The 72,089-nt window shown below is 38.8% G+C and overlaps 2 protein-coding genes across 3 annotated transcripts in view; one reads left to right on the top strand and one right to left on the bottom strand.

Annotated features, from left to right (window-relative positions):
* The first annotated feature begins 44,809 nt into the window (after window positions 1-44,809).
* On the top strand, window positions 44,810-48,885 carry SFR2 (Glycosyl hydrolase superfamily protein). Of its 2 annotated transcripts, none has more exons than XM_079055694.1 (10): window positions 44,810-45,121; window positions 45,763-46,081; window positions 46,166-46,304; window positions 46,466-46,632; window positions 46,717-46,938; window positions 47,033-47,201; window positions 47,357-47,590; window positions 47,689-47,847; window positions 48,113-48,242; window positions 48,547-48,885. In XM_079055694.1, exons 1-10 carry the CDS (start codon window positions 44,932-44,934, stop codon window positions 48,738-48,740), a joined length of 1,923 nt encoding a protein of 640 aa, XP_078911820.1. In that variant the 5' UTR covers window positions 44,810-44,931; the 3' UTR covers window positions 48,741-48,885. The 2 variants fall into 2 exon arrangements, with proteins under 2 accessions (XP_078911820.1, XP_078911821.1); XM_079055695.1 differs by having other exon boundaries at window positions 44,811-45,121; window positions 47,698-47,847.
* Window positions 48,886-69,800: 20,915 nt separating this feature from the next.
* The window catches only part of LOC145120909 (protein AGENET DOMAIN (AGD)-CONTAINING P1-like), a 2,296-nt gene continuing 7 nt past the window's right edge, over window positions 69,801-72,089 (bottom strand). The window contains exons 1-4 of the mRNA XM_079056700.1: window positions 71,495-72,089; window positions 70,661-71,149; window positions 70,066-70,542; window positions 69,801-69,877 (exon numbers count right to left, since the gene is read on the bottom strand). The exon at window positions 71,495-72,089 is cut by the window's right edge and continues 7 nt beyond it. Coding sequence (XP_078912826.1) covers window positions 69,854-69,877; window positions 70,066-70,542; window positions 70,661-71,149; window positions 71,495-71,956 — 1,452 coding nt within the window. The 5' untranslated portion in view covers window positions 71,957-72,089 and the 3' untranslated portion in view covers window positions 69,801-69,853. The remainder of the gene's footprint in view (window positions 69,878-70,065; window positions 70,543-70,660; window positions 71,150-71,494) is intronic.

The following is a 72,089-nucleotide window of genomic DNA, read 5'->3' as shown; positions in this document are numbered from 1 at the left end:
GTTTAGAATCTAACAAATTTCAGTAAATGGCAAAGAATCTTGTATTCTTACATTTGCGGTGAGGATTTGGAATTGTGGAATGAGTATCATTTGAAATGTTTTCAATTGATCTATTCCACAAACAAAGGACCATAGGTAAACATAATGTACATGCTTGGAGCATGGGACAATTATTGTTTTGATTCAAGTATAAAGTTGATTATTCGAAACATTATTCTATGAATAATGAGTAATCAATATGGTGATTAAATAAAAGGTGTTTTATTTACTCTCAAAAGTTTTGGGGTCATATAGGATTAGTATTATTCTTGTGTTTCACTTTGCATGTTTTGACTTCCCGAATAACTAATGTTATTCAAACTCTCCACAGTCAATCATACTTTGGTAGTAGGTATGAATCAAGACTGTCATGAATTGGGCTTGTAGATGTCTAAGGTGTTTAGACATAGCAAAATTTGTTGCAACATTCATGAGTGCTCCTGGAATAAGATTCGAGTATTTGATTAAACCCACGCTCGTTTGAATCACTTCATGGATTTTATCACGGGTGATCATGAGACGATAATATCTTATATTCTTCAAACCTAGAGATATGAGTTGTTGACTATGAGTTGGTTGTACATTGATTGTAATAAAACGCATCAGTAACTTGATGTTATAAAACGTGCCTTTGTGTATGATTCAACAAGTAGTTAGTACAAGCATATGAGTCAAAGTTTATCCATTCCTTTTACCCTTGGAGGGATAAAAGCGATATCTGTGGTCCCCTCGATGATTTAGTGATGACAAACGTAAGTGCTCGGCCGGGCCTGGACTGATTTGATTTGTTCAATTAGTCAGTCGTCATAAATCAGAAATCGGGAAACAACATATGGACAGAGAGAATGATTATAATCCATGTCTCAGTCCATATGATATCTATAATGGAGGAATATATGATCCCTTATCTAATAGACACATCATTGACTAGGTCAGAGTTCGACAGCGGCTTTTAAGAGCTACGATTGCTAGTCGGGTTTTGGAGTCTTACTTGCAATAATAGTTTTAGACTTATCCAAGTGGGAGACTATTGGATTAGAAGTCTAAGCCCATAACTATTATTGTTATGTACTCGACCCTAGAGTAGCATGGTCCATTTGGGTTGCATATCATCAGGACAATTTGTTAGGATGGACTCTTGAGAGAAGGTTATATATGATTTATTAATATATTATAAGTTATAATATATTAATATGAAATCATATATTTTAATTAGTATTGATCAAGAACTAATTTGGAATTAATTTTGTGATCAAAAGAGACTAATTAAATCTATGGGGACTAATTATGGTAATTAGTTATATTTATATGTGTTGGGCTTATGATCCATGTTGGACCAAGTTTATGTATGGATACATAAAGAGTTGGGCCACATGAACCATGGATCATAAAACCCATGGAGATGGATTTGGGTTATACCCATGACCCTTGGAATCCACCACATATAAATATGTGTTCCTTTGCCCAAAATCGTGACTTGTGGTTACACATGTTCTTGGAGTTCATGGAGGTGTTTTTGGTGCATGGAGATTCTCTCAAGAGCCACCTTTGTCCATGATGTGTTGTGACTTCATTTGAGGCTTCCACACTATTGGGGCTAAGCTCTTAAGGCCAAATACATCAAGACTTCAAGCTGCATAAAAGGTATGTTACCCTAACTAGTATCTTGTATGGTATATGTCAGTTGCATGCTAGTTATAGGCTTAATACCTTGGAAACATCATTGCATGTATAATCAGTGAAAACATAGATCCAAGGTATTTAGGGTTGTATGTGCACCATAGGATGTTGTAGTATACAAAACCCAACAAGTGTATCCTAAAAGTTTGAATTCAGATTCATGTGGATACCATAACCCAAGATTAGGTGTGTGCTTCAGGTAACAAAAAATTCTCTTTATAGCGTGAAAATGAGATTCCTTTGGATTAGCTTGATAGCGAGCACACAAGATGGTTGCAAACATGATGTCAGTATGACTAACAGTGAGATAAAGAAAGGTTCCTATCATTTCTCTATACAGGATTGCGTTTACATCAGTTCCAATTGGATCAATAGATAGAGACACTGGTGGAGACATTGAAGTCTTTTCTGGTTTGCTATTATAGAAACCAAATATCTTTAGTAGATCAACGACATACTTGGCTTGATAAATAAAAATCCCACCAACAAGCTGCTTAAGCTGCAAACCTAAGAAAAAGGTTAGTTCACTCATTATACTCATTTTAAATTTCTTATCCATTACTTCAGTGAATTCAGTACTCAATATCTCATCGGTTAATCCAAAAATGATGTCATCAACGTAAACTTGAGCAAGAATGATGTGAGACCCTGACTGCTTGATGAACAAAATGTTGTCAGTAGCATCACACTTATATCCATTCTTCAGAAGATAATTAGCCAGGATGTCACACCAGTCTCTAGGAGCTTGTTTCAAACTGTAGATAGCTTTATCCAGATGGTACACATGGTCTGGAAATCCTTTACTCTCAAAACCGGGAGGTTGTTTCAGAAAGACTTCATCTTGAAGATCTCCATGCATAAATGCAGTCTTGATGTCCATCTGAAAGAATTTGAATTTCATGAAAGATGCAAATGCCATAAACAACCTTATTGCCTCAAGTCTTGCAACACGAGCAAAAGTTTCATCATAATCCAAGCCTTCCAACTGACAAAATCCTTGAACACCCAATCTTGCTTTTTTTTCTTGTAACAATCCCATCTTCATCCAACTTGTTCCTGAAGACCCAGCGAGTGCCAATAATGGTCTTTCTTTGAAGTCGTGGAACCAGAGTCCACACACGAGAACGTTCAAATTCATTCAGCTCATCTTGCATAGCCTTGATCGAGTCAATGTCTTTGAGAGCGTCATCCACTTTCTTAAGTTCAATCAAGGAGAAAAAAATGACGAACATGCAAAAGTTATTGGTGACCCTTCTACGAGTGATAACTCCTGGGTTGACATCTCCAATAAATTGAGATTGAGGATGATCATGAAGAAGTCTATGATTAGCATTATCATTTAGTGGCCTATTATCTAAGATTGATTCTTCATGATTAGACGAATTGTCAGAGACATGTTCTTCAGAGTTAATAGCTTGATCCTCAAAGAAGAGTGATCTTAAGTCTCAAAGAAATGGTTGACAACAGGGTTAATGATTGGGGAAGTATGCTCAGAATTTGGAACAATGTGCTCAGAGAGTGTATCTGATGGACTGAAAGTGAGCTCGTTTATAATGGAATCCGGATGATCAGTTCGGTATTGTATGTACGATCCTTCATCAAACGTAACATGAACGGATTCCTCAACAGTTTTTCTTGAAAGATTAAACACTATAAAGGATTTAGACACATTGAAATATCCGATGAATACTCCTTCATCAGCTTTGGCTTCAAATTTTGAACGTTGATTCCTCTGATTTAGTATATAGCAAACACATCCAAAAACATGAAACTAAGAAATATCAGGTTTTCTCACTTTCAACAATGCATATGCAGTTTTCCCATGGCGCTTCACAATGATAGATCGGTTTTGAGTGTAAAAAGTTGTATTGACAATTTCAGCCCAGAAGGATAGTGGAAGACCAGCCTCAACAACCATAGTTCGCCCAACTTTAGTAAGAGTCTGATGTCGTCTCTCAGCAACTCCATTTTGCTGAGGAGTTCTAACAGCTAAGAAATTCTGAGAAATTCCTGTACACATACTAAAATCTTCTAAAGTGGAGTTTCTGAATTCGGTTCCATGATCACTTCATAGTTTCTTGACTTTTTTATCATTAAGAACTTCCCATTGCTTGATGAGAGAAATAATCTCATCAGTAGCATCGTTTTTCTTCCTCAGAAAAATCACCCAGGTGAATCTTAAGAATTCATCCATAATGACAAGAGTGAACTTTTTCCCAAATCTTGATTTGACCGGAACAGGTCCGAACAAGTCCATATGAAAGAGATGAAAAGGATTTATATGGAAGAACAGAACTTTGGCTTGAAGGAGGACTTTGTCTGCTTTCCCTTTTCACAAGCTGAACATAACTTATCCTTAACAAACTTCATCTTAGGTATTCCTCTCATGAACTGATTTCCAAAGATCTTGGAGATGTTTTTAAAGTTCAAGTGAGAGAGTCTCTTGTGACACAACCAGTTTAAATGGGATTGAGTACAAGAAAAGAAACAGTGTCTAAGAGAGTTGTTAGCGGAAAACATGTCCAGGACATAAGTGTCATTCTGTCGATTTGTAGTGAGCACCGAGACTCTCCTTTGATCAATCACATTTCCTTCCTTCTTGTTGAAGTGGACTTCATAGTCAGCGTCACATATTTGGCTAATTGAAATGAGGTTGTGTTGGAGGCCTTTGACATAGGACACATTCTTGAACGCAATAGATTCACACTTGATGGTGTCATAGCCTTTTGCAGCTCCTTTCCCATTGTCTCCATATGTAACGGCAGGTCCATCTTTTCTAAAGAAATCATCCTTAAGAGACTTGAAGTCGGTCATGTGCCTTGAGCAGCCGCTGCCCAAATACCAAATATGTTCTTTACCCTAAAGTGTTAAGATATACAGTTAGTACACACTGACCCATTTTGCAATGGGTCACTTAGAAAAAATATCATAACAATTACCAGGGAGACAGTTTAAAGAGTTTTCCTTTTTAATCCATTTGTTGTTTCGACCAATGATATTATCAGCACGATTAGAACTCACTTCAAAAGTGCAGTTACTGACTTTGTTAAATGAATCTCCGCAACGATAACATACCCTAGTTCCATAATTCTTTCTTTTAAAGTTTGAACATTGATTACTCTTAACATTTGAGTTGAAGGAATTTTGTTCATTCAAATTGAAAACTCTTTCTTTAGTTCTAGACCAAGGTGAATTATCGATGGTTACATAGTCACTGCACTCAAAGGAGTTTGAAGATACATCAGTGAGAGAAGATTTTGAATGACAGTCAGAGTCAATGTAACTGATGGAACAATCAGAGAACTTGCTAATAATTTCATTCACGAAGTGAACTTCACCGTTGGAGATGGGAAATTTTAGCAAGATTTTAGTTGAAGGTAACCCATATTCACGGAGAGGAGGTTGATGAGAAGGATCAAGAGCAAATAAATGAGACATACATTTAGTATTACCATTTGAGTCAGTGATGCAATGTTTATCAATTAATGTTTGATTTATGTAACGGGTACTAAAAAATCTAGTTTTAAATTCTTTATCAAGATCACCAACATTGTAAAACGTTTGTTCAGTTTTGATCTTTTTAAATAAAGAGACAGCATCATCAATATCACCACCAAGAATTTTCTCACACGGATCAGGAATTTGAGAGTTGATAATCTTAGTGATGTTGAAATGAGAATGTGCCCAATTATTTATGATAAGTTGGATGTTATTGGCACGTTCATCAGATTTTTCTTTTTCACAAAGGATAAATTTGTTAGTCAGCGAGAGACAAGAATTCTCTTTACTCGTAAGAGAAAGAGATTTCTCAGTGGCAAAGAGCTTTTCCTGTTAAGGACTTCAATTCATCTTTAAGAGAGAATTTTTCTTGATTAGAGTTATAGAGATCGAAACAAAGATAATCAAACATGTCAACTTTTTCATTAGAAGAATATTTGATGCAATTCTTTACCTGATACATTGAGGATGAGTCCCAGTCCTTTGACTTTGAATCCTTTGCTGCTCGAGAAAGATCAGCGTCAAATATGTTGATGTTGTTGTTCGACTCTTCAGTGTGAAGATCATCAATTCGAGCCATAAGATACTTACATTTATGGAACTCGTCGTCAGAAAGCCCTTCTTTTTTGAAGGTTGATGTCAGATGTGCAGTTTTGAACCAATCGATAAACATGATTGGGAAGAGAGTTCCCTATAACAATCCTTGCCTTCACGTCTAGATTTAAGAGTCTTTTCTCTTCCTTCTTGTAGCCAAACACATATTTCTGCTTTATTCCACCGAAGGGCACATCATCACTTGTAGAATGATGCATGGAAGTTATATAACCCTTATTAATGACATCAAGCATGTCATAGTCCATGTGTAACGCCCGCAGATTCGGGCTAGTCAATTTAGAGACAATAAACATCAAAAATGAGTTTTTGATGGAAGATTATTTAGAAGGAGTAATCTTAACCAAATGGTAGTATATGTTACAAGGGTTTCGTACATATAAAGAACGCCGAAATCCGAGTTATAACGAAGAAGTTATGGCTCGTCGAAGTTTTACAGCAAAACCGGCACGGCACCGGGAGACGTAAATAGTGAATTTACGATAGAGGACTTTTTGGCTTTAGTAATCTAAACGAAAGTCGTAGAATGTATGCTGGGGAATGGTAATAGTGAGCAACAAACCTAAAAACTCCCCATACAAGAAAATCGCTAAGAACCAAACATAACATTTAAAATACTATAGGAGTATTTTGTGATACAATGACTTATGTGAAAACTAAACAGATCCTTGCTAGTAGGTCTACAATCACTAAGTGGATACGCTAAAGTTATATATAACTTAGATATGATAGAATTAGAATCTGTGATCATTGCTTTACTTACTGTTCCTTGTTTGGTTGTGGTTTTAGAGTATGATCACTTATTCGAAGGTCTATCATATCTTTTGTTATATGTAACTGGTATGCACCATGTCATTATATAAGTAACTAAGGAGGATCAAACCCCTATAAGTATTTCTAGGAATATGATTATTATATGCCTCTTACCCCACCCCTATTCTCGCACGGCCATCATAGCAAGATTCTACTTACCAGGAGACCCCTACTTTCCAAACCCGGTGAGATAGTGGATGATTAGGAAAAGAGTCGGAAGTGGAGCCAGAGGTCATCAACTCTCCGTACATAGCCAGGGTTCTCGCAAACCGTATCGACTACATCAGACCTGCCCCGTTGGGCAACATTGATCGAGAGGTGGAGTCACCATCAGCGACAGTGATCGCCATTTGGAGACCAACGAGGTTGCAATGACCTCAACCATGGGGGACCGGTTGACAGAGCCCTCCCGGTGATGACCCAGTAGATCACGAACATCGAGTTAGGGAGCTGCGCGCTGCTACAGACGCTGCCATCTCACAAACTCGAGACTTGGAAAGAGACTGCTATTTCAGAGACCAACTCATTAAGGACCTTATCGCCGCTCGGGCGAAGGCAAAGGAGTATCAGGATAGACACTCGACACTCGAAGAGAGAGTGGTCGCAGCCGAGCGTAGGTTGGCAGAACTACAGGACGCATCAACTTTGTTTCAAGCACCACAAGGGACGGATCGTCATGAGTAGAGTTCATACTACTCACAAGACCTTGTAGGTTGGGTTATGAGTATACGTTGATGGTACTCTCCTCCATGTGTAGGCTTGACCCTGCGATTTAGTGATTACACTAGTCGAGGGATTTATTTGCGGTCCGAACTTTTCCTTGCAATGATGTGGTGTAGACCTGCATCAGGCACAAAATTTTCTCTACAAACTAAATATACTAGAATCATACTAATGAAGTGGGCATGCGTATTATTTCATTGGGAACAATACTACTAAAAATTCATAAGTTTAGTATATATAAACTCTCATTATGAATTGTTTTCAGAACACCATGAAAATCGGAACACGATACGCTTAGAACTAAGAGAAATTTAGTTAGATAACTCACGACGTATAATCCCTTATTAAAGACTTATTACCATCTCCCCTTTTTAATCATCATGGTTGAAATGTGCCTTTCTCCGTGGACCTATAGGGTGCGATCATACCAGTACTAATGCACCGGATCCCATCAGAACTCCTCAGCTAAGTGTGTTTGGGCAAAGATAATCCTAGGATGGGTAAAACTTAACAGTCGTACAAAACCCACTTCAACCCACTACCATAACTCCATCTCAGGAAAGTTAGCAGAAACATCGAGGATAGTTCAGTAAAGTGCGAAATTTATATATGTGTATATAAATGGTAAGGATATAACTAGGGATGATCATCCCCACTCACGAAATCGTTTCTCCCCATGCAACAGAGTTATGTCTTCACAAGGAGGTAACCAGCCAACTAGCAAGGCACAAATCCTGCAGATAGACTCTGCTACTTTTCAAGCTGCGGTCACGACAGCCGTCATGGTGCAACTCAATGCTAACAACGCCAACAGAGGCAAAGGCGGTGTTGGCAATACTAACCGCAGTAACAATCAAGAACACCATCGGGTGTCTACCAACGAAGACGCCTCAGACCACAAACCCAAGAGCAAGAAACGAAAGTTTTGGGACAAAAAGAAGCACAATCTATCTCAAAAACTCGCTAAAAGACAACAATCTATGGCTTCCCCTGCAATTACAACAGCAGTCACGACACATGCCTCGACATTAGCCATGATGTATGTCACTCAAGCACCGGTCAGACGATATATGGGAACACTTCCAAAGTGTAACAAGTGTAACTACCATCACAAAGGGGTTTGTCGGGTATTGTACTGTAAAAACTGCAACAGGAACGGGCATACTGCCCGCTTCTGCAGGACCCAGACCCAGCACATCGCTTCAATCACCAATACCGGTGTAAGTCTAGTATGCCACCTATGCGGTGAAACGGGACACTTTAAGAGAGACTGTCCAACTGAGAGGAATGACGGAGGAGCAGGAGGAGTGTGACAACCGAACCAGTAGGAGCAACAAGGAACCTTATTAGGACTTTTGGAATGTTTCCAAAAACAAGAACGTTTAAGTACCATATGTTTGTAATGTATGTGGTATGTTTGCTAAGATTTCCGTCTTTCAAAAAGCAGTTAAAATACACTCTCATTCAATCGAATCAAAACACTTATTTTCATCGAACGATCTTAGAGAGACCTGTTAGGGATCATAATATGAAGTATCATCGCTAACTATCAGAATACATTTACTATCAGTACTAGTTGCTGCAATGTGAATCATCTGCAGTAATAATAACACCGACCAACACAGAACGTACTAACGAGAAGCACACAATGCTCCATCTCCCTAACAAATATTTCGTACGAACACAACTTAACATATGTTTTACTAGGAATATCCGAAGTCGTCATTCGATTTGGATTGGTTTAGTCCTCACCTTCCCAATTGAATGGCTACGAAAAGACCCTAAACCTAACCCACTGAATATCAAAACCCTCGTCTCTCAAAAACACAAATCCGACACATGATGGGTTTTAGGCATAAGAACAATCCTATGTGCTCATACAAACCCTAATGCTTGGATCTAGGTTTCTCTATTGTACATGCAATGAATCCAAGACTTACAAACCCTAGATCTATCAAATAAGAACTGAAATAAGGGTTTAGTAATTACCTTTGATTGTTATATAGCAATAACAATCAATCCTTGCTTTGATTGGCTTAAGAAAGCTTAGTGCCTTAAGTGTTGCACCTTTGATGGAGTCACAAACACCACTAAGCAACTTGGACGAAGAGGGAGGAGAGAGGAGGCACCAAAAACGACTGGAAACCCTAAAGGATTACTTGTCCAGGTTTTTGGGGCTTAAGGGTCCTTTATATACATGTAGGCTATTAGGGTTTACAACTAGGAAACCCTAATCTGACTGCTTAAGCCCTAAGCAGCCCATGGACCCCTTCTGGAACATGCCTTGGACGATTTCTAATGGGCTTCCCCTTAGAATTCGTCCAACCTATTATTCCAAGGTGATCCATAGCCCAATTATATAATTATCTTATAATTACACAACAAGTCCCTTAAGTTTAATTAATCTCTTTCAGCCACAAAATTAATATATAACTTATATATCATAGACTAAGAATCTGTGATCATTGCTTTACTTCATGTTCCTTGTTTGGTTGTGGTTTTAGAGTATGATCACTTATTCGAAGGTCTATCATATCTTTTGTTATATGTAACTGGTATGAACCATGTCATTATATAAGTAACTAAGGAGGATCAAACCCCTATAAGTATTTCTAGGAATATGATTATTATATGCCTTTTACCCACCCCTATTCTCGCACGGACATCATAGCAAGATTCTACTTACCAGGAGACCCCTACTTTCCGAACCCGGTGAGATAGTGGATGATTAGGAAAAGAGTCGGAAGTGGAGCCAGAGGTCATCAACTCTCCGTACATAGCCAGGGTTCTCGCAAACCGTTTCGACTACATCAGACCTGCCCCGTTGGGCAACATTGATCGAGGGGTGGAGTCGCCATCAGCGACAGTGATCGCCATTTGGAGACCAACGAGGTTGCAATGACCTCAACCATGGGGGACCGGTTGACAGAGCCCTCCCGGTGATGACCCAGTAGATCACGAACATCGAGTTAGGGAGTTGCACGCTGCTACAGACGTTGTCATCTCACAAACTCGAGACTTGGAAAGAGACTGCTATTTCAGAGACCAACTCATTAAGGACCTTATCGCCGCTCGGGCGAAGGCAAAGGAGTATCAGGATAGACACTCGACACTCGAAGAGAGAGTGGTCGCAGCCGAGCGTAGGTTGGCAGAACTACAGGACGCATCAACTTTGTTTCAAGCACCACAAGGGACGGATCGTCATGAGTAGAGTTCATACTATTCACAAGACCTTGTAGGTTGGGTTATGAGTATACGTTGATGGTGTTGGATAAGGTGTCTAAGTCCATAACTATTTCTGGTATGTACTTGACCCGACCCGGCATGGTCCATTTGGGTTGCATGGCATCATGCATTTGGATAGACTAAATGAGAGAAATAACACTTGTGGTTTATTAATATATTATAAGTTCTAATATATTAATAGTAATATTTAATTAGTATTGATCAAGAATTAATCTAGGATGAATTAAGTGATCAAAAGATGACTAATTAAATATATGGGTTGATCATGTAAATCATCCATAACTTGTATAGTGGGCTAAAAGGCTCCATGGATAATCAAGTTGGGTTAAACCCATTGAATGCTCCATGGAGGCTCCATGGGAGTTACAAACCCATGGGTCATGGAAATGAAGAGTCATGCCACATTAGGGTTTACATGGTGTAACCCTAGATGTGACACACTATATAAGCAACATGTTCTCCACCAAAATCGGGACACTAAAAAACAAGAGGGCTAGAGCCGATTTTGCGAGTGTAAGATTCTCTCAAAGTTTACTCCTTTGCATTTGGTGTTGTGTGAAGCATTTGAGGCATCACACTTGGGGTGCTAGGCTCACAAGGTTTCAACGATCATAATCAACAACAAGGTAAGTTATTCTATCTTTCATTCAAGTTAAAAATGTTCCCCATGTATGCTAGATAGGAATATAACCTTGGAATTCAACTTTGCATGATTATTAGACAAACATAGATCCAAGGTTATTAGGGTTGCATGTACACTTAGGAAGTGTTAGAATGCTTAAAACCCATCAGTGTATCAGAGCCTAGGTTTGTTTGTTTTTTTTTTTTTTTTTGTGCAAACAGCTTGAAAAAAAATCGTTTTTCTGTTTTCTGCTCGTATGAAAGTTTGCACATTTGTTGCTGGAAATGGACTAGAAACATTACCCTAAACTGTTTTGATGTTTTAAAGCTTGTTTTAGATGGTGTAATGTTTATGCTAATCCATTTACAATGGCAATTATTAAAATTACAAGTTTTTTTTAAGTGTAATTTTTTATTCTTGAAAGTGTTCATATTCATGTTCTTGAACTTATGAAGATTAGATGATCATAGGAATTGTTTGTAACCTTCATGGTAGTTTAATTCATGATCATAATGTGTTTTAATGGAGTCCATAACTTGTCCTCAAGTTATGGAAAACCAAAAGTCTCACTTTTATTAAAGCCATTAAAAGAACACAAGAGTTATAAAAATGAAGAGTCTTCATTTTTATTACTCAATTAATTCATAAGTTATAAGAAATGAAAAGTTTTAGAAGTTTACAAAACTTGCCCTCAAGTTTTGGAACATGTAAAGTCTTGATTAAAACTTTAGTTCCAACCCTTAGAATTTTAAAAGTTAAAATTCAACCCTTATAATTTATAATATTATACGTTACTAATATATATATATATATATATATATATATATGTATAACGTCAAGTCGTCTTACCGCTAGTACGCCTCATTCACGAAGCCAGTCTATAAGGGGGGTATAAGGTTGTTGCCTATAAAATGGCAACTTAATGGATGTCCACTCTCACCCACCGCTTCCTTGATCGGTGGAGGGTCGTTAGCCGAACGGGTAGGACAAGGACTTATAAATTCTCATTAAAAGTATGATGAATATTATAAAGTAACTAAATGCTTTTATTAAATTCTCAATCTTAGTTACTTTAGGAAAATGTGAATAAGGTGCTAATCCATGAAATTACACTTTACACTTTGTTTAAGTCGTTAGTGGAGCTCGTGTGGTTAACCGGCACACTAACTTGGACTTAACAAGGTAGGTAAAGGGTGACTTAAAGTTTATTATAGGTCGGTGGAGCTCGTGTGGTTAACCGGCACATCGATTGAGTAATAAACATTGAGTGTACCAAGTGATTTGCATGGTTACTTCACACCTCGTTTTGTGATCCTCGGTATCCCAGTCACAAAACTTGGAGGGCACACTCGAGATTGAAACATGCCTTTGAAAAGTTCATTGAATCTCAAAAGAATCTAGGAATTTCTAAGAACCAATTAAAAACCTAATATCTATATTTCGTTTTTCATGGTGGAAATTGGTGAATCGTCATTCACCTACCTTTCAAATATGTTATAGCTTGGATTACGGCATACCTCTTCTAAGTTATAATATATTGTGATTGGATTCTAGCCTTAATATTACATTTGGGTGTTTTATTAAGGACTCTCTTAATATCTAAACTAATCTTGTTCTCTTCTTTCAGATGTCTCCAAACAATGCTGCTTCTGGCTCTAATCCTAATGGCTCCTTTACCCTTATGAACTTGTGTGGGAAAGTCACTTTTGATGGATCCAACTTCAATGAATGGATCAGAAACATAAGGATGATTACCCGCTACGAGGACAAAGAATATGTCCTTGACAAGGAGCTTAAGGAGATTGATGAGACCACTGCAACTCCCCAGGAGATCGCTGACTTCCGGGCACATGAAAGGGATGCTACAAAAGTGGCATGCATCATGTTGGCCACCATGACAGCGGAACTCCAAAAGTCCTATGAGGACTTCTACCCTTTTGAAATGCACCAAGATCTAATGGAAAGATACCATCAAAGTGCACGACAAGAGAGGTATGAAATCATATGCTCTATCATAACAACCATGATGAAGGACGGGGAATCCGTCACGAGCCACATGCAGAAAATGCAAAGGTATGTGGATCGGTTGCTGAAGCTTAATGTGAACTTCCCTGAGGAGCTTGCAATAGATATCATTTTGCACTCCTTACCATCGTGCTATGATCAATTCCGCATGACATATCACATGAATAAGGAAGAGGTCACACTCAGCAAACTTCAGGGACTCCTCATGACCGCAGAAACAGGTCTTAAGGGTAAGTCGGTTGTTAACACTCCTACTCCAAACTCCGCCCCGGTTTTGGCAATCGGGAAAGGTAGAGGGAAGAAGAGGAAGAGCTCTTCGAAGGGTACCAAGGCTAGGACCCTTGATGGCTCTTCTTCAAGTGGAACCAAGAAAGGTTTTGTCACTCCTTCTTCTGACCCTAAAGAGGCTGAATGCTTCTATTGCCATGAAAAGTCACATTGGAAGCGGAACTGCCCAAAGTACCAGCAAGATGTGAAGGATGGGAAAGTTAAACCCAACCATGCATGTATTTACACTATCTTATCTAATAACTCACCCCATTCTAACTCTTGGGTCCTTGATACCGGTTGTGGTATTCATATTTGTTCTGATTTGCAGGGACTAAGAAGAAGTGAGAATGTGGAGCATAGAAGAATAAACTTAATCATGGGGAATAGGAAAGCTTTACCTGTCACCAAGATTGGAGTTTATACTTTATCGCTAAGTAGTGGGTTTAGTTTAGATTTGAATAAATGTTGTTATTCGCCAGAAATGGCAAAAAATATTATTTCCTTTCATGCATTGTATAAACAAGGTTTCACCTTTTCATTTGATAATGAAGTTGGTTCGATTAATGCTTTCTTTAATAATGTTCTTTATTTTAAAGCATTACCTTGTGATGGTGTGTATGAAACTGTATCTGTGGTTGATAACTTAGGAAATAATGTATTGTGTATTGATTCTGTTAATGATAATAACTTGGATAAAGCATCATTATGGCATTGTCGTCTTGGACATATAAGCAAGAAACGCATAGGCCAACTCCAAAAGGATGGAGTATTGGAGTCATTTGACCTAAAGTCAGATGATAGTTGCGAATCATGCTTACTTGGAAAAATGACAAAGTCACCCTTCACAGGTTCTTGTGAGAGGGGTGAAGGTTTGTTGGATCTTATACACACGGATGTGTGTGGGCCCTTCAAACATGCCACAAGGGATGCTAATCGTTATTATTTGACGTTTACTGATGATTACAGTAGATATGGATATGTCTACTTAATCAAGCATAAGTCAGAGACTTTTGAGAGGTTTAAAGAGTTTAAACAGGAAGTCGAGAATCAATTGGGCAGGAACATTAAGATGCTTCGATCCGATCGAGGTGGTGAGTATCTTAGTTCAGAGTTCCTCGACTATCTTAGGCAATGTGGGATTGTCTCACAATTGACACCTCCCAGGACACCGCAGTTGAATGGTGTAGCTGAGAGGCGTAATCAAACCTTGTTGGATATGGTTCGTTCCATGATGAGTCGAGCTTCGCTACCAATCTCATTTTGGGGGTATGCCTTAGAGACTGCCGCCCATATCCTTAATCTAGTTCCCACAAAGAAAGTTGCCAAAACTCCTCATGAGATGTGGACTGGTAAAGTACCCAAACTAGACCACATTAAGATTTGGGGTTGCGAGGCTTTCGTGAGACGCGAGACTCATGATAAGCTCGAACCTCGAAGTGAGAGGTGTATTTTCATCGGCTACCCACAGAAATCCTTTGGTTACCTCTTCTACAGACCTAGTGAGAATGTGGTCTTTGTAGCTAGGAGGGCTTTCTTTCGAGAGAGAGAGTTCATAAGCCAAGGAGACAGTGGGAGGCAAGTTGACCTTGAAGAAATTCAAGAGTCAAGTGGTGAAGGAACTTCAAGCCCTAGCACTCAACTTGAGGAGGAAACTCCTGTTGAGCCAATTGACAAGTCTGTACCTCTGAGGCGTTCCACAAGGGTTAGGAATGCACCTGAGCATTACTATGGATTCCACATTACTGCGGAAGGTGATACACTTATCAGTGATGAGACACTGATAGGTCTGGATGAACCTAACAGTTACGCGGAAGCCATGGCAGGCCCTGAGTCAGCCAAGTGGAAAGAGGCAATGGACAGCGAGATACAGTCCATGTATGACAATCAAGTTTGGAACTTGGTTGAGAATGTACCAGGTCGTAAGACTATAGGGTGCAAATGGATCTTCAAGAAGAAGACCGACATGGATGGTAATGTACACACTTATAAGGCACGACTGGTTGCAAAGGGTTTCTCACAAACTCCGGGAGTTGATTATGATGAGACCTTTTCTCCAGTGGCCAAGATTAAGTCTATTAGGGTTCTGTTAGCCATAGCTGCATTTCATGACTATGAAATATGGCAAATGGATGTCAAAACCGCTTTCCTTAATGGAAAGTTGGCTGAGGATGTTTACATGAGTCAGCCAGAGGGTTTTGTCAATACAGAGTACCCTAATAGAGTGTGTAAGCTTGAGAAATCCATTTATGGGTTAAAGCAAGCACCTCGCAGATGGAATCTTTGCTTTGATGAGAAAGTCAAAGAATTTGGCTTTTCTAGGAGTGAAGATGAATCTTGTGTATATGTCAAGGCTAGTGGGAGTATAGTTAGCTTTTTGGTATTGTATGTGGATGACATACTACTCATAGGAAATGACATCCCAACTCTGCAGGAAGTTAAGTCCTGGCTTGGGAAGTGTTTCTCTATGAAGGACCTAGGAGAAGCTGCCTATATTCTAGGGATAAGGATCTTGAGAGACCGGAGTAAAAGACTAATTAGACTTAGTCAGAGTACCTACTTGGATAAGGTGCTGAAGAGATTCGGCATGCAGGACTCCAAGAAAGGAGAGTTACCCATCCAGAGTAACGCCAGATTGAGTAAGACGCAAAGCCCTAGTACTGAGGCTGAGATAGCAGAAATGAGTCGAATACCTTATGCTTCGGCTGTAGGATCGATCATATATGCTATGACGTGTACTCGACCTGATGTAGCCTTTGCTTTGAGCATGGTTAGCAGGTATCAGGGGAACCCTGGCAAGGCACACTGGACTACGGTAAAGAATATCCTCAAGTACCTACGGAGGACTAAGGACTGGGTCCTTACCCTCGGTGGGAGTGAAGACTTGAGAGTTGTAGGGTATAGTGATGCTAGCTTTCAGACTGATAGGGATAATTTCCGCTCTCAGTCAGGTTGGGTCTTTACCTTAAATGGAGGAGCAATTTCTTGGAAGAGTTCCAAGCAAGAGACAGTGGTTGATTCAACTTACGAATCAGAGTATATAGCAGCTAGCGAGGCAGCAAAGGAGGCGATATGGTTGAAGAACTTCATTGGAGACCTTGGAGTTGTACCAGCTATTAAAGAGCCAATGGAAATTTTCTGTGATAGTGAAAGTGCAGTTGCCTTAGCCAAGGAACCAAGGGATCACGGGAGATCCAGACACATCGATAGAAAATACCATTTCATCAGACATCGAATAGAAGAAGGACTCCTCGTGGCAAAGAGGGTATCATCGGATGAGAATCCAGCAGATCCCCTCACGAAAGGACTGACTCGGGTTAAGCATCTCCAGCATGCTCGGAGCATAGGGCTGAAGGATGATATTAGATTTAGTAGTTAGATAACCTTGAAAATTGTAAAGTGTAATTGACATTAGATGATGAATAAAAGGTGTTTTATTTATGAGTAAAGTGTTGCTATCTCTTGTCGATCGTTTACTATATTTCTTTTGCATGTTTTGACTTCTAGAATAATTATGTTTGGTATATCATATTATTCGAACCTCCACAGTCGGTCATATGTCGGAAGTAGGTATGAATCAAGACTGTCATGATTGGTTGCAGAGGTCTAAGTTGTTGGACATGGCTACAACACTCATGAGTGCTCATAAGTTCTGAGCATTGGACTCAACCCACGCTCACTGGAATCACTTCATTGAATTTATCTCGAGTGATCGTGAGACGGTAATATCATATAAGTCTTCAAACCTAGATATATGATTTGTTACTTATGAGTTGGTTATGCATTGATTGTACGAAAACGCTTTGGTAACTCGATGTTATAAAACGTGCTCTTGTGTATAATTCAATGAGTAGTAGAACAAACATATGAGTCGAAGTTTATCTGTTCCTTCTTGGATTAGAAGCTGATATCTGGGCCCCTCGATGATTTTGTTTTGACCTATGTACCGGGCCCGGTCAGAACTAAGTTGATGTGTTCAATTGAGTTCTATGTCAAAATAATCGGAAATCGGGAAACAAACTGTTGGACACAAAGTAAGACATTGTTCCATGTATTTGTCCGGCTGATATCTAGAACAGAGGATTATATGATCACTTATCTGAAATGGCGTATCATCATCTTCTCAGTTCCGAGAAACCTTGAAAAGAGCTACAATTGTTGATCAGTTCCTGAAGTCATACTTGCAGTTATAGTTATTAGACTTATCCAAGTGGAAGACTGTTGGATAAGGTGTCTAAGTCCATAACTATTTCTGGTATGTACTTGACCCGACCCGGCATGGTCCATTTGGGTTGCATGGCATCATGCATTTGGATAGACTAAATGAGAGAAATAACACTTGTGGTTTATTAATATATTATAAGTTCTAATATATTAATAGTATTATTTAATTAGTATTGATCAAGAATTAATCTAGGATTAATTAAGTGATCAAAAGATGACTAATTAAATATATGGGTTGATCATGTAAATCATCCATAACTTGTATAGTGGGCTAAAAGGCTCCATGGATAATCAAGTTGGGTTAAACCCATTGAATGCTCCATGGAGGCTCCATGGGAGTTACAAACCCATGGGTCATGGAAATGAAGAGTCATGCCACATTAGGGTTTACATGGTGTAACCCTAGATGTGACACACTATATAAGCAACATGTTCTCCACCAAAATCGGGACACTAAAAAACAATAGGGCTAGAGCCGATTTTGCAAGTGTAAGATTCTCTCAAAGTTTACTCCTTTGCATTTGGTGTTGTGTGAAGCATTTGAGGCATCACACTTGGGGTGCTAGGCTCACAAGCTTTCAAGGATCATAATCAACAACAAGGTAAGTTATTCTATCTTTCATTCAAGCTAAAAATGTTCCCCATGTATGCTAGATAGGAATATAACCTTGGAATTCAACTTTGCATGATTATTAGACAAACATAGATCCAAGGTTATTAGGGTTGCATGTACACTTAGGAAGTGTTAGAATGCTCAAAACCCATCAGATGGTACTCTCCTCCATGTGTAGGCTTGACCCTGCGATTTAGTGATTACACTAGTCGAGGGATTTATTTGCGGTCCAAACATTTCCTTGCAATGATGTGGTGTAGACCTGCATCAGGCACAAAATTTTCTCTACAAACTAAATATACTAGAATCATACTAATGAAGTGGGCATGCGTATTATTTCATTGGGAACAATACTACTAAAAATTCATAAGTTTAGTATATATAAACTCTCATTATGAATTGTTTTCAGAACACCATGAAAATCGGAACACGATACGCTTAGAACTAAGATAAATTTAGTTAGATAACTCACGACGTATAATCCCTTATTAAAGACTCATTACCATCTCCCCTTTTTAATCATCATGGTTGAAATGTGCCTTTCTCCGTGGACCTATAGGGTGCGATCATACCAGTACTAATGCACCGGATCCCATCAGAACTCCTCAGCTAAGTGTGTTTGGGCAAAGATAATCCTAGGATGGGTAAAACTTAACAGTCGTACAAAACCCACTTCTACCCACTACCATAACTCCATCTCAGGAAAGTTAGTAGAAACATCGAGGATAGTTCAGTAAAGTGCGAAATTTATATATGTGTATATAAATGGTAAGGATATAACTAGGAATGATCATCCCCACTCACGAAATCATTTCTCCCCATGCAACAGAGTTATGTCTTCACAAGGAGGTAACCAGCCAACTAGCAAGGCACAAATCCTGCAGATAGACTCTGCTACTTTTCAAGTTGCGGTCACGACAGCCGTCATGGTGCAACTCAATGCTAACAACGCCAACAGAGGCAAAGGCGGTGTTGGCAATACTAACCGCAGTAACAATCAAGAACACCATCGGGTGTCTACCAACGAAGACGCCTCAGACCACAAACCCAAGAGCAAGAAACGAAAGTTTTGGGACAAAAAGAAGCACAATCTATCTCAAAAACTCGCTAAAAGACAACAATCCGTGGCTGCCCCTGCAATTACAACAGCAGTCACGACACATGCCTCGACATTAGCCATGATGTATGTCACTCAAGCACCGGTCAGACGATATATGGGAACACTTCCAAAGTGTAACAAGTGTAACTACCATCACAAAGGGGTTTGTCGGGTATTGTACTGTAAAAACTGCAACAGGAACGGGCATACTGCCCGCTTCTGCAGGACCCAGACCCAGCACATCGCTTCAATCACCAACACCGGTGTAAGTCTAGTATGCCACCTATGCGGTGAAACGGGACACTTTAAGAGAGACTGTCCAACTGAGAGGAATGACGGAGGAACAGGAGGAGTGTGACAACCGAACCAGTAGGAGCAACAAGGAACCTTATTAGGACTTTTGGAATGTTTCCAAAAACAAGAACGTTTAAGTACCATATGTTTGTAATGTATGTGGTATGTTTGCTAAGATTTCCGTCTTTCAAAAAGCAGTTAAAAAACACTGTCGTTCAATCGAATCAAAACACTTATTTTCATCGAACGATCTTAGAGAGACCTGTTAGGGATCATAATATGAAGTATCATCGCTAACTATCATAATACATTTACTATCAGTACTAGTTGCTGCAATGTGAATCATCTGCAGTAATAATAACACCAACCAACACAGAACGTACTAACGAGAAGCACACAATGCTCCATCTCCCTAACAAATATTTCGTACGAATACAACTTAACATATGTTTTACTAGGAATATCTGAAGTCGTCATTCGATTTGGATTGGTTTAGTCCTCACCTTCCCAATTGAATGGCTACGAAAACAACTTAACATATGATTTTTCTAAAACAGTGCAGAAAAGTTAAAAACTAGTTAAATAGCTTATAATATTAACAACACTTTGTAACATGTTGAGCAAAGTGTATAACAATAAGTTTCTAAATGTTGGATGCATTTCTTGTTATTTTATCATCATAAACAGAAATTAGTCATTCATGATAAGGGTTTTCATTCACTTCGAACACACATACAATAAACTATAATAAGAATAGTTTATGGATTTTTACAATACAAACATACTACGTAGAAAGGGGATTCAATTCTACCACAGAAAAGGGTTTTACTCTCAATACAAAAGGATTTTCATTTACCACATGATAGACTATAATAGGTATAGTTTATGGATTTCACATTACAAACATACTACACAAAAGGGGATTTCAATTCCACCACAGAAAAGGTTTTACACGCATACTACACGTAAACTCGTTACCGTAATTTGTGAGACTAGTCTTCATTGTACTCTTAGAGTACGGGTTAAAATTTCCTGAACAGTTATAACCAGAGTCTCTAGTAGGGAGAGCGTGATAATTGTGTATAGATCTATATTGAGATTGACAACCTACACCCATGCTGCTTGCAAAAGCCCGATCGGCCGATCGGGGGTGACAAATGTCATTTCGATTCCGACACCTGAAGAACGTCGCAGCAGGCATCTCTGTTATAGTATGGTTATAGCGACTCACATAGGGAGATAACGACACATATAGTTTACGGGAATTTCTACTTTAAAAAGGGGTTTTACCTATTTTGAAACTGCTTACAAACACATTACAAGTACAAAACACACATACATTCAGTCTTGGGATTTAACACTACATAACTTTTTATAAGGAAAATATTGGATTTTTCTTGGGTATACATTACAATTACAAACACGTTATGAGTACAAAACACACACATACATTCGGTCTTGGGATTTAAGGCTACAAACATTTTATAAGGAAAACATTAGATTTTCTTGAAGTATACATTACATTTACAAGAAAAGGTTTTCAAACTCTACATCCAAAAGCTTATGAACTCACCAACTTAATTGTTGACACTTTTTCAAAACTACTTGTATTCTCAAGAAATCAGTAAAACAGGTAAACCGCAGCTTTTGAGGATGGGACGCTAAGGCGTCAAACAGTTCATTTTGTCATCATAGTGTAATTGATTTTGAAATATGTAAACTCATACTATGGTGTAACTTTTTCAATTATATTATGATGGTTGTATTTGCTTTGGTCACTATTATACTCGTTGTTATGATACTATACATAAAGTCCGCCACCCCCGAACGTTTCTGCCATCCTTGGTTTGGAGGTGTGACAGATTGGTATCAGAGCATTGTTTATAGTGAACTAAGTATATCGAACCACATAAGATATACAAACTATAAATGCATTGGGACTAAAGTCTCTGATTAAACATTTTCAAATAGCTATACTTTTAGAAATGAAATACTTTCTTGTTAAAAAGTATGGGTACATGCACACATGCGAGTATAGTGTCATATCTAAGTCGATACAAAAATAAAATGAGGAGTTGGACACTACGAGTAGACCCTGGGATATGTAATCAGACTTGGGATGAATATAGCCTGATCAACTATATTTATCCGAGGTGTGACTAATGTATGTCGGGGAATGGTCATAGTGAGCAACAAACCTAAAAACTCCCCATACAAGAAAATCGCTAAGAACCAAACATAACATTTAAAATACTATAGGAGTATTTTGTGATACAATAACTTATGTGAAAACTAAACAGATCCTTGCTAGTAGGTCTACAATCACTAAGTGGATACGCTAAAGTTATATATAACTTAGATATCATAGACTTAGAATATGTGATCATTGCTTTACTTCCTGTTCCTTGTTTGGTTGTGGTTTTAGAGTATGATCACTTATTCGAAGGTCTATCATATCTTTTGTTATATGTAACTGGTATGCACCATGTCATTATATAAGTAACTAAGGAGGATCAAACCCCTATAAGTATTTCTAGGAATATGATTATTATATGCCTCTTACCCCACCCCTATTCTCGCACGGACATCATAGCAAGATTCTACTTAACAGGAGACCCCTACTTTTCGAACCCGGTGAGATAGTGGATGATTAGGAAAAGAGTCGGAAGTGGAGCCAGAGGTCATCAACTCTCCGTACATAGCCAGGGTTCTCGCAAACCGTATCGACTACATCAGACCTGCCCCGTTGGGCAACATTGATCGAGGGGTGGAGTCGCCATCAGCGACAGTGATAGCCATTTGGAGACCAACGAGGTTGCAATGACCTCAACCATGGGGGACCGGTTGACAGAGCCCTCCCGGTGATGACCCAGCAGATCACGAACATCGAGTTAGGGAGTTGCGCGCTGCTACAGACGCTGCCATCTCACAAACTCGAGACTTGGAAAGAGACTGCTATTTCAGAGACCAACTCATTAAGGACCTTATCGCCGCTCGGGCAAAGGCAAAGGAGTATCAGGTGTCACACCCCAAAATCAGAACGGCGGAAACGTTCGGGGGTGGAGGACGTCATGTACAGTATCATAACAATGCAAAGTAGTAAACAAGCAACAACATCATCCATTGCATTAATAATATAATTTAATACAAGTGTGTTTTGTTAAGTTATAAAGACACCAAAAGTATGAATCAAAATAAAAGATGAGTCTTGAACGAGCTCCATCTTCTCAAAAACCTGGCTCCGGTACCTGTCTACTGGCGACCTGAGAATACAAGTTATTTTGAAAGAGTTTATCAGCTTTAAAGCTGGTGAGATCATAAGTATATTAGTGTCTGTATTTGTATGAAAGTGTTTGTAAGTCTGTAATGTATAAGTTTGTAAAAGTTTGTAATTGTTTTGAATTCTCCTAGAAAACCCTATGTTTCCTACTAAAAGTAGCCTTCTACCAAGGCATCTAGTATCTGCGTGTGTGTCTCTTGTAAGAGTGTGTATTTTCCCAAATCTGACTATCATTAACCAAAAACATAGTTTTTACATTATTGTTTATGTGTGAATATCACAAAGTAAATGTAAAGGGAAAATGAAATAGTACTGTAGTGTTGTATTAAGTAACTACTGTTGTACTAATTACTTTAAACCTATTGTTATTTAAAGTACCATGTGATCGGCCTGTATCCTGCTACCGACTCTATAGAAAAACGACGATGTAAGACGCCGTAAGAAATGACGTTTGGCACCCGTAGACTTGCAAGTCCCACTGTAGCGAGCAGCAAGGTGTATACTAGTCAATCCGGTATAGATCTATACACAAACTCATACGCTCCCCAATTAAGGAGATTCTGGATACAAAACGGGTCATTACAGGTAGTGCCATGCCCCCGTTAAGTGGCTCACATAACTATAAGTAATGTATATGTAATGTATGTGCTAGCTGTATTGTGTGTTCTTTCTCTGTCTAGCCTGTATGTTTGTTTCTCATCACTATGTATTGTGTTTGTTTCTCATCACTTTGTATTATGTTTGTTTCTCATCACTATGTATTATGTTTGTTTCTCATCACTATGTATTATGTTTGTTTCTCATCACTCTGTATTATGTTTGTTTCTCATCACTCTGTATTATGTTTGTTTCTCATCACTATGTATTATGTTTGTTTCTCATCACTCTGTATTATGTTTGTTTCTCATCACTATGTATTACTCATGAATGAACTGACTCATTGTATGTTTCATTGTTCTAGTAATAGTATCTTCTTAAACTATACCTATTATAGATTACTAGTAATGTTGTTTGTGTATATGAACATGTGGGTATACCTTTGCTACCCAAAGGCATTGAACGGAATGAAGTAACCTTTTATATCTATACACATATACATGATATATAACTAGGATTCAAACGACCTTCGGACAAATAACCTTGATACCCTAAGTCCACAACCAAACAAGGAACAGGAAGTAAGGTAGGCTATCAGTCCTAATCCTTTCAATCCTACTTATATAACTATATCTACATAGATACATAGAATATAAGTTAAAAGAGTTTAAATAAAAGTATTTGACATGTAAAAGAGTTTGATAAAAGCATTTGGTATGATAAAAAGTTTGTAAGACAGTTTGAAGTAAAACAGTTTGGTAACACAGTTTGAAAAGTAAGAAATCCACTTGTTTGGTAGTTATTAATCACATGTGATTGATAAAATAACTATAATTGTTCAACTTGTATCCCCCCCCCCCATAAAAGCATTTAAAAACATTTAAAAGGTTAATTAAGGGGTATGAACTCACCTGTAGTGAGTGTTTTGGATGAACGGATGGTGTAGGATGCTAAGTGTCAAGTGAAGACTTGAGCACACACACGGATCCTATTTAACATATATTGACACATATATGTATCCATTTAGTCACTTAACAACTAATTAATTAAGTAAATACACCCTAAAACATGTATAACACTTTGATTCAAGTGCTAGGAGTACATTAGGGTTGCATCTAAGGGTTGTATAGCTACCAAATGGAGCTTTCGGTCCAAGTGGTATTCGGTCCTAATGACCTTTCGGTCATGGAGGTTTTCGGTCATGGAGGTTTTCGGTCCAAGAGGTTTTCGGTCCAAGAGGTTGGCCGAAAACTCTTGTTCTTTGATGCGTAAGGTGATTTTCCAAGGGCTTCCAACAAGTAAAGAAGTGTTCTAGACTCAATACTAAGCATTAGGAAAGTTTAAAGTCATTTTCCACCTTTCATAAGGGTTTTCGGTCTAAGGAGATGCACTAGACCGAAAACACCTTTGTTCTTGGATAAATGGCTGTTTTCAAGGCTCAAAATTAAGTATCCTTACTAGATAACAAGTATAAGAGATAGATACTTACAATATGGAAGCAAAGAAGGGTGTTTTCGGCCCAAAACACTAGTGTGTTCTTGGTGTTCTTGGTGTAACTAAGAACACTTGAAGATCTATATAAACGGAATGATTTCATGGATGAAATCATGTAAAAACACTTGAATATGGAAGGAATCAACTAGATAGGGTAAGAAACACTTACATTTTAAAGATCTAGAAGGAAAAATCGGATGGTACTTGAGAGGATTTCGGTTCTTGTTCTTGAAAGAGTGAAAAAGTGAAAAATATGGCCAAGTGTCATATATATACTCATGGGGGTTTTCAGTCCAAACACCATTTGGGCCGAAAACTCTTAACTCTTGGAGTTTTTGCAAAAATGATGCATAATGAACCTAGGGCATCCTCTCTCATGTTGTTCTTTGAAGTGCTAAGCTTTAAAACACTTAAACTGACTCCAAAATGCTTAACAGATAGCAGGAACAGTTCTAATTTTTATTAGAGTGAATGATTGTACAGAATAGAAATTTCGGGTTGTCACATCAGGATAGACACTCGACACTCGAAGAGAGAGTGGTCGCAGCCGAGCGTAGGTTGGCAGAACTACAGGACGCATCAACTTTGTTTCAAGCACCACAAGGGACGGATCGTCATGAGTAGAGTTCATACTACTCACAAGACCTTGTAGGTTGGGTTATGAGTATGCGTTTATGGTACTCTCCTCCATGTGTAGGCTTGACCCTGCGGTTTAGTGATTACACTAGTCGAGGGATTTATTTCGGTCTGAACTTTTCCTTGCAATGATGTGGTGTAGACTTGCATCAGGCACAAAATTTTCTCTAAAAACTAAATATACTAGAATCATACTAATGAAGTGGGCATGCGTATTATTTCATTGGGAACAATACTACTAAAAATTCATAAGTTTAGTATATATAAACTCTCATTATGAATTGTTTTCAGAACACCATGAAAATCGGAACACGATACGCTTAGAACTAAGATAAACTTAGTTAGATAACTCACGACGTATAAGCCCTTATTAAAGACTCATTACCATCTCGCCTTTTTAATCATCATGGTTGAAAGGTGCCTTTCTTCGTGGACCTATAGGGTGCGATCATACCAGTACTAATGCACCGGATCCCATCAGAACTCCTCAGCTAAGTGTGTTTGGGCAAAGATAATCCTAGGATGGGTAAAACTTAACAGTCGTACAAAACCCACTTCTACCCACTACCATAACTCCATCTCAGGAAAGTTAGCAGAAACATCGGGGATAGTTCAGTAAAGTGCGAAATTTATATATGTGTATATAAATGGTAAGGATATAACTAGGGATGATCATCCCCACTCACGAAATCGTTTCTCCCCATGCAACAGAGTTATGTCTTCACAAGGACGTTACCAGCCAACTAGCAAGGCACAAATCCTGCAGATAGACTCTGCTACTTTTCAAGTTGCGGTCACGACAGCCGTCATGGTGCAACTCAATGCTAACAACACCAACAGAGGCAAAGGCGATGTTAGCAATACTAACCGCAGTAACAATCAAGAACACCATCGGGTGTCTACCAACGAAGATGCCTCAGACCACAAACCCAAGAGCAAGAAACGAAAGTTTTGGGACAAAAAGAAGCACAATCTATCTCAAAAACTCGCTAAAAGACAACAATTCGTGGCTGCCCCTGCAATTACAACAGCAGTCACGACACATGCCTCGACATTAGCCATGATGTCTGTCACTCAAGCACCAGTCAGACGATATATGGGAACACTTCCAAAGTGTAACAAGTGTAACTACCATCACAAAGGGGTTTGTCGGGTATTGCACTGTAAAAACTGCAACAGGAACGGGCATACTACCCGCTTCTGCAGGACCCAGACCCAGCACATCGCTTCAATCACCAATACCGGTGTAAGTCTAGTATGCCACATATGCGGTGAAACGGGACACTTTAAGAGAGACTGTCCAACTGAGAGGAATGACGGAGGAGCAGGAAGAGTGTGACAACCGAACCAGTAGGAGCAACAAGGAACCTTATTAGGACTTTTGGAATGTTTCCAAAAACAAGAACGTTTAAGTACCATATGTTTGTAATGTATGTGGTGTGTTTGCTAAGATTTCCGTCTTTCAAAAAGCAGTTAAAATACACTCTCGTTCAATCGAAACAAAACACTTATTTTCATCGAATGATCTTAGAGAGGCCTGTTAGGGATCATAATATGAAGTATCGTCGCTAACTATCAGAATACATTTACTATCAGTACTAGTTGCTGCAATGCGAATCATCTGCAGTAATAATAACACCGACCAACACAGAACGTACTAACCAGAAGCACACAATGCTCCATCTCCCTAACAAATATTTCGTACGAATACAACTTAACATATGTTTTACTAGGAATATCTGAAGTCGTCATTCGATTTGGATTGGTTTAGTCGTCACCTTCCCAATTGAATGGCTACGAAAAGACCCTTCACCTAACCCATTGAATATCGAAACCCTCGTCTCTCAAAATTAGAATTTAAGTAAGGAAGTAGGTAAGAATAATCGAGCAAAGAGATGGAGATACTTCCTAATCGATTGAGTCCTCGCGTTCCCAAGTGAATTCAGGTCCTCGGTTGGCATTCCAGCGAACCTTCACTAATGGGATGCGGCGTTGCTTCATCCTACCTCTCGGTCCATGGTCACTACGGTTCTTCCACGAAGGTGAGGCTCTTGGTGAACTCGATCTCGACGAGTGGGATTACAAGAGTCCTGACGGAAAGGTACTTTCTCAGGTTCGAGACGTGGAAGGTAAAATGTATGTTACTGAGTTTGCGGGGTAGGTTGGATTTGTGAGTTACAGGGTCGATTCTGGCAAGAATCTCGGAGGTCCTAACTATCTTGGATTTTAGCTTTCCACGCTTTTCGAAGTGTATCAAGCCTTCCCAGAGTGAGACTTCCAAAAGAATTTGGTCTCCCACTTGGAATTCCAAAGGTTTCTTCCTCTTGCTTCTCTTCCCAGTCAAGGGCCGCTCCCTTCTGGGTCAAAGTCGTAAGAGGTTCCGTAATTTGCGAGGAGTTCTAAATGAACTACGACAGTAGGTCAGCGAGACCTAGAATTTGGCGAATTCCCGTCGGAGTCTTCGATGCTGACAAATTCTCAACGGTTTTGATTATTTGAAGGGTCCTCAAGAATTCCCACATTACTAATAGTGTGTCTTAGAAATTTGACTCTTCAATTCCAAAACTCGTATTTAGAGAACTTCGCGTAAAGCTTCTCTAGTCGTATTGTTTCCATGGTTTGTTGTAGATGCTCTTTATGATTTCCTTCTTACTACGAGAGTAGATAAGTAAGTCATTTACAAGGACAATGACGAACTGATCCAAGTAAGAATGGCGTACCCTATTCATTAAGTTCATGAATACTACGGGCGTATTGGCCCTATCTGAGGGGTATCACTACGGACTCGTAGCGTCCGCATCGAGTTTGGAAAATTGTCCTCGGGACATCCTTCTCTAATACTCGCAACTGGTGATATTCGGATCTCAGGTCCATTTCTTAAGGGTACATCGTTCCTTGCGGTTGGTCGGCCAATTCATCTATGCGAGGCAGATAATAATGATTTCTACTGGATATCTTGTCGAGGTCTCTAAAGTCGATGGACCTGCGAAACAATTCGTCTTTCTTCTTGAAGAACAAGACCGGAGCTCTCCAGGGTGAGGAGCTTGGTCTTTCAATTCCATTGCTGAGTAGTTCGTTAGGTTTGACCTGACAGTTCTTGCAGCTCGGCGGGTGTTAGACTGTAGGGTGATCTGGTTACAGGAGTCGTGTTGGGTTCTAAGTTTGTTCACGTGACGATGCGATTACTCATATTCTTGGGCAGTCTCTGTCCTGAAGTTCATATTAGAAATCATACATGGTTCATCAACCACAGTCTCGTGTATACGAGTCGTATATAATTTAAGATTGAAAAGGTAGTCGAATAAATGATTCTTCTTTAAGCTCACATCCAAACAAGGAAAAGAAGTTAAAGCGGAATCATCAATTCTAAACCTTTAGAACCTTGATTATATACCACCCTTGTGTATACATTCTTCAGCGATGGATCAACCGTAAGGGTCTTTGGATTGAACTTGACGTACTGTACGAGTGGTATTCTGGGGAGGTTTGCTGAGGTTTCTTCGGAAAGGATAAGAAACGTGAGGTACTCTACGCATGAGTACTTCGGAGTTCTGAAATGACGGCTTCGTTAGAAAGACGTTTACGGAGAAAGAGGTTTACGCACGAAACTGGTATTGTGAGGATCGAATTGACTCAAGTTGTATGATAATATCGGACTCACTCGGAAATAAAGGCACTATATTTGATCATAAAGGCGTTACAGACAAACACGAAAGTGCAACTTTTAACAGAGTTACAGTACTTTAGATTAACCACAAGACTACTGCTGCGAACAAGGTATATTACAAAAGACAAGTATACGCAGCACGAGGATCCCTTTACTAACGGGATCTCGCAAAAGATACGACTCGAGTTGTACTAGCTTTAAACAGTTTGAAAGCATACAAAATACTGTCGATTGGAAGCGGTCCTATACTATAGTAGGGTCCTTAGCTGTCTTTTGTTGTTCTGGGGTCAAATTCCTCCTGTTCCCCCGTCACCCCTCTCTGTTGGGCAGTCCCTTTTGAAATGTCCCATTATGCCACATAGATGGCATATCCGAGAAATTTCGACCTTGGTGGTTGAAGTAATGTGTTGGATCCGAGTCTTGCAGTAACGGATGGTGTGTCCCTTTTTGTTGCAGTTTAAGCACTGTATTTCTCGACAAGGTCCATGGTGGTGATAGTTGCATTTGTTGCACTCTGGGAGATTGCCAGCATACTGTCTGGCTGGGTTAGGGATAACTGGGATACTAGAAGGGATGGCAGTAGGAGGTATAGATGTCGTGCCCGCAAAGGCTGCCACAGGTTGTTGTCTTTTGCTCGCCCCTTGGGGTGATTTGCCTTTAACTCTATCCCTGAACTTTCGTTTGTTATTCTTGGGATTGAGATTCGGAGTGTCGTGGTAGTTCGTTACTCGATGATGTACTTGGTTGTTACCTTGATTGGAATTATTGATAACCATTCCGCTAACATTGGCGTTGTTAGCGTTAAGGTGAGTCAGATTAGCTGTCACGGCAGCTGAGACTGCAGCTTGAAAGGTAGCTGCATCAATCTGAAGAGTCGGTGTTCGGTTGATGGGTTGATTACTTTTCTTCGGCTACATGATTCTGTTACACGGGAAGAAAATGAATTTGTGAGCGATTATGGTTGAACCTAGATGTATTTCGATCGTTCATGTAAAGAATAGAAGTACGTTCTCGAAGGTTCGACCTACATCCCTATGATGCAGCCCTAGTACAGAGTAGAAGTAAGTTCGTAGAATGGTCTCAAGACGTTTGTCGTCCAAACCGGGGTATTATTGGTTGGTAGATAACATGATCCAACCTTTGAAAGAGAATTGGGAATGATCCCCGAGCTAAATTACCCTAGTCTAATATCTTGACTAGAGTGGGTTTCAGATAGACTCCAATGATAGTATGATTAAAGTATTTGAACAAAGAACGACACAGAAGTTAGCCGACTGTCAATATCATTGATATTCATGACGTAATAAGTTTGGGACAAATGACCTTGGAGTAGGTCTTACATCACATCCAGAGTAGAAAAGTTTTGGCCGCATAAAGGCGTATCTAAAAGTACTTACAGTACAAGATAGTTACATAGAAAAATGTCCCATAGGACATAGACAGGAAAACGATTCTTCAAAACAAAGAAGGAAAGTAAAGCATCTCCTACTGGTGACGGTCATCCCTCTGGTGAACCCTTAGTTCAGCCAGTTGACGTTCCATATCAAGCATGTGTCTTTCGTACACCCTCTGGCGTACTCGGAGTTCTATGACTTCGGCTCGTGTTTCAGCTGGTGCTTGCAGCAGGGTTTCATGGTCTCTCTCATATCTCTCACGAGCATCTTCCAGGCGAAGGGTGTGGATTGTATGCATTCTCGCATTGGTGACAACTTCCGTGATTTGATGGAGGGCTGTCCTGCCTTGAATCTCATTTCGGGCCACTCTGCTGACCAGGATTGGCAAGACTCTGTCTGTTGAGCCCCCCCGCCCTCACTTAGGTCATAAAAGCTTCGGTCTCCATTAAATGGCATGGGCTGATCCTGCCCTTGGCTCCATGTTTCCAAGCTTTCCACCCACGGAGGCGTCGGGCCTTGAAAAGCCGGACGAGGGTTAGGATTTGGAACAAGAGCCATCGGGGGTAGGTTCTCCACTTCAGGTTCGGAGTCAGAACCATCAGCAAAGCCTTCAGCTTGGTGGCCATCTATAGGGATTGGGTGATCATTCTCTGGCTCCTCTCCGAGCTATCCAGCATTGTCGTGGTTAGGGTAGTACGGGTCGCCGTGGGGATGGAATCCAGCCATGAAATCTACGCGAGAATAAGGATATGAGAAATAACTAAATAGACGAACTAATTAGATAATTATAAGATGATCTTTATCAGTTACTTCAACATTTGCGTAGTGCATACCAGTCATATGTAACCTAGACAGGATAGACCTTCGAATAAGTGACCCTAACTCTAAGCCCACAACCAAACAAGGAACAGGAAGTAAAGCAAAGATCACAGATTCTAAGTCTATGCCATCCTAGTTACCTATAACCTTAATGTATCCACCCCACAACTATTGACATACTAATAAAGACCTTTTTAGTTCTCAGATAAGTAATTAATAGTAACACAAAATACTCCTATAGTATTTTAAGTTTATGTTCTGTTCTACTGTTCTCGTTGTAGTAGTGTTGGTAAGTTTTTAGACTTGTTGCAACCTCACAACCTTACTTAGGCACATGCTAATCACTCCTCGGATAAGGTAGTTGATCAGGCTACATCTTCCCAGGGTTGACCATATGTCTCTAAATCTACTTGTGTTGCCCAACAATCGTAATACTTTTGTTCTGTCCTAGTGACACTGATTTTAGTATGAATGCAGGTATGTATACTTAATTAAATATTTTATTATTTAAAAGTATAAACTCTTTATCAGAGTATTTTAATCCCGCTGTGTTTATAGTTCGTATATCTTTTATGGGTTGATACACTCGATTCACTATAAACAATGCTCTGATACCAATCTGTCACACCCCAAAACCAGAACGGCGGAAACGTTCGGGGGTGGAGGACGTCATGTACAGTATCACAACAATGCAAAGTAGTAAACAAGCAACAACATCATCCATTGCATTAATAATATAATTTAATACAAGTGTGTTCTGTCAAGTTATATAGACACCAAAAGTATGAATCAAAATAAAAGATGAGTCTTGAACGAGCTCCATCTTCTCAAAAACCTGGCTCCGGTACCTGTCTACTGGCGACCTGAGAATACAAGTTATTTTGAAAGAGTTTATCAGCTTTAAAGCTGGTGAGATCATAAGTATATTAGTGTCTGTATTTGTATGAAAGTGTTTGTAAGTCTGTAATGTATAAGTTTGTAAAAGTTTGTAATTGTTTTGAATTCTCCTAGAAAACCCTATGTTTCCTACTAAAAGTAGCCTTCTACCAAGGCATCTAGTATCTGCGTGTGTGTCTCTTGTAAGAGTGTGTATTTTCCCAAATCTAACTATCATTAACCAAAAACATAGTTTTTACATTATTGTTTATGTGTGAATATCACAAAGTAAATGTAAAGGGAAAAGGAAATAGTATTGTAGTGTTGTATTAAGTAACTACTGTTGTACTAATTACTTTAAACCTATTGTTATTTAAAGTACCATGTGATCGGCCTGTATCCTGCTACCGACTCTATAGAGAAACGACGATGTAAGACGCCGTAAGAAATGACGTTTGTCACCCGTACACTTGCAAGTCCCACTGTAGCGAGCAGCAAGGTGTATGATAGTCAATCCAGTATAGATCTATACGCAAACTCATACACTCCCCAATTAAGGAGATTCTGGATACAAAACGGGTCATTACAGGTAGTGTCATGCCCCCGTTAAGTGGCTCACATAACTATAAGTAATGTATATGTAATGTATGTGCTAGCTGTATTGTGTGTTCTTTCTCTGTCTAGCCTGTATGTTTGTTTCTCATCACTATGTATTGTGTTTGTTTCTCATCACTCTGTATTATGTTTGTTTCTCATCACTATGTATTATGTTTGTTTCTCATCACTCTGTATTATGTTTGTTTCTCATCACTCTGTATTATGTTTGTTTCTCATCACTATGTATTATGTTTGTTTCTCATCACTTTGTATTATGTTTGTTTCTCATCACTATGTATTACTCATGAATGAACTGACTCATTGTATGTTTCATTGTTCTAGTAATAGTATCTTCTTAAACTATACCTATTATAGTTTACTAGTAATGTTGTTTGTGTATATGAACATGTGGGTATACCTTTGCTACCCAAAGGCATTGAACGGAATGAAGTAACCTTTTATATCTATACACATATACATGATATATAACTAGGATTCAAACGACCTTCAGACAAATAACCTTGATACCCTAAGTCCACAACCAAACAAGGAACAGGAAGTAAGGTAGGCTACCAGTCCTAATCCTTTCAATCCTACTTATATAACTATATCTACATAGATACACAGAATATAAGTTAAAAGAGTTTAAATAAAAGTATTTGACATGTAAAAGAGTTTGATAAAAGCATTTGGTATGATAAAGAGTTTGTAAGACAGTTTGAAGTAAAACAGTTTGGTAACACAGTTTGAAAAGTAAGAAATCCACTTGTTTGGTAGTTATTAATCACATGTGATTGATATAATAACTATAATTGTTCAACTTGTATCCCCCCCCCCCATAAAAGCATTTAAAAACATTTAAAAGGTTAATTAAGGGGTATGAACTCACTTGTAGTGAGTGTTTTGGATGAACGGATGGTGTAGGATGCTAAGTGTCAAGTGAAGACTTGAGCACACACACGGATCCTATTTAACATATATTGACACATATATGTATCCATTTAGTCACTTAACAACTAATTAATTAAGTAAAGACACCCTAAAACATGTATAACACTTTGATTCAAGTGCTAGGAGTACATTAGGGTTGCATCTAAGGGTTGTATAGCTACCAAATGGAGCTTTCGGTCCAAGTGGTATTCGGTCCTAATGACCTTTCGGTCATGGAGGTTTTCGGTCCAAGAGGTTGGCCGAAAACTCTTGTTCTTTGATGCGTAAGGTGATTTTCCAAGGGCTTCCAACAAGTAAAGAAGTGTTCTAGACTCAATACTAAGCATTAGGAAAGTTTAAAGTCATTTTGCACCTTTCATAAGGGTTTTCGGTCTAAGGAGATGCACTAGACCGAAAACACCTTTGTTCTTGGATAAATGGCTGTTTTCAAGGCTCAAAATTAAGTATCCTTACTAGATAACAAGTATAAGAGATAGATACTTACAATATGGAAGCAAAGAAGGGTGTTTTCGGCCCAAAACACTAGTGTGTTCTTGGTGTTCTTGGTGTAACTAAGAACACTTGAAGATCTATATAAACGGAATGATTTCATGGATGAAATCATGTAAAAACACTTGAATATGGAAGGAATCAACTAGATAGGGTAAGAAACACTTACATTTTAAAGATCTGGAAGGAAAAATCGGATGGTACTTGAGAGGATTTCGGTTCTTGTTCTTGAAAGAGTGAAAAAGTGAAAAATATGGCCAAGTGTCATATATATACTCATGGGGGTTTTCAGTCCAAACACCATTTGGGCCGAAAACTCTTAACTCTTGGAGTTTTTGCAAAAATGATGCATAATGAACCTAGGGCATCCTCTCTCCTGTTGTTCTTTGAAGTGCTAAGCTTTAAAACACTTAAACTGACTCCAAAATGCTTAACAGATAGCAGGAACAGTTCTAATTTTTATTAGAGTGAATGATTGTACATAATAGAAATTTCGGGTTGTCACATCAGGATAGACACTCGACACTCGAAGAGAGAGTGGTCGCAGCCGAGCATAGGTTGGCAGAACTACAGGACGCATCAACTTTGTTTCAAGCACCACAAGGGACGGATCGTCATGAGTAGAGTTCATACTACTCACAAGACCTTGTAGGTTGGGTTATGAGTATGCGTTTATGGTACTCTCCTCCATGTGTAGGCTTGACCCTGCGGTTTAGTGATTACACTAGTCGAGGGATTTATTTCGGTCTGAACTTTTCCTTGCAATGATGTGGTGTAGACCTGCATCAGGCACAAAATTTTCTCTAAAAACTAAATATACTAGAATCATACTAATGAAGTGGGCATGCGTATTATTTCATTGGGAACAATACTACTAAAAATTCATAAGTTTAGTATATATAAAAGCTCATTATGAATTGTTTTCAAAACACCATGAAAATCGGAACACGATACGCTTAGAACTAAGATAAACTTAGTTAGATAACTCACGACGTATAAGCCCTTATTAAAGACTCATTACCATCTCGCCTTTTTAATCATCATGGTTGAAAGGTGCCTTTCTCCGTGGACCTATAGGGTGCGATCATACCAGTACTAATGCACCGGATCCCATCAGAACTCCTCAGCTAAGTGTGTTTGGGCAAAGATAATCCTAGGATGGGTAAAACTTAACAGTCGTACAAAACCCACTTCTACCCACTACCATAACTCCATCTCAGGAAAGTTAGCAGAAACATCGAGGATAGTTCAGTAAAGTGCGAAATTTATATATGTGTATATAAATGGTAAGGATATAACTAGGGATGATCATCCCCACTCACGAAATCGTTTCTCCCCATGCAACAGAGTTATGTCTTCACAATGAGGTAACCAGCCAACTAGCAAGGCACAAATCCTGCAGATAGACTCTGCTACTTTTCAAGCTGCGGTCACGACAGCTGTTATGGTGCAACTCAATGCTAACAACGCCAACAGAGGCAAAGGCGATGTTGGCAAGACTAACCGCAGTAACAATCAAGAACACCATCGGGTGTCTACCAACGAAGATGCCTCAGACCACAAACCCAAGAGCAAGAAACGAAAGTTTTGGGACAAAAAGAAGCACAATCTATCTCAAAAACTCGCTAAAAGACAACAATTCGTGGCTTCCCCTGCAATTACAACAGCAGTCACGACACATGCCTCGACATTAGCCATGATGTTTGTCACTCAAGCACCAGTCAGACGATATATGGGAACACTTCCAAAGTGTAACAAGTGTAACTACCATCACAAAGGGGTTTGTCGGGTATTGCACTGTAAAAACTGCAACAGGAACGGGCATACTGCCCGCTTCTGCAGGACCCAGACCCAGCACATCGCTTCAATCACCAATACCGGTGTAAGTCTAGTATGCCACCTATGCGGTGAAACGGGACACTTTAAGAGAGACTGTCCAACTGAGAGGAATGACGGAGGAGCAGGAAGAGTGTGACAACCGAACCAGTAGGAGCAACAAGGAACCTTATTAGGACTTTTGGAATGTTTCCAAAAACAAGAACGTTTAAGTACCATATGTTTGTAATGTATGTGGTGTGTTTGCTAAGATTTCCGTCTTTCAAAAAGCAGTTAAAATACACTCTCGTTCAATCGAAACAAAACACTTATTTTCATCGAACGATCTTAGAGAGGCCTGTTAGGGATCATAATATGAAGTATCATCGCTAACTATCAGAATACATTTACTATCAGTACTAGTTGCTGCAATGCGAATCATCTGCAGTAATAATAACACCGACCAACACAGAACGTACTAACGAGAAGCACACAATGCTCCATCTCCCTAACAAATATTTCCTACGAATACAACTTAACATATGTTTTACTAGGAATATCTGAAGTCGTCATTCGATTTGGATTGGTTTAGTCGTCACCTTCCCAACTGAATGGCTATGAAAAGACTCTTCACCTAACCCACTGAATATCGAAACCCTCGTCTCTCAAAAACACAAATCCGACATGGACCTCCGGGTCATCCCTCGTTGCGAAATGCTGAAGCACTCACTAGAGGAGCATTATACCTTCCGAAACCTTTTCAAAGTATTCCTAGTAAACCCTTCGAGAATATCACTCGTATAGCAGGTCAAGTTCAAGCACAGAGGCTTGGGACGAATGCAGTCAACCTATCACTACTAAGTGTATACGTGAGGACAATATATAATTAAGATTCTACGGACATTGGATGTGTGTTTCCGCCCTATTTCCTGTTCCTTGTCTGTTTGTGGACTTGGGGCAGAGTCACCCATCCAACTGTCTTACCAATCTTAATTATATACGGCCTGTATGCATGAAGTGACGACAGATGGACTAGGTATGAGTCCTACCATGAACTTCAGGACAAGGCTACCCAGTAGTGCGAGTGGACGTTCTACCATTCGAATGAGTCTGGTCGCGTAAACCGAACCCATATGCTCCCTACCGATCTAATCGACAAACGAGAATCACGAAAGCAGGCCCTATGCAGCGCTTCTAGGAGAAGTCACTACTTATGCCTCAAGACAACTAAAGACGTACGGGGTCGGCTAGGTCACGCATGACCTCGAACTAGGAGCAGTAGCATTCGCCCTAGAGATCTGGAGGCACTATCTCTACGACACGAAATGTACAATATTCGCCAATAATAAGAACCTAGAAGGCAAGAGCGGCAGGGCACGTTATCCCATGAACCAGATCTGGACACCGAAGTTAGTGGATTCAGAGACGTCGTCACAAACGAAGCACACAAAACTCGCTACTCCGTTCATCTAGGCTCAGACAAGATGAATCTGGACCTCAAAAAGCGATATCGGTGGCCGAATAGGAAAGCTGACCTCGCTACATATGTGGGCAAGTATCTTGCCTTTAGAATATGTCTGATAACATAAAGAGTGCGTTCAGAGGAGTACGGTACGTCTAAAGTACACCTTCGATTGGTGGGATGATGGAACGATTGGTGTAATTTCTGAAGTTGTCTCATCGTGTGGCGTTTCCACAGCCAACCGAGTTGAAACAGAATTGATGATTGAAGATACGCATGGAAGAAGTCCTAGTAGAGCCTAGGGAAAATTTTATGATTATTTGGACACATTTGTATGTGTTAAAATTGTTTTTGTGATAGTAACTTGGAAAACTGCGAGACAATACTTGGGACGAGTATGAGTAGGTGTGAATAGTAGTAGAGGCCTATACTACCGGAAGCACATGACTCACACTTGGATCAGGGAAAGTCACAAGGTTACCAAGAAGCTAGTAATTGATTTCGTTTTATTCAAGTATGTCGTTACCATTGTTTCGGTAATGACTAAGAAGATTGTTGTTATTCCGACCCTAGTGGTCATATCAAATCGAGTCCGACTAAGACGAGTATGTTACGTGGATCAGAGAACCAAGTTCGATGTAGCATCTGACTTAAGCCAGAAGATTGAAGTGAAAAATAATTGAAGCAATCAATAGAGGTATCGCGCTAATTGTTAAAGGAGTTGGTAGCTAGAAATGCTACATACTAGAATGTGATTATATCACATTAGAACATGAAGGAAGGAGTAGTCAGTTCTGGAATTTGACTCTAAAAGACCTAAGTCTAAGCGTTGCAACATATGATGAGAGGTCATTAGAACGTGACCCATCGGTCTATTGTGGAAGTCAAAATAACTTATCTTAAGTTTGTTAAGAAGAAGTAGGAGTCTCCAATAAGGATCGAGACCGTGAGTTGAAGGTCATAATTTGGAGTCTAGCGTGAGATAGGGAACAGGTGCAAGATCAAGCACCGCCTGCAGTCAAGGAGTCCAAGAGTTAGATACTCGTTCGAAGCAACATAGAAGTTATGGTTGTTACCTAGGATGAAGAGATAAAGTATGGAGTCATTATACAAGCCTTGTTTCGTTGATGATTTCGGGACGTAAAAGGGGGAGATAATTGTAACGCTCGCAGATTCGGGCTAGTCAATTTAGAGACAATAAGCATCAAAAATGAGTGTTTGATGGAAGATTATTTAGAAGGAGTAATCTTAACCAAATGGTAGTATATGTTACAAGGGTTCCGTACATATAAAGAACGCCGAAATCCGAGTTATAACGAAGAAGTTATGGCGCGTCGAAGTTTTACGGCAAATCCGGCACGGCACCTGGAAACGTAAATAGTGAATTTACGATAGATGACTTTTTGGCCTTAGTAATCTAAACGAAAGTCGTAGAATATGTTAAACCGAGAGCGTCCACAAAAAGAACGCCCAAATCTGACTTCGTATGAGGAAGTTATAAATTTTCTAAGATTTAGCATAGCAGTGCACGACCTGAAACTCGAATTTTAGATTGAGCGGTTTTTGGTCTACGCGACCTAAATGAGAGTTGAAGATCTCATTAGTAGGAACTCAACGATAAATATACAGACGAAAACAGAGTCCGTATGAAGGAGTTACGAATTTTTCGCGGTCATTTAACAGTATAATCTTCTCCTACTGTTAAATTTAAGATCGGTCGAGAATTAGCCGACGGAGTCAAAATGAAAGATGTAGATCTTATTTTTAGAAGTCGGAAGTGTGCTGTGCAAAAATGGGTGACGTGGCACAATCTTGGCCATTGCTTTCTCCCCAAGTCTTGCCACCAGATGGTGACATGTGGCACCAAGTTCAGCCATATTTCACCCTATAAATAGAACCTCTCACACCCTCACTTTATTCACACCTTTCTCATTCTTTCTTCTCTCTACACACTCTGTAAACTTCCCAAAAACTCCCCTAGCGCTAGAAGAAAGCCTCGGAGCACTCGACGGCTCCGAGAAGAAGAGCTTTCGGCTCGGAAGTCCTGCCCCTGCAGAGCCCGACTTCTAGCCAAACCCCCTCGTAGGTAAGATACGCCTACCTAATTTTTAATATAGCTTTTATTTAAATATATTAAAGTTATCAGGACCTTATAATAATTATTTGATCTATTATTATGGGTTATATAAGTGTCGTTATAATATCTTTTTAACTACTCGCGGTACGGGAAATCTAGTTTAAAGGGCCGCATAGGGTTGTTGGATTTCAGAAGTGCTATATGCCAAAATAGTCCTGCGCTCCGGTGTTTTATGGCTGGCCCCTGTCTGTACATAGTGGTTGGAAAATATTGTTTAAACGCTTATATAATAATAATAATGCTAAGACTAATAATTAGTCACGGTAAATATTAGACTAAAATTTAGCGATAATAATGTTAGGTTTCGTCGAAGGAAAATAGAATGTTAAAAGTGAAGCGTTGCCCGAGTTTGGAATCATCACTTTAACAAGTGAGTGCATAGTTACTTTTAACTTACACATAGATATGAAGTATTTTATATAAATTACGTGCTATGTGTGCATATTATCTGTATACTTGTTATCTATGCTGGATGAACGATTTTATACATGTTTTAAATAATTTAAACTGTATATGTATTTTATATCTACGAATATGTTGGGTAAAACATGGGTAGATGAATGATGAGAGATGAAAGATGATATGAGTGAACATTGGCAGCTATAGACTTAGTGCGTAACAAATAACATCGGCAGCTATGGACTTAGTGCCTATTGAATAAACGTTGGTAGCTATGGACTTAGTACCTGTTAGATAAACGTTGGTAGCTATGGACTTAGTACCTATTAGATAAACATTGGTAGCTATGGATTTAGTACCCGATGAATGAACTTTAGCAGCTATGGAATTAGTGCTTTACGAACGAGCATTGGCAGCTATGGACTTAGTGTCTGTCATATAAACCCTGGAAGCAAAGGACTTCGGAATGAACGAATGCAGGATAAATGACTCTTAGGGTGCGTTTGGTATAGAGAAATGGAATTGTAGCAGAGAATGGAAATGCAGAGAAAGAGAATTAAGTTGAGGAAAGTGAATTGATTCCACTGTTTGGTACAACGGAGAATTCATCAGAGAAATATACACGAAATCTATTCTCTTGTTTGGTTGCAATAAACAATGAAATGGAAATTAAACTGTTACCATGTTTATTTTTTAAAACAACATTTTTTATAATTAATCAATCAACCCAATAACAATAAGCTAACAAAACAAGAACAAAGGATTACATATATCATGCATGTCAAAGCCAATTTATTTTATATGCCCTGTTACACGTATCTAATGAAAAAGGATTACATAGATGATTCAAATATGGAATTCTTGAACACTTTTTCGAAACAAAATTTCTATGAACTACAAAGATTGCTGCAAATAACTGCCACCCAAGTGTGATCTCAACAGGTAGTAAGTAGACCCAAGGGTAAAAAGGTCATATCTAGAAAAACTGAAGCTGCCAGCAAGCTTTTAATCTGTGAATTGAGTAGACAATCCCCAATCAAATTAAGCCATGAACTTTTGGGAGTGAAACCACCAATGGCAGTGAACTTCTCAAATCAGGGGTATAATCGTCTCATAGTGATTACATCTAAACGCTGCATTTTTATAAAGAGAAACAAATTCAATCACTTGTTATGTTAAAAAAACCATAAATCACAAAACAATGTTAGGAGGATTCAGAAAAGTTCCAGATTCACTGAATATTACTTGATTCACCTTAGCATCAAAGAAAATCGGTAAAATTACTAGGTAAAGCTAGCAACACCAATACTGAACATAGCGAACACATGAAGAAGACCAACAAAAAATCGAATTAATGTGAAGTTCCCAAACAATCCAAATTCAGTTTCGCACAGCATACAAAAATCAAATTAATATGAAAGATAGCAAAGATACTGATTCAATTTCGCACATCAAGAATTGCAAGAACAGCATGAATTGAACTTAATTGAGATTCTATAAAGTGATTAATACTTTAAATTGGACATTTGTTGAAAATCAATCAAGAAGAAGCAACAAAAAAACGATATTTTGGTAGGGTAAAGCGTGCAATACCGTTATGTAACGTAGGAACCGAAGACATAAGAGAAGAACTAGGTCGACTCCTTAAACGATCGCATGATAAATCAGTATACGATTATACGAAGCCTAATCAAAACCTGAGATGTAGTTGGTAGGGCTCGAAGTCGGGGCTGCTTGTTTCTCCGCTTTTGTTTTCTATTTCCCAGAGAGTTTGCTTTTCCTTTTTCCCACCTTTTCTCTATTAATTATAGGGAATTAATTTGATGGAAATGGAATTCATTCTTTTCCATTTCTCTTTATTTTTAACACAAACCAAACAAGAGAAATGGAATTGATTCTATTTCTCTCCTTTTAATTCCCTGTACCAAACACCTCCTTAGGGTAGACCTTAAGAGTAAGGAAGATAATGGGGATGGGTAATTGGGTGGATTCTTTGATGTTTAAACATAATAATTAAATTATTGTGGGTTGAAAACCCTATGTACTCACCAGGTTTCCCAACCTGACTCACTCAAGCTTATTTGTATCACATGTGTCGATATTAAGTTACATTACACTGAGAGATTAAAGAGATGTAGATCACTAGTGTAAATAAATATAAGTTATGTTTATGCTTATGTTTATGTATTGATGATGACATCCCAAATGTTTTAAAATGAACAAAAATACATTTCTTCGGAAATGCTTTGATAACGTATTTATCATGTTTTTCTAGGAATAAATTCCGCAACATTTTTTTTATTAAAAGAGGTACTCTGATTTTTATAAAGCATAAACAAAATCGGTCTTTTCTGGCCGTGAAAATGGGGATGTCACACCATGATTTCGAGAACATGCATAGCCTTTGATTTCCACATAAAAAAATCATCTTCATCAAACGATGGAATTTTGGAAGCGGCAGAGGAATTAGGATAATATGAGGAAGACATGATAACTTGAATGTATCGAAGAACCTTCTCTGATACCAGTTGAAGGTTCGCTTGATCGGATACAAACAGGTATAAACACAAGAAAATATTATATAGAAGATCAGAAGAACAAAAGAACAACGATGATCACAAAGATGGTTTTTCACTAAGAAAAATATTCTCACAAAGAGAATGGGTGCACAAAGCAGTCACAAAGATGGTCATGCCACACATTAGGGTTTAACCCTATATACAAATACAATAAACGAAAATCCCTTTATTTAAGGGATGTAATCTAATCTACGTATAGTCTGATCCTAATCACTAAGATTACGGATCATATATCTATTCTATAAATACAAAGTTATCTATAATGACAAAGTGTCTAACCGACTATTATACAAAAGTATCGGACTATTATACAAAAGGTCACACTGTCGTTGATACTACGATGACGTTGGCACTGACGCTGACGTTGGTGCTTACGTTAGCGTTGACGCTGGTGGACAGCGTGTGAATGATGTTTGACTCATCAGATCATTAGGTGTGACCTTACAAAAAGCTTCATCTCTAAAAGATCGTTTTCTTGTAGTGTAGGAAAAGGAAAGGCTAGTAGGTCTTTTTCTACTATTCTTACTTAATAATAGTCCTTTGATTTTCAAGTCTTTAGTTTGACCTAGAATCCAGTTCCAATCTTCATAAGGCCACAACCAAGTAGTAGGTTTCAAATTTCTTTTATATCTATTCTCAAGTTCTATTGTGAAAAAATTGATCAATTGGATTTTGCAATGAAATGGGCCAACTTTTTATAACTAATATCAACATATGAAGCTTCATACGTTTGAAATACTCAACTTTCTAATAACTTACTTACACTTTGGCTAATAGCAATTAAGGATTGAAGAAAAAGAAATGGAAGAATAGAACACTCATGATAGGTAGAGCGGTAAATCGAAATCCTTGAAGAAGATGAAGAAGAATTTAAGGATAGGGTCTGTAACTTTGATTTCAATTTTATAACTAGACAAAGAAGACAAGCAGAGAAGAACAAATAACCAAATTCTAGCTCTAATAGATCCTCAATCAAATGGTAAAAAAACATAAACGTTGATGAGTTAGAGGGTAATTTTGACGTAAACTTTTTTTGGTACGTCTCGATTGTCGATGTCAATGTTAAATGGCAGTAGAATTATGAAAATATTGTTAATTAAAAATTTAAAAGATATTAGGTTAATTGGTTGCATGAATTAGACCTATATTAAAACATTTTTGTATATTTTGTATAAGTTAACGGTTTTAACTTTTCAGTTAACATATATATTGCATTATTTAGTCCTCTTTTAGAACTTCCTTGCATCTTTGTATAAAAATAAATATTGTTTGCATAAATCGGGAATAAAACAAAACTTCGTTGCATAAATATGTAATTAGCCCATAAATAAACTTTAGAAATATATTTTTTTTCTATTGCTTATGTGGAAGCCATGCCAATACATATGCCTCGTGATCGTGACATTTCATATGTAAGAGTAACCAAAAAATTTTGAAAGGGGTTCTAAGAGCATTATATATGGGCCTGTTGAGATGGTTTTATAACAGCTTATAACACCAAAGGGAAATGGTGTTTATGGTGTTATAACACCGTTAAAAGGAGGTTAAGAGGAGAAAAATAGGGAGAGATGAAATGTGCACCCAATCAATGTTTCCATTTCAGTGTGTCATAACGTCAACAAGATTATGTCATAACACCAATGAGAAAATAGTGTTCATGGTCTTATGACCATGTTATGAGGGTGCCACATAGACAATAACGGCGATTTGTGTACCCATACCGAATGTTGTAAATGACTAACTCAATACATTTTGCAAAAGTTTATACAAAATATTGTGAATTCTATAGAGAATCTTTTTAAGTTTTAAACAATAAAAACGTAATCTTCAACTCCAGCTTTATACGACATCATTTTAATGAGTCTATCTCTATCCTTGTGACTTTGATCGAATGGAGTCGTGACTCGTGAGCATTTAGCCATTTACGGAGATAACATATGTCCACGTGTCACGTATCTTCTCTCTTGGACAATCATCCAGGTTAATGGCGCCCATACCTCTCTTGGTGACGGCAACGAAGCTCGCCGGAGTGTTAGTAACTATCACCGTAGCCGCCAACGCCGTCTCCTTCTCCCGTTACCGGAAGAGAAATCTCGCTCCGTTTGACTCTCCTATCGATGAAACCTCCGACACTCTCGCCATCTTCAACGTCAATTGCTCCGACTCAGACGAAGGTAAATAATATTTCCGCTCTTCCTGAAACTTCATTTCATATATTAACCATCGAAAGTGTGATATGATTGTTCCAACCGTCTGTTGAGCATTTTTCTGATATAAGCGGGAAAAGAGGACTAGATTACGGTGCATAGAAAATTAAGTCGGAGACTTGATGCATTCGATTTTTTAAGCTTCTCTTCAATTTTGACGCATCCTAACTTGATTATGCATCGACGCAGATAGCCTTCACCTTTCAGTTTAAACTCTTGAATCATCTGAATAGTTGATTTTAAGGGGTTTTTTTGGATGCTTGCTCTAATAGTAATTTTGTGACTTCAAAAATAATATGTGTTGGTATCTGACATCAAACAATCAGAATTATAGTCGCTATTACTCAAACACTCAAAACGGATTCACAACAATCAAACTAAACACTCAAACGTCCCATTAAATTCATTTTCATTTGCTCATTTAACGTGCTTGTGCCCCCCAATTCCCATTTTAATGGTGTCCTCTCATATGAAAGATAGTACAAATGAATAGAACTTGGATTCCATCATGCTAGAACTTGGAGCTTCTAATGCCTATTTACTGGTTTCCATTGTTGTTTGAGTTTTGTGGTATTGGCCTTAATTTGTTGAGTAATAACTCTGTGTAGAAGAGGAGGAGAGTTTCTTTTTCGGACTGGCAACAGCACCAGCTCATGTTGAAGATGGACTCAATGATGCTTGGCTTCAGTTTGCACAAGATGAGGTTGTCAACAAACAAGACCCTACAACAGATACAAATACAGCAATGGCCTCTGCAACTGGTGATGGTGGATCTCAGCAAGCTGCAGGACCTTTAAAGAGGAAGAAGTCTCTCAAGATAGCCATGGAAGCAAAACTTAGAGGGCTCGTGAAGTATATTGAAGATGAAGAATCCACCAGTGAAGAAGAACAACATAATGTAGCTGCATGGCACAATGTTCCAAACCCGTAAGACTTAAAAACCACTTGTGTCAATGAGCTTCCTTTTTATAAGCAGCTAAGTTATAAGAGCATATGATTTGATCTTTTCAGGGAGGAAAGGCTACGGTTTTGGTCTGATCCTGATACAGAATTAAAGTTGGCTAAGGATACTGGTGTTAAGGTCTATCGAATGGGAATAGATTGGACACGAATCATGCCAAAAGAGCCAGTTAATGGACTTAAAGAATCAGTAAGCAGTGTAATCAGTTAATTCATTTTGTTCTATTATAACATCATGCTTTCAAATAAAAGATGATTGTTGCCACAAAGACATGGGAGGTCACTTAACTTTTTGCATTTTTCAATCTTGTTTTTTTTTTTTCTTCCTGGAACTGAATTGGTCTGTATAAGATTAATTATGCAGCACTCGAAAGATACAGATGGATCATCAGCAGAGTGCAATCTTATGGTATGAAGGTTATGTTGACTTTGTTCCACCACTCCCTGCCACCATGGGCGAGTGATTTGGGAGGATGGAAGTCGGAGAAAACAGTAGAATATTTTATGGACTTTACTAGGTTAGTTCTTCTGTTGATTACAGCATATTTTAGTTTGAAAGTATTAGGTAACAATAAGATGGTAGTGTTTTAAATGTGTTGCAGAGTGGTTGTTGACTGTGTGTTTGAACTTGTTGACTATTGGGTGACATTTAATGAGCCTCATGTGTTCTGTCTTTTGACTTACTGTGCTGGTGCTTGGCCTGGTGGTCATCCTGATATGTTGGAGGCTGCTACTTCTGCTTTACCAACCGGTGTTTTCTATCAATCCATGCATTGGATTGCTGTTGCTCACTCTCAGGCCTATCACTATATCCATGAACAAAGGTATCCCTTCAAATTTAAACAATGACTTTCATTTAGCCATATGTAATGTATTAACTATTAAGCATCAGCTCGTATTTCATCTTATTGATTGCAGTGTATTGTTAAACCCAATTGTGGGAGTTGCACATCATGTCTCTTTCATGCGTCCATATGGCCTCTTCGATGTTGCTGCTGTTTCAATAGCTAATTCTATGAGCCTCTTCCCATTTTTGGATGATATATCTGAAAAGCTCGACTTTATAGGAATAAATTACTATGGTCAGGTAATCTTGATGTTTTTATTAAAAAAAATTGGCTATACATGCTCTATTTCATTTCTACTTTGTTTACTCATTTGGTAAAATGGATGTGACAATAATGTTTCACTTTTTTTTGATCAATTTATCCAACGTATAATGTTTCTATTTTATTTTATCAGGAAGCGGTATCTGGAACTGCATTAAAACTAGTTGAGTCGGATGAATACAGTGAATCTGGACGTGGAGTGTATCCAGATGGCTTATTTCGCGTTCTATTGCATTACCATGAAAGATACAAACATCTCAAAATTCCATTTATTATCACTGAAAATGGTGTATCTGATGAGACCGATTTGATACGCAGACCTTATATTCTAGAACACTTACTTGCAGTTTATGGAGCAATGATGATGGTACTTCTCTCAAATCTGTTTATTAAATGCAAGAAATAGCAAAATATACTTCCATTCATATGTTTACTTTATACAACATTAAGATAGTTGATGGTAAGTATGCACAGGGTGTTCGAGTGCTGGGATATTTGTTCTGGACCACTTCAGACAACTGGGAATGGGCTGACGGTTATGGTCCCAAGTTTGGGCTAGTGGCGGTCGATCGGTTCAATGATCTTGCACGGATCCCACGTCCTTCATACCATTTGTTCTCCAAGGCAAGAAACTATATAAGGAGGGCATTTTCGTCTTTTTAACAGACAAATAGACTAAGAACGAATCCATGTTCCACCTTTTTCGGTGGGACAAAAAATTGCAACTTTTGTCCTATTGACATCAACCCTAGTCTCAATCCAATACATGTCAAATCCAGTTCTGTCATGTCATGACTCATGAATAACAAAGGGGCGTTAATGTCTTTTTGTTTTGAGTTGTTGGTTTTTATCATATTGATGGCTAATTTGTGGTTTTTGGTGAAAGCAGGTGGCGACTTCAGGTAAGATTACATGGCAAGACCGGGATAAAGCATGGTACGAACTTCAAAAAGCAGCTCGGGAGAAGAAAACAAGACCATTTTACCGTGCTGTAAATAAACATGGGTTCATGTATGCTGGTAAGTGGGGCCCTCTATTTGTTACTTCCATAAAGACATGACATCACAGTGTTGTACTGTGTTTGATGTGCATTAGAGTGGGCCATCAATATGATAAAAACAAAAATTTGCAATTTTTATCCCACTACTAACATCTGTCTAATCTCTAAGTCGAATATACATGTGAAAACACAGTACAAAAGAGTTTAAAAATTTTCTTATCAATTTTGTGTACTTATCTTAGACTTAAAAATTAAAATAGGAACTTTTTGGTATCTGATTGGGTTTAATAATCAAATGTATGTTGCATACAAATACAATACAGGAGGACTTGATGAACCACTATTTCGACCATTTATTGAACGTGATTGGCGTTTTGGACACTATGAGATGGAAGGACTACAAGACCCATTAAGCCGTTTTGCAAGATTCATCGCTCGACTTATCTCCTTCAGAAGAAAGAAAACTGAAGAAGATGAAGAGATTGAGTACGAACAACTTCTTTTTCAGCCAGCTTAGCCGCATTTTCCTCTATTTCTTTTGATGTATATACGACGAGATTTTCAAACAATGAATTCACTGTCGTAAATGAATTTTCTTATTTCCAATCCTGTAAAAACTAATTGGAGAATAGTAGAATACTACATCTACCCTTGATCGTTTATGAATAGAATGAAAATTACCGGATTTTGCAAAATCAAATATAATGAAATTAATGACGAAAATGTTAGACAACTGTTCCATTAGATGCTAACAATTGTTGGAGGAACTTGGCCAGACCTATGGTTGGGGTCGTGGAAAAATGTCAAGTTTTGCAAAATCCAAAAAAAAAAAATCAAGAATCTTATAATAGTGTTTAATTAAATTCTAGTCTAGTAAAGGAGCTAGAAATTTGGATATAGAAATATGATTATAGTCGAAAATTGAATGTAAATTTTGTTAAAAATGTTTAATATTTAATGTGTGTTCAAGTCAAATGGTATATGAGATAATTATGATTGTATACCTTTATAACAAGGGATTATAAAGAATCATATATAGGAAACTAATTTACACATCACAACCCTCTATGGCTCTCTTCTACACAAATATAATATCTTGAGTCATGTGATTTTAGTCACGATGTCCGCTAATGTCTTGTCACACCCCGAAACCGTTGGCGGAAACATTCTGGGGCGGAGGACATCATGTATAGCATCACAACCAATGAATAACAGCAATCATAGCAACACAACCATTACAGTGAATATTTGAATAAAAATGTTTACATCGGTTTGAAACTCAGCCTGAAATACATCCAATAGTTTTTCAAAATAAAAGCTTAAAAACTCTAAATGCTTTGGTTCTTCGAAAATCCAGCAAGTACCTGTCTACTGATTTCCTGAGAATCCAGCTATGCTGATATTTTTCAAACTGCTTGTATTCTCAGGAAATCAGTAGACAGGTACTTGCTGGATTTTTGAAGAACCAAAGCATTTAGAGTTTTTAAGCTTTTATTTTGAAAAACTATTGGATGTATTTCAGGCTGAGTTTCAAACCGATGTAAACATTTTTATTCAAATATTCACTCTAATGGTTGTGTTGCTATGATTGCTATTATTCATTGGTTGTGATGCTATACATGATGTCCTCCGCCCCGGAATGTTTCCGCCAACGGTTTCGGGGTGTGACAGATTGGTATCAGAGCCCATGTTTATAGCGAACTAGTATACCAAACCTTACGTGGTATACAACTATAAACACTAAGGGGCCTAAGAGCTCTACTCAAAAAGTATACTTTCAAAATATAAAGTATTTTTATAAAAGTATACGAGCATGCATACATAACAGGATTCGTGTCGCTAGTAGAACTGAACAAAAGTATTACGGATGCTGGAACGTTGCGGTTAAACCTGGGCAGTTATGTAATCATGTCTAGGGTGAATATAGCCTGATCAACTATATTCAGTCGAGACATGACCAACATGTGTTTGGGAGTGACTGTGGTGCTACAGCAGGCCTAAAACTTACCAAAATCATCTCTCATAAAATACTATAGGAGTATTTTCGCTAGAACCAAACTCAGTATACAGATTCACTCTAAGTATTGCTACTTTTCCTTCCCTAAGCGATAACTTACATGTGTTAGTAACCTTTCTATGATCATCGCTCGGTAGAATACTTCCATTATCAGGATGAGATATATTTTGTTCTTTTATATATATCTCGAGGACTTACCATCCTCTTATTCCTGATTGTTTCTAGAACAAGATGCCTCCTCGACCAAGGCCCAACCGAATGAACAACGACACTCCACCACCACCTCCTCAGTTCGACCCTGTCATGTTCCAGGCAGCAGTTACCGTCGGCGTGACTACAGCAATGGCACAAGTGAATGCTGGTGGAGCTGGAGGTGGAACCGACCCCCAGAGACAAGATGGAAGTCAGGGACATCAGAAAGAGTGTTCCTACAAGGACTTCATGACTGCGAAACCCAAGTCCTTCGATGGAAATGGAGGTGTCATCGCCCTGACCCGATGGTTCGATAAGATCGAATCCATCTTCGAAATTTGCGTCTGTTCTGAAGCAAGCAAGGTGAAGTTTGCCGCCTGCACCTTCACCAACAGAGCCTTGACCTGGTGGAATGGTCGCGTCAAAACCCTAACCCTGCCAGTGGCTAATGTCATGGGTTGGGAAAGGCTGAAGGAGCTCATGCTAGCTGAGTACTGCCCGAGGGGCGAAGTGCAAAAGTTGGAACACGAACTCTGGAACTTGAAGATGAAGGGTTCCGACATCGCTACCTACACTGCTAGATTCTGTGATCTGGCGCTTCTCTGTCCGGGAATGGTCACCCCGGAAAGCAAGAAAATCGAGAGGTACATCTGGGGACTGACGCAACCCACCAAAGGAAATGTCTTGGCTGCTAGGCCGACTACATTTGAAAGCGCCAAGGATCTGGCACAGACTCTGATCGATCATGGAATCGACCTGGATGAGGTGACAGATGTCTCTGAACCCCAAAAGGATAGCGGTGGGAAGAAGAAGAAGTCTGGCAACAAGCGAAAGGATCAGTCTTCATAGGAGCCCTCCAAGAAACAACAAATAGTGGCAGTTCATGCTGTCGCTGCTCCTGCTGCTACTCCTACTGCTGTTCCAACCACCCAATCCCCTAACGGTGGTTATGCTGGGAAACTACCTCTGTGCAACAAATGCAACTTCCATCATCACGGGCCCTGCCGTGAGTTGATCTGCAACAACTGTGGGAAGAAGGGACACACACTTCGATACTGCAAGACACCAGCTCAACCAACCAACCAGGCTCCGGGAGCGGGCGCTGGTCAGACTTATTATGGATGTGGAGAGGTTGGGCACTACAGGAGAAACTGCCCCAAGGCAACAACTGGTGGCAATACAGGGAGAATTTTGGCTATGGGTCAGAATGAAGCAGTTGCTGATCCTACCGTTGTTTCGGGTACGTTCCTCCTTGACAACTCTTATGCATGCATTCTCTTCGATTCTGGTGCGGAGAGGAGTTTTGTTAGTCATTCATTCAAACATCTAATCAAGTGTAAATCCCAACCTCTAACCGAAACATTTACCGTCAAGATGGCTAACGGAAAGAAGGAGAGCACTAACGATATATTCATAGGCTGCACTCTCACCCTAGACAATTATTCTTTTCCCATCGACCTTATGCCAGTGTCCATCAAGAGCTTCGACGTCATTGTCGGTATGGATTGGTTAAGCTCCAATCATGCTGATATTCTTTGCTTCGAGAAAGCTATCCGTCTCAATCTTTCCTCTGGCGAAACCCTTACGATTTACGGTGATAAGCTTAGCTCGAACCTCCATATCATTTCATGCCTCAAAGCTCAGAAGTATCTGCGGAAGGAGTGTCATGCATTTCTAGCTCATGTTGTCGACGAAACGCGAAAAGTTAAAGACCTCGAGAACATCCCCGAAGTCTGTAACTTTCCTGATGTATTCCCTGAAGATCTCCCAGGAATCCCTCCTAAGCGTCAAGTCGAGTTTCGTATCGACTTGATCCCCGGAGCTACTCCTGTAGCTAAATCTCCATACCGTTTAGCGCCAGCGGAAATGCAAGAATTATCCAGTCAGCTCAATGAGCTGATTAGCAAAGGATTCATAAGGCCGAGTTCCTCACCCTGGGGAATCGGATTAGCAAAGGATTCATAAGATGGATCCTTTCGGATGTGCATTGACTACCGAGAGCTGAATAAGCTGACCATCAAGAACCGATATCCCTTACCCAGAATCGACGATCTTTTCGACCAACTTCAGGGAGCCAGTTATTTCTCAAAGATCGATCTAAGATCAGGGTACCATCAATTGCGAGTTCATGAGAATGATGTGCCTAAAACAGCATTCCGAACTCGCTATGGACACTACGAGTTTGTAGTGATGCCCTTTGGTCTGACTAACGCACCGGCAGCATTCATGGACTTGATGAATCGGGTGTGCCGTCCTTTCTTAGACAAGTTTGTGATTGTGTTCATTGATGACATACTTGTCTATTCACGAAGTGAGGACGACCATAAACAGCACTTAAGGCAGGTGTTGGAAAAGTTAAGGACAGAAAAGTTGTACGCGAAGTTTTCGAAGTGCAAATTCTGGATTAGGAAGGTGAATTTCCTTGGTTACGTGATTAGCAAGGAAGGAATACACGTGGACCCTTCCAAAATCAAGGCGATTGAGAACTGGTCTGCACCAAAGACACCCACAGAAATCCGGCAATTCTTGGGTCTCGCGGGCTATTATCGCAGGTTCATCCAGAACTTCTCCAGAATCGCTAAGCCTTTAACTACCCTGACGCAAAAAGGGGTAACCTTTAGTTGGGGAGCCAAGCAAGACATTGCGTTTCAAACACTGAAGCAGGCCCTATGCAGCGTACCTATCCTGTCCCTGCCCGAAGGGACAGAAGACTTCGTGGTCTACTGTGATGCATCCAATCAGGGCCTAGGATGTGTTCTCATGCAAAGAGAAAAGGTCATCGCCTATGCCTCAAGACAGTTAAAGACACATGAAGTCAATTACACAACTCACGATTTAGAGTTGGGAGCAGTGATCTTTGCGTTAAAGATCTGGAGACATTATCTTTACGGAACCAAGTGCACTATCTTCACCGACCATAAGAGCCTGCAGCACATCCTTAATCAGAAGGAGTTAAACATGAGACAGCGACGATGGGTCGAGCTACTCAGTGACTACGAGTGCGAAATTCGCTACCATCCCGGTAAGGCCAACGTGGTAGCAGACGCCCTCAGTCGAAAGGAGTATTCAGGGCGTAAGGTGAAGGCACTAACAATGACCATCCATTCCCATCTATCCGTGCAAATCAAGGAAGCTCAGCTGGAAGCCTTAAAACCCGAGAACGTGACAGATGAAGCTTTGCGGGGAATGGACAAGAACTTGGAGGTCAAAGGAGACGGAGTGTACTATTTCATGAACCGAATCTGGACCCCAAAGTTCGGTGGTTACAGAGAGGTTGTCATGAATGAGGCTCACAAGACTAAATACTCCGTTCACCCAGGTTCGGATAAGATGTATCTGGATCTCAAACAATTCTATTGGTGGCCAAACATGAAAGCAGAGATTGCTACCTTCGTGGGCAAGTGCCTGACTTGCGCCAAGGTGAAGGTCGAATATCAAAAGCCCTCACGTCTACTTCAGCAGCCGTAAATACCTGAGTGGAAGTGGGAAAGGATAACTATGGATTTTATCACCAAGTTACCCAGATCTCCAAGTGGTCACGATGCCATCTGGGTAATTGTCGATCGGTTAACGAAGTCCGCCCACTTCCTACCAATCAAAGAAAACTTCAAAATGGAAAGGCTCACATGGATCTACATTCAAGAAATAGTTCGCCTTCATGGTGTACCTGCATCCATTATTTCTGATCGAGATAGCAGGTTTACATCGAGGTTCTGGCAATCTTTACAGAAGGCTCTTGGAACTAAGTTGGATATGAGCACGGCTTATCATCCGCAAACTGATGGACAGAGTGAGAGAACAATTCATACCTTGGAGGATAGCCTGCGTCATTGACTTTGGCACGTCATGGGACACTCATCTTCCTTTGGTTGAATTTTCCTACAACAACAGCTATCATACCAGCATCAAGGCTGCACCGTTTGAAGCCCTCTATGGCCGTAAGTGCAGATCCCCTCTGTGCTGGGCTGAGGTGGGCGACACGCAGCTAGCCAGGGGTCAAATCCCCGACAGTACTCTCACCGGTCCTGAGATCATCCGAGATACAACTGAGAAGATTGTACAAATCCGGGAACGACTGAAAGCCTCACGAGATAGACAAAAGAGCTACGCCGATAAGAGACGTAAACCCTTGGAGTTCCAGGTTTGTGACCGCGTCCTTCTGAAGGTCTCACCCTGGAAAGGCATGATACGCTTCGGAAAGCGTGGAAAGCTAAACCCAAGGTACATTGGACCATTCGAGATCCTTGCTAGGATCGGTCCTGTAGCATACAAACTTCAGTTACCGCGAGAACTCAGCAACATTCATCCTGTTTTCCACGTATCAAACTTGAAGAAGTGTCTGTCTGATGAGACATTTGTGATTCCTCTTGGCGAGATCGAAATCAACGAGAACCTTAACTTTGTGGAAGAACCGGTTGAAATCATGGACAGAGAGATCAAACGAACGAAACAAAGTCGCATCCCGATAGTAAAGGTTCGCTGGAATGCCAAGCGAGGACCTGAATTCACTTGGGAGCGCGAAGACCAGATGAAACAGAAGTATCCGCATCTCTTTCCTGATCCACGATTTGTATCCTAGGTTTGAATTTCGGGACGAAATTCCCTCTAACGGGGGGATGATGTGACAACCCGAAATATTTTCAGTTTCTGTTATGCATTTTCGTTAGTGAAATTTCAGATCCGTTAACCTTCCGTCAAAATTTTGGTTTAAATAAAATAATCTAGTTATACTTAATTAAATTATTTACGAGTCGGAACCAAAGATCACGCGGAAACCTGAAAATCTCGAAAATCAACATTTCGGTCTAAAAATGGGATTACGACCGTAAACTCTGTTTACGACCGTAAACTCCGTTTACGGTCAGTGACGAGTGGACCCCACTTTCACCCTATAAATGTGATGCCTCCGACTTCATTGGGACGTTTCTCTGGTCGCATTCTCTCCTCCTCTCTCTAAGAAGCTCAAACCGTAAACACCCAGAACGCATTTAAACTCCGGAAAACAGCGAGAAAATCACGTTTGGAGCCCTTTGGAACGTCTGGAATCACCCCTCGCATCGAAATCAGCATTCAAAACCACGTTTTTCGAGTTTACGGTTCAACCTTCAAGAACCGTAAACCCTGTTCTTGAGTTTACGGTCCAACCTTCAAAGACCGTAAACTCGGCCAACTGCAGAAACCGTAAACTCATTTCAGGAACCGTAAACTCATTTCAGAAACCGTAAACTCGTGTTCTGAAACCGTAAACTCGTGTTCTAAGGCAGTAAACTCATTCCTTCGATTCAAGCAAGTCTCGGTAACATTCCTCAACCAAATTCAAGTGTTTTCCGACACTTTATCTAACGAAATCGCTAATTTAGATGCATATACGTATTTATTTGATTAATAGGATTTCGTTAAGTGTCGCGTGCAACAACTCGGGAACCTTCTTTTCAGTCAACAACTTCACGCAACAACAGTGAGTTCATACCCCTACATTTTTACGCATTTTTAATGTTTTAAGGGGGTAATACAAGCTAAACATAAATGTTTTCTTTCAAGCTAAACAAAAGTGTTTTCAGAAATACAAATAAAACTTATGCAAAATTCATACTTTATTTCCCTTTTGTACCATGTCGAGCATAAGGGACGTTTTCACAAAAATTGCATAATTTTTACGGATACGCTATTCGCTACGTTATACATGCAAACTATAATCGGTATAGTTTGGGGTTTCTCTAAAAACTTATCAAGCATGGAAACTTTCTCTACTAAACATATGCACTGGAACAGAAACCGTTTACAGTTTATATCATTATTTTATTATGATTTTCATAACTGTAACTTATCACTATACACGGTATACACTCGGATTTTCACTACAAACACTCGGATTTTCACTACAAACACTCGGATTGTCACTACAAACATTCGGATTTTCACTACGGTAGAACGCTACTGCATTACTTGTAAACTAGATTATACGATACTGTGAGGCGCTACTTCACTACTGTACCCTTAGGTGTACAGGGATAAATCCTACCACTGTATAACCAGAGTCTCCTGGAGGGAGAGCGTGAGATTTGTGAATAGATCTATTCGGGACTGACAATCCCACATCTGAACTGCTAGCTACAGTTTGGCGGGCACGCCTGAGATGTACAAATGTCATTTAACATCGACGCCTGAAGAACGTTGGAAAGGTCACTAGTCACATCAAGCATGGTTATACGACTCACATTATGTATAAATCACAGATAGTTTACCAACCTGGTTTTCTTCAATAGTTTTATTTATACCAAATAGAACTAAACACACTATACATACTGGCCGAGCCAGGGTTTTCAAAACCGAATCATTCATGCTACGGTTTTACATTTAAATACATATACTTCATGATTAGCTTTAGCTAGTCACATGAAGTAGTATTTTGCATATCACTATGGTTTTTCAGAAACGAGCGTTCATGGTTGTATACGAAATCGATAACACTACGTTTTTCACTAAAGAAAATATCGGATTTTCTTGAGATTACACAAACACTTCGGCTCGCTCATCAACAAGTTTTCATTACAAATTACTGCTTATGAACTCACCAGCTTTATGCTGATATTTTTCAAACTGCTTGTATTCTCAGGAAATCAGTAGACAGGTACTTGCTGGATTTTCGAAGAACCAAAGCATTTAGAGTTTTTAAGCTTTTATTTTGAAAAACTATTGGATGTATTTCAGGCTGAGTTTCAAACCGATGTAAACATTTTTATTCAAATATTCACTGTAATGGTTGTGTTGCTATGATTGCTGTTATTCATTGGTTGTGATGCTATACATGATGTCCTCCGCCCCAGAATGTTTCCGCCAACGGTTTAGGGGTGTGACATGTCTTGTATTCTGCTTCAGCGGATAACCAAGGGACAGTCATTTGCTTCCTGGCGGACCATGAGACAAGTTTAAACCAAGATAGATAGCATCCCCCCCCCCTTTTTTCCCCCGATGAATCATCGATCATCAGGACACCCAACCCAGTATGCGTCCGGAAAGACAGTGAGATTGGGTGATTGAGCATCAGTATATGCATGCAAGGTAGTAGTCGAGGAACGTTGAATAAGAAGACCAAAATTAGTTACGCCTTGTAGATACTGTAGGATGAGTTTGCGTTAGACCAGTGATTTTCAGTTGGGGGGTGCATGAACTGGCAGACTTTGTTGACTGCATATGTAATACTCGGCCTAGACAAGGTGGCATATTGCAATGCATCAACCACCTGTCTGTATCGAATTAGATTTTAAAACAATGTACCGTCACCAAGAGCAAGGTTAGTAGACGTAGTTATGGGCGTTGTGACGGGTTTGGACTAAGCAAGACCAGTCTTCATAAGAATTTCCAAAATATATTCCTTTTTTGAGAGAAACATGGCTAACCCACGGTAGGTAACATCAATGTAACGTTAAAAAAATTAAGACAAAAAAATTCAATTTTTATATTAATAAAACCATTATTCATAACAATATCATATAACCATAGTGAAATCAGAGTATATCAAATAACATCCAAAGACATCAGAGTCATGTAAATTGCAGAACAATGTGGTGTGTGCAGTGCAGTCATCCCGAACTTTTTCCCTTCGAACCAGAAGTACCTAAAACATAAACTGAAAACCATAAGCACAAAGCATAGTGAGTTCTCCAAAATACCACATACCATACATATCAAACATATAATAGGCCTCGCCCGGCATCAAGCCCCGCTCGGAACAGATCTGTTAGTCATCAGGCCCCGCCCGGTATACATACAAACACATAAACACATGCAAAAATCACAAAGATAAATAACATACAATATAATCATCAGGTCCCGCCCAGCATCGGGCCCCGCCCGGTAAACATATCAGAAAACATACATGTAGGGTCACACAGACAACTAGCATCCTAATCATAATAAACCATGGGCCGACATTGGTGCCTTCAACCCGCTAAACACAGTGAGGAAACTCACCTCAAGCTGGTGAATCTCTTGAATAAAATCTCGGTCTGCTGATCCAGAAAATCTTCGCACTAACACCATCAAATAATATCCAATTAATAATTGGATCTCGACCCATAATCAAGAATCCAAATTACTTGTCCAACATCCAGGGTGAAAGACCATTTTACCCTTTTCTTTCTTGGCCCGAAACCATGGCCCAACCCATTTGCTCAAAAGGGCCAAATTCCTAAATGGCATCTCAAGGCCCAAAATGGCCCAACTTCCTAATTGGGCCTAAAAATCATCATGGGCCTAATCCCAAGAAAGCCCATAGTCAAGCAATGGCCCAAAGTCAGAAGTCCAATGGCCCAACAAGGCCCAAACCCTAAAAGTCCAAAATATGGCCCAAACCCTAAAAGTCAACTGAAGTCAAACTGTTGAGTACGCTAGGCGTACTCAGACTTACGCTTAGCGTACTCCTTCTGGGGCCAGTACGCGCAACGTACGAGTTGGGTACGCCCCGCATACTCCGCAGACAGCCAATCCAACCCATTAAACACTTAATCGGTTAAGCCATCCTGCCAAACTCTTAGATCTGATCCTAAATGGTGACTTAATACGTAAAGTTGGCAACTTTACTCCCATGTATGTCTTAATAAGACCTAAAACTCAAAGAGAACCATAACAAAGAACCTAACACATACATGGACCAAAATAACTCATAAAGGTTGCATTTTTATGGACAAGGGACCTCAAATGTGCTAAGATCTAACATCCATGGCTTTTGGAGTAGATCATAATCTCAAATATGGCTTAAAAGACCCAAAAATGCACAAATAATACCCTAAGTTGGATCTAGCATAAAGAACCATCAAGATGAGAGCTTTCTACCTCAAATGGCTTGCTAAGATGAAGATGACTTTGGATCTACAAGCTCAAGCCACTCCAAAGCAACCTCCAAGTGTTCTTCTTCTTCTACTTCACCAAAAACACCACCAAAACTCACTTTCAAGCTCAAATCTCACAAATGACAACTAGGGTTTCGATCTTAGGGTATAGAGAGATGGAGGTTCTTCATTAGGGGGTCCAAGGGTGTCTTAAGTTGTTTAAACAGGGCACAAACCCTAAAAATTAGGGTTTGCCCCTGCATTACGTACGCCCTGCATACTCCCACGTACGCCCCGTGTACGTGGGTACATCCACGATCCATCAATGAGCTACTACGCTAAGCGTACTCATAGAGTACGCCCAGCGTACTAGCTAGGGACAAAAATGATAGAAATTTTTACAATAAGGGTTAAAAAAACATACCAAATAATCTCGAATGTTACAATTCTCCCTCACTTGAATCAGACTTCGTCCTCGAAGTCCGTTGCCCCAAATAACTCTGGGTAGTGCTCCCTCATATCGTCCTCCGGCTCCTACGTCCATTCTAAACCCTTGCGGTGCTGCCACTGAACTTTCACCAACTCAGCAACCTTGTTCCTCAAGGTTTTCGTCTTTCTGTCAAGAATCGTCACCGGTTTCTCGATATAATTCAGACGATCATCCACCTGAATATCCTCCAATGAAACCACCGCAGAATCATCCACTAAACATTTTCGCAACTGAGAGACGTGAAACGTGTTATGGATCTGACTAAGCTCCTCGGGAAGATCCAAGCGATAAGCAACCCAGCCCACCCGGTCTAAAATCCTGAAAGGATCGATGTACCTGGGGCCTAACTTGCCCCTCTTCTTGAATCGGATGACACCTTTCCAAGGTGTCACCTTTAGGAAAACCATATCCCCAACCTGGAACTCTAGATCTGATCGGCGCTTGTCGGCATAGCTCTTCTGCCGACTCTGAGCTGTCTGGAGTCTACCCTAAACCTACTGAATCAACTGGATAGTCTTAAGTACCACTTCGGTACTCCCCATGACTCGCTGACCGACCTTACCCAAACATATCGGGGTCCTGCATTTCCTCCCATAGAGCATCTCAAAAGGAGGTCGATCGATGCTGGTGTGATAACTGTTATTATACGAAAACTACACCAAAGGGAGATACGTATCCCAACTCCCACTGAAATCCAATACACACGCCCGAAGCATATCCTCCAAGGTCTGGATAGTCCGCTCGCTCTATCCGTCAGTCTGTAGGTGGAAGGTCATGCTGAAATACAGACGGGTACCCAACTCCTCGTGGAACCTCTTCCAAAATCTGGAAGTAAACCGGACGTCCCTGCCTGAAATCACAGAAACCGGTACCCCATGTCGTGCCACAACTTCCCTAATGTATATGTCGTCCAACTTCTCCGCAGAGATACTCTTCTAAATCGGAATAAAATGCGCACTCTTGGTCAATCGATCCACGATGACCCAAACAGAATCCACTCCGCGCGTTGTCCGAGGCAACTTCGTAATGAAATCTATGGTAATCTCTTCCCTTTTCCAAACGGGAATGTCTAATTGATGCATCTTGTCGTGATGCCACTGATGTTCGGCCTTAACTTTCCTGCAAGTCAAGCACCTCTCCACATACCAAGCTACATCCCGCTTCATACAGTGCCACCAATAATCAAGACGGAGGTTTCTATACATCTTCGTCGCCTCGGGATGAATGGAGAATCTCGATTTGTGCGCATCCTCCATCGGAACCTGACACGCACCACCCCAATAAGGAACCCACACCCTCTGATGGAGAGTCAGTAACCCTCGGCTATCATAATCGAAGGAAGCCACTTGATATGACAACCCGGAACTTCTACCTTGTTCATTTAGTCAATTTCATCAATGTTAAGCTCGTTTTATTGACTTCTTGCACTGTTTAGAGTCTGTTTGAGCGTTCTAAGCTTAGTACATCAGGGGACCAAGTGTTAGAATGGGTCAACTAAAGTTCCAAAACATCAATCAAGCCATAAACCCTCAAGTGAGGAGTTTACGGTCAAGACCCATGAGTTTACGGCCGTAAACTCATGGTGGTCGTAAACCCATGCTGGCCGTAAACTCTGATGGCCGTAAACTCCACCTATAAGTAGGATGTTTGGTCCATTTTCTGCACTCTTTCCTTTCTAAGGTTTGGAACTCGAAAACTCTCTCAAGAAATCATAGGATTTTGCTGCAAAAACTCTCATAATGTAAGTAAATCCTTCCATCTAAGTGTTAATACTTCTCTTCTCCATGAATCATCATTGATTTCATCCATGGATTTCATCTTTGAGTCTAGATCTTCAAAGATTCTCAAGAACATCAAGAACACTTAGGTGTTTTGGGTTGAAAACACCCTTCTTTGCCTTCAAATCGTAAGTATGACTTCCTTATACTTGATATCTAGTATGAAACCATGATTAGCACCTTGAATTCATCCAAGAACACTGATCAAAGTGAGTTTACGGCCAAGAGCATCTCCATTGGCCGTAAACCCTTATTAGAGGTTCAAATGGGGTCGTAACTCTTCCTAAGGCTTGGACTTAAGGCTAGAACACTTCCTTGTGGACTGTAAGGCCTTAAAAGCACCCTTTTGAGCACAAATCATCATGAGTTTACGGTCGTAAACTCTTGTGGCCGTGAACTCATGGTCGTAAACCCTGGTGGCCGTGAACACCTGGCCGTAAACACAATAGTGTGGCCTTAAACTCCTTAGATGCAATCCTTTGTGGTTATAACACTTCTATATGAGTGTTTCCTAGCCCTACGGTGTTTCACTCACTTGATTAGTTGTGTAAACACTAATTATATTTATTTGTGTCCTTGTATGCTTATTAGGATTTGTGTGTGTGCTCAAGTTTCCACTTGGGATCTAGCATCCTATACCACTCTTTCATCCAAACTACTCACTGCAGGTGAGTTCATACCCCTACACTTTTACTGGTTTTAAAACGTTTTCAGGGGGAGAATATAAGTTAAACCACGAATGCTTTTGTAAATTAATACAAGGAGCTTTTAACAAGTATAAAACTCATGCAATTCTCATACTTTAACCCTTTTGTACTGTATTGAGCATAAGGGACGTTTTCACTAAAATTGCATAGTTTTCCGGACTAGATATTCACTATGCTATACACGCAAACTATAATCGGTATAGTTTGGGATTTTTCTAAACATAACAAGTACAGAAACTTTCACTACTAAACATATACACTAAGACTGAAATATGTTACAGTTTACATCACTACATTATCATGGTATTCATAACTGTAGTTATCACTACATACGGTATACATACGGATTTTCACTACGGTAAAACGCTACAACATTACATGTAAACTAGATTGTACGATACTGTGAGATGCTACTTCAATATTGTACCCTTAGGTGTACAGGGATAAATCCTATCATAGTATAACCAGAGTCTCCTGGAGGGAGAGCGTGAGATTTGTGAATAGATCTATACGGGACTGACAATCCCACACCTGAACTGTTAGCTACAGTTAGGCAGGCATGCCTGGGGTGACAAATGTCATTTAACTCAACGCCTGAAGAACGTTGGAAAGGTCTCTAGTCATATCAAGCATGGTTCTACGACTCACATTATGTATAAATCACCTTTAGTTTACAACCTGGCACTCTACAACAGTTTTATTTATACTAAATAGAACTAATACACACTACAACTGAAGAACTTTCAGGGTTTTCGAACAGAACTGAACATACAATGGTTTCACGTGCGAAATACTTATACATCATGATTAGCATTAGCTAGTCACATGAAGTATTATTATCGCACATCACTACAGCTTTCAGTAACAAACATTCATGGTTTTTATACAGAATTGAAAACACTACATTCTCATTAAAGAAAATATCGGATTTTCTTGAAACTATACAAACACTTTTACAAGCTCATCAACAAGTTTTCATTACAAACTACCGCTTTTGAACTCACCAGCTTTATGCTGATATTTTTCAAACTACTTTTACAGACAGGTACCTGCTGGATTTTTTAGGAGTAAGAGTAATAAGAGTTTTATGCTTATATTCATACCAACTATTTGATGTAATTCAAACAAGTTTCAGACAAATTCCAAACTGATGTAAACATTTTTCCTTTAAGTATTCACTGTAATGGTTGTGTTGCTATGATTGCTATTATTCATTGGTTGTGATGCTACACATGACGTCCTCCACCCCAGAACATTTCCGCCATTCTGGTTTTGGGGTGTGACAGATTGGTATCAGAGCCCTTGTTTATAGCGAACTAAGTATACCAAACCTTACATGGTATACAACTAAACACTAATGGGGCCTAAGTGCTCTAAACTAAAAGTATATTTTCGAAATATAAAAGTATTTTGTAACAAGTATACTAGTATGCATACATAACAGAACCAGAGTCATAGATAGAACAAAACAAAAGTATTTGGATGTTGGGACGCTGCGGTTAAACCTGGGCAGTTATGTAATCATGTCTAGGGTGAATATAGCCTGATCAACTATATTCAGTCAAGACATGACCAACATATGCTTGGGAGTGATTGTGGTGTTACAGCAGGCCTAAAACTTACCAAAAACATTCATCATAAAATACTATAGGAGTATTTTAGCTAGAGCCAAATCCTGTATATAGATTCATTCCAAGTGTTACTACCTCTTCTTCCTTAAGCGATTTGAAAGTTGCCCATTTTTTACTCCGGAAAAATGCTAGAGCTTTTTGCAAAATTGGTTCGTCATTTGCACCACTTTGTCATCGTCGTTTCACAGTCGAAAACACTGTATTAAACTTAAGCACAACTTTGTTGACGTTTTCCCCACTTCGATTATATTTGATCATTTTTCCTATAGTTTCCATGATTCATTTCTGCGAGAAAACGCCTAGTAATTTTTCGTAAAAAAGTGGGCAAGTGTTGGTTTTTTTCGACCTTCGTATCTTCAAAAACATCTATCCAGGAACGAGCCAACGTCGTTTCTTCCTCCATAGTCCATGACTGTGGAGCTGCCTTTCCTGTTTACTTGGGTCGTTGTCGAATCGCTTCCAGCTCCGAATTCTTTTTGAGTACGACTTCGGGTTGTGATTGAGTTTGGAATTGAGTTTGGGTTTGGATTGGCAAGTCGGAAAGATGGTCAAATGGGTTGAAGTCATTTTCCATTTATGATTGGATTTGAGATAAGAAGTTCATTTGAGGTTGGTTTTGGATATGATATGAGTAGTAGGTATCGGTATAGTGGAAATTAGGAGTTGAATAAATAGGTCAATCACTTTGACTTTGAATGAAAGTAGGTGATGAATGTGAGATTGGGTTTGTGTGTTTTGGTGTTTTTTTTTTTTTTGTATTTTTTGGAGTTCTTAAGTTTGAATGGGAAGTCATTTTTCACAAAAATAAGAGTTTTTGAATGAAAAATTGAAGAATGTAATGTGGTATGAAATGTGGTACTGTGGTAGTATTTAGATAGGGTTAAAAAGAAAGTAAAATTTGAAATTTTTTGAAAATATAAAGGTAAAAAAAATTTTAAAAATGGAGCATCTCACCCTCTCTCTCATCGGCTAATCCCCACCAAGTTTGGCCCCCGAACTCGGCATGCCGAGCTGGTTGGTGGGCCAGTGTGTTCACCGAGTTCATATCGGCTTTTGCCAAGACTCCAAAACCACTTCGCTAAGCCTTACAGCTGCACACATTTTCTAAAAGATACAAGCCATTTGTGCTCTTAAAAACCCACTTGCTTCTCCATGACAACACACGTTTCTTGCAAATACATTTTGCCAATATGATCATAATGAGAGGACTATATACGTAATTTTGAATCACTACTGCATCAAAAATTGCTCTTCAGTAAACCTTTGATTCTTTAACACAATTTGCTAATATCACCATAACAATTCCTTATAAATCTTCAATAATCATCGTTGATAAAAATTCTTTCAGTAGACTCCTCTTCAAATTAAGATGGAGAAAATAATCTAATAGGAGAAAATAGTTCTTGTTTTGTACATGTTTAGTCCTTATTAATTTTTTTTATAAAATAAGCTCTTGAATTTATTGTTTTTATACACATTTTGTCTTTATGACCGACTATTCCAGATTAAGTTTTCAATATACACATTTAGTCCTTAATGTTATTTTTGCAAAATAAGTCATTGTTGTTTTTATATAGATTCAGTCATTATGATAAGTTTTTTTAGGTTTTTGCTCACATGACATTCTATATAGGACAATCATTAACGAGGTGTTCTCATGCGTGGCTCATTTGGAAAGTCAATCTTAGATCTATATGTTCAAGATTCATTATTGAAAGATCTACATCAGTTGAAAAAAATATATTATCCATAATGATTTCAAATGTTGGAGATGATGTCCAAGTTCATAAATTAATAAAAGTTATTGACATGAGAGTTTATCGGGGATGAAATTTGTTAAGTTATTAGTGATTAATAAATTAATAGAATAATAGAAGTTTGTGACGTGTCTCCTCAGTCCTCGCGATGGAACCCTAATCGTTCTAGGCTTTTAGTATTTTGCGATTCAAGGTCGTTGAGACAGTAAACCTCCTCTTTAACAGTTGCAAACTCGTTTTCAAAATTTTGGGTCAATTTGAAAAGAACAAAAACCTATTTGCTGAAAAGTGGTCAAAATCAACAAACCAATGAATTAGGGAAGACGCTAAACTTTTTTCTTCAGGGCGTTATTTTGTCTTGAAAGTGCAAATTCGAGTTGGGAGAAAGCAATAATAAAGAATGTCGTTGTCTGTTATGGAGATAGACAAAACAGAAATCAAAGACATCTTCTTCTTGGAGAAAACTAAGGTAGTGTTTGTTTTTTGTCTGCAGATATGCGTGGCCTCTTCTGTCTGCGCCGCGCAGACCACGCGCAGACATTAGCCTTCGCAGACTGTTTGTTTTTTTGAAGACTGCAGACCTAAAAATGTCTGCGCGCCCTCTTCTTGGCGCAGATGTGGACCAGAGTCTTCTAACATCTTCAGACATCTTCTAGCCTAAAAAAACATATATATCTTTATTTTTTTTAAGTTTTTTTTAATTTATATTTTTTCCAACTTTATTAATGATAAACAATATGAAAAAAAAATTACAAAACTTAAAAAAAAATGTTCGACAATACAAACATGATATTTTTGACAAATTTATAAATAAAGATTTATTAAATAATAGTCGTTGAAGTTGTTTATATAAATATGAAAAAAAATCATAACATATTCTTATATTTTTTTGCCAAATTTTGTAAAATATTATTTAATACAATATCGTCAATTTTCTCAAGAAAATATTTATGGTACGTTTTTAATGGATTTAATTAAAAAAAATCGAAGTTTATTTCCATCCATTTATGTATCAAATTTTTTGATCACTAATTATAATGTTTAGTTATAACTTTACAACCAAAGTTGTTGGTTTTATCAAATATATACGTTAATTCATACCATTTTTATTTTTAATTTTTATACAATAATACATAAAAGTTGATCTAGATTCGTTAATTATTTATAACAAAGTCATAAATATATTAAAAAATCACTTTGAAGTTTAAAAAAATCAATTTATTTAGATTTCAGTTTATTTTAGTAGCCCGCAGATGTTAAAAAAACAAACAATCTTCTTTTTTCAGACTGCAGACATTTGATCCACCTCTTCTACTGCAGAGGTCCACAGATGTGGTCCGCAGACTGCAGACATTTTGCCTCAGAAAAAACAAACAGCACACATTATTTGACCGATATAAGTGAAAGACAAACCATGTATGAGTGATTATCCCACGTAAGATATTATATGAGCAAAACCTAAGGAAAATCGGTCATAAGGATTGTATGTGTACAAAAAAACAATGACTTATTCAGCAAAAAAAAAAAAATAAATAAACACATTAATGACTAAATATATACAAACTGAGAAGTTAACCTTGAGTAGTCGGTCATAACCTGCAGTAGCCAGTCATAAATACTGCATATGTACAAAACAATAAGTTAAAAGGCTTATTTTACAAGAAAAAATAATAAAGAATAAACGTGTACAAAACGATAACTATGTTATCCTATTAGGTTATTTTCCCAATTAAGATGCATCAATTAAGACTTTTTAGGAATCCATTTGAGATTGAAAATTGGAGAAGATACCTTGCAAATCCTTTGCTCTTTAGAAAAATACAAATTGAATATAAAAGAACCATTTTCATACTTCTGAGAATAAAATGACCTTTTTGGCTCTTTGATAGGAACACAAAAATTATTAAATATCACATTGTACCGACCATGAAACCATTTTTCTTTTTTCCAACTTCTAACACCACTATAAGAACGAATTCGATAAACATGTCTTCTTTCAACATTTTTAGCTTTAAAATTCGAATTCACAACAACATTATAAGACTTTTGCTTAGGCACCTTAACTTTTCTTGACTTTACTCTTCCTCTTTTTTTTCGAAATTCGGGGCTTCAAAACTGAATTTCTAATACGAAAATGTTCATCACACTTTGTAATCTGGGCACCATAAGCTTTTGGTACCCAAATATTTTGAATTTGGTACATTTGAACATCTTAAATGATGAGCTTTCTGTAAGACACCATACCTTCAAAAGAATTATTAGAACATGAAGAATCATCAATTTGAGTTCCCTTAGAGCATCTGCTAACACTTTACACTTAACACCTTCACTTTCAAAATTCCAGGAGATTTGCTTTGAGATTCACCATTTGAAACAACAAATTCTGAGTGTAAAACTTTTAAATCACATGACTTTGCTAAAACACAAGACTCCCCCTTAACAAAAGCATCAGGGGTCTTATTTTTCTCAGAAACATGAAGAACATCATGAACACCAAGAATATCTTCATGAATATCTTTATGAAGTTTAAGAAACACAAACATCTTTTCTCATAACATCTTTTTTTTCTTCTATTTCCATCTCTAATTTTTGTTGTTCATTTTCCAGATCTAACTGAACTTTGATAATACGAAATTGTCTTAATAAATTCTCATCAATTTGTAACCAATAATAGCTATATTCACCATACTTATACTTTGCGTGATCATATATCTTCCTATCAACATAGAGATTATACACCCCAATAGCATCTTACAACAGAGATTAACAAGGAACATCCAACGGCTATTCTTTTTTAAGATGAAAATTTGAATATGTAATCTTTAATCCTGGTTGGTGTTCTAATGGAAGTTAAAAACTCTGACACATCCATTAAATCTTCAACAAGAAATCAGAATTGAAAAGAGAAAGTAGATCTAGAGTGATTTCTAGAGAGAGAAACTCATTTGAGCACAAATCTCAGAACAAAACTCGAATATCTTCTTCTATTTCACTTCTCAAACAGGAATTAAGAACAAATCTAGAGAAAGAACGTGTAGAGAACAACAACTCTAAACAGAAACTTCGAATCTAGATTGGATTTTGCAAATACAAGAGATATTTCATTTCTACTTCAGAAAACTTACAAAACTTGAATAAAATAATGAGATTCATAAACAAAATTCGTCATTTCTTATTGTTTTTTTGCAGAATTTGCTTAGATCTACCACTTGTTGGATCCCAATATAAAATGACATGTGTGGAATAGTAATCAGAATCATGAATCAAGCTATAAATTGCAAGTAATTTGGTGAAAGTTCTAATATTGATGTAGATCTGGAACATGGGAAGCTTCAGTCAGACAAGCTAAGCTAAAGACTATTTATAACGGTTAAATACAACATTGAGAAATAAACTAAGCCAACCACTAAGCATAAAATACTTCAGAATAGTCTTCACAAATGCCAACTTCAGTGTCGATATTTTCAACCCAACAAATACATGGCTTGAATCGGTGTTTCAAAGCATGGCATTGAATACGCGCCTTACCATCATCGTGCGGCTTTCGTAACAATCAACAATGACGATGATGACAACAATGATAATAATAAGAGGTTCAGTATCCTCCTACAAAACACTTCCTATTCACCGGATCATAAGAAATGTCAAAATCAAATGATTGTATGAGGAAAGAAAAATAATGAATTACACATGTTAATTGTTGAATATATATAGGAGATAAAATAGAAAGGATATTTTATTTTTCTAATAATAATAATAATAATAATAATAATAATAAAATGAGAGAAGGGTTAGAAAAACTTTTTCTAAAAATCGATTGGATGGATAGTATTTACTAGCCGCCATGCCATTTGTCAACCCGAAAGACCATTAGTTCAAGCCTCTATCTCTAGTCAAGTCTTTAATCATTCCTTCAAGCCAATACCCTAATCTCCCCTTTATGTTTTCTTTCACGTCTCTCTTCACTTATAACATCATTTTTTTTTCTTTTATTTTTTCACTCACGAATAGCAGCATTTCATACGTATCTTGATCCAACCACAAAATAAAATAAATTGCCTACAATGGTAAAAACAAGGAAAGTAAGTTGCTATCAAACTCATTAAATTCCAACCCTTTGGTTTAAAGATAAGATATTTAGCCTTTTTCAAGAACCAAATTTACAAAAATATACAACTTAACTTCTAACATAATTTTCAATATTACATGAAAATCATCCATCTTCCTTTACGTTGCTTGTAGCCGTGATTCCTGAAACATGAATTTCGCTTAAATGTAAGAAATAACAACCTACTTTCATCACATCAAAGTTGGATGTTCCATTACACAAATAAACAAAAGTACATTGGTATTTGTTGCATTTTGCCCCTTAAGTCTTAACATTTGCAGATTAATTTGTTATTTTTTTATATGAAAATGCATAACAAAGAGAATTATACCGTGGTAGCACGTAACCATGCATCATCAATGAAATCTTGATGCAGCCTCAGATAGTCATGCCTGTATTCAACCACACTCTTTGTTGCCCAAAAATAAACCGCATACTTAAACTCCTTCATGGTTTTAAAAACTTGACCCGTTTGCCACCCGTTGAAATCCCAAGCATCAACCCGATCATTTACTTGAAATTGATTGGGTGATTGAATGATAGGTGGACAAGGTCTCATGGACATCACATCAACCTCTTCTTTTAAAAGCCCATTATCCCTTGTTTTCAGTGTCCGATATTCCACCAAGTATTTACCTTTATTAACCGGGCCTAGAATCACTGCAGGGTACCAAGTGGTTAAAAATCCATTTTCACCGTGTGCTATTTCTACTTTCAGCCCCCGTAAAAGACCTACCATTAATGTTCTTCCACCACCTGTTTGTAATTTTACTTTTTCAGGTCGGGGTTTTTCCAAAAGTTTCGGTCTCTGCATACATTCAAAGTAACCTTATTTAATCGTATTTAATACATTATAAATGCATTAAACAGTTACCTAATTTGACCTCAATCAATGTTAAAAAAACAATATTGAATGCTAGACTTACCAAGAAAGAAGCAACCCATTTTTCATTGATCAGTTCTTGATGAGGTCTTAACTCGGAATGTTGGAACTCATATTCCTCATTGGTTATCCAAAAGTAGACTGTATACTTCAATCCACCAAGAACTTTTGAAACATGACCTACCCACCATCCATCATTATACCATGCATCCACTTCTTCAAGCATCTTAAAACGATCCATTCGATGGATTGTTGGAGGAGGAGGCCTTACATTTGAAGCATCCGCCATTTCCACAAGTGGTTGCATTTCATCATCTGTTTTTAAGGTTTCATATTGCACCAGAATCTTAGTTTCATCTACTGACCCGACCACCATGGCAGCATACCAGGAACCTTGGTACCCTTCTTCATAGCTTCTGACCTCCACTGGTGTACCATTTGGGAAGGGATCAGGTCTTAAAGTTTTTGATTTACATACTATCCTCAACTTTGTTCTTTTGTTGGATTGCAAAACCAGATGAGATGACTTTTCCTGTGGTTAATCATCATAGGGTAACATCAATATGTGTATCTATTTGATTGATTGTAACATGTAAGCATAAATAAATAACCTAATTCGTACTTCATAACAGGAAGTTAATCAAGTTATCGACAGCTCAGGTTGCCATTGCTGGCCATGGACTCAAATGTGAAATAGGAAACTTCGGCACATTAAACTCCTCTCGTCTCCTTTCTCTTGTTGAATACCAAAATCCTAATTCTAGTATCGAGAAGGAATAGGATTTCATTCCTTGGATTGGACATACACATGTAAAACATAAATGGAATCTACATAATGAAAATGGTGAACTACGGAGAACAATAATGGTGTTATTACCTGTGGTGGATCAAGAGTAGAAGGAAAGGAAGATCTATCACGATAAACCCTAGCCCTCGATTTCTCAACCACTACTTCAACCGCACCACCAATCACCACCTTATACATGGAATTCTCCAATACTTCCTTCACTTCCCCCCTCCGCCACCGATTCTCGTGAAATGTCTCCACCTCTTCCCCAACAGAGAAGCAACGGTGTGGCTCCGCCTGTGTCACCGGCCTCCTAACTCCGTCAATTACGTTGACGTAATCCCTGATTTTCTTTCTCTTCCGTCTCCCATCCTTACTGTACCGTTCCATATATAAGGTAGTGAACTTCACATGTAGAGTCCCCTCCGGAGACGGAGAGTTCATTACGGTTGCTGGAAACCAGACTGGAACGTCACCGTCGTCGGTTTTTCTAAGGACCTCGATCTCGTCACCTTTTTTGAAGTCATGGTTGCAGCTGCCGTGGGTAGACATTGATTACCGTGGGGTAAAACCCTAGGAGAGAGAAACCTATAAACCCTAGAGAGAAAATTTAGGAGTAGGAAGTGGAAGGGAGAAAGAAATCAGTCTACAGCAGTAATGTGACGATGTTCATGGCCGTAAATGG

The sequence above is a fragment of the Lactuca virosa genome, chromosome 6, assembly GCF_052849685.1.
Source record: "Lactuca virosa cultivar CGN04683 chromosome 6, Lactuca_virosa_CGN04683_v6, whole genome shotgun sequence".
NCBI classification, from domain to species: domain Eukaryota; kingdom Viridiplantae; phylum Streptophyta; class Magnoliopsida; order Asterales; family Asteraceae; genus Lactuca; species Lactuca virosa.
The sequence above is the reverse complement of the archived record's forward strand: the minus strand, read 5'-3'. Positions and strand labels throughout refer to the sequence as shown.

Excerpts from the sequence above, each read along its gene's own strand:
- SFR2 (XM_079055694.1), top strand. The coding sequence starts at position 44,932 with ATGGCGCCCATACCTCTCTTGGTGACGGCAACGAAGCTCGCCGGAGTG. Across the intron at positions 45,122-45,762 it reads TTGCTCCGACTCAGACGAAG|AAGAGGAGGAGAGTTTCTTT; the intron begins GTAAATAATATT and ends AACTCTGTGTAG. Across the intron at positions 46,939-47,032 it reads CACTATATCCATGAACAAAG|TGTATTGTTAAACCCAATTG; the intron begins GTATCCCTTCAA and ends TATTGATTGCAG.